This window comes from Rhinopithecus roxellana, chromosome 4 (assembly GCF_007565055.1).
Source record: "Rhinopithecus roxellana isolate Shanxi Qingling chromosome 4, ASM756505v1, whole genome shotgun sequence".
In the NCBI taxonomy this organism is placed as follows: domain Eukaryota; kingdom Metazoa; phylum Chordata; class Mammalia; order Primates; family Cercopithecidae; genus Rhinopithecus; species Rhinopithecus roxellana.
In genome coordinates, this window is record NC_044552.1 from 56,952,854 (window position 1) to 57,024,942 (window position 72,089).

Here is a 72,089-nt window from a genome sequence, read left to right on the forward strand (position 1 = left end):
GCACAATCTGTTTCCAACCAACTGCTATTGCTGGTGTTTACCTTGTGAAGACCTCATTCTTCTCTAACTCATGAGATGAAATAGTTATGGACTCTGGACTCAGAAAAGCTCATGTTCTAAACCACCTCAACTCATTACTGAGTTATAACTTTGCTTTTCCCCACCTCCACACCCTTGCTCACACTGTTTCCTTGACCTGGAATGTCATCTCTGCCCTTTCACATACAAACAAACCCTATTCACCTTTTAAGGTCAAGCTCAAATACTACCTTGTAGCCCTTCCTAACTACACAACTAGGTACAATCTTCTTTTCTTCTGAGTGAGTTTTTGGCATCCCATCTGTTTGCCATTTCTCATACCTCGATTTTGTTTCCAGAGCTCTCACTTCTGCGTTTCTACTTTAAATCTCTGTCATAAAACCAATTACATGATAAAATACAGATAAAATACAGATAAACATAAAATACAGGACACCCAGTCAAATTTCAACTTCAGGTCAAACAAATAAATTTGTTTAAGTATGGCCCAAATATCACATAGGAAATACTTAAACAAATTTGTCTCTTATGTGAAATTGAAATTTAACTGAACACCCTGTGTTTTGTGTCTGGCAACCCTTCACACATGACTCTTTTTAATAAACAGGTGCGCATTTATCTGGCTCCTTTGCGGTACTGCACATTATGTGACAGTAGGAACTTTGTCTGATTCATCTTGCTGCCCTGATGTTTCTTCCCCAAAGCAGTTGCTGGGCAAATCCTTGTTAATTAGTAAAGGGATTTTCACGCCAGTAGGTATGGGCACACAGCACAGTTCTAAGAGCCTCAGTGTTGGAATCAGATGGACCTGGAAGCGTCATATTCCTACCACAAGACTAAGTGTGTGAGTCTTAGCAAGTTAACTACCTTTCAAAACATTCTCATTTGTAGAATGGGAAGAAGAGTGTACTTATTCCATATAGTTTTTCTCTCTATGCATATAAAGGGCTTAGCACAATGTCTGGCACACAGAAAGTGCTTAATAGCTGTTAGGTACTATTGGAAATTATGAAATACATTCAGACCAGAGCAGCAGCTACTCTGCTACAGGCAGTAAGAATTACATAAATGACCTAACTATACAGAGTTTGCAGCATAAAAATTCAAGACGGATCCCAGACCTCCTTTGGAGAGAGTCTTTAACTTGTTTGATTTTTCTTCCTGTTCCCCAAACCAACAGTCCTCATCTCAGGCTAATGTTTGTGTCTGGCTTTCTAAGATGTCCATTCTTTGTCTTTGGGTCTAAGCCTACCTTCCTCAGCATCCTGAGATACTGTTGTAGATCTTCATTCCGCCCTTCCTGACAGTATTTTACCTTCCTATTCTCCCTTTCCTCTGGTCCTAGGTGCTTAGTTTCCCAACTAGAAATTAATTGCTGCTTCCTTTGAACAGCATTGCCTTTGTGTGTATGTGTAAACATATGTGTATACGTGTGTGTAACGGGGAAGAAATAAGTCATTTTGCCATCTCCTAATAATCCAGGCAGAGTTGGTTGGTGTGTGGCCATTGCAAAATCATTCAAATCTGATATGTATTTGTTGCTATTAGGACATGTGTAAAGAACAGCCTCAGTGACTTTAATGGCACCTCTCTGCCATATCAGGCACTCTGTTAAAGGCTGCATTTACATTGTCCTATTTACTACTCACAAAAGTCCTATAACACTGATGTTCTCATCCCAATTTTCTAAAAGAGAAAATGGATATTAGTAACTTGCTTTAAGACCACAAGGCTGGTAACTTCTACTGAAACTCAAACTTCTCTGACTCCAACCCCCAGGCTCTTTTTTCAAAGCCAATGCTTTTTCACCCTGGCTACACATTAGAAGAAGCTTACCTAAACTACTGGACCCTATCCCCAGAGTTTCTGATTTAAATATTTTTTAAAATAATCATTGTAATAATCTTTGTAATGATATTAATCTTCCCTCATCCCTTCTAAGACATAAGACAAACACAATCTAATTCGATTCCCCATTGTTCTCTCTTATGAAATTGGGCCCTAAAACTCTGTATTTAAGGAATATTTGTCTCAATTGCTGTAGATGGATCCTAGGTATATACATGCTCTGTGTAATTGTAAGTGTGGATACAACTTATCAGGAGTACCAATGTAAAAGCAACAGAACGTCCTGCTATTTGGCTAAGTGAAAAGAGTTCTTAAAAAACAAAAAACAACAAAACAGCACTTTGGTGATTTTTTCCCCCCAAGATTATTGTCTTCTGTGGGAACCTTTGCTTACATTACCCAATTTTCAGAGACGTGCTTCTTCTTTGTTGATCTTTACCTCTTGGGCTATTTCATCTTTCTCCAGGTCAGGAGGGCCACAGGCTAAGTCTGTACTCTTTGTTTTCTGTGCTCAATTGAATTTGTCTTCTTTTTTGTTTCCATTTCAGTCTAAGGATTTTGCTGACTGCATCTGTTTCTGTTTTCTTTAGCCTAACAAAATCTTGCCAACAAAGAAAACTACCATGTGCCATTAATGGTCTTCATTTTCAATTGATCTGTGTTTTAATCCCATTGTCATGCTTATTAGAACCGTTGTCTTTGACTAATTTTATTTTTGGGCATCTAGTTTTTTTCATTTTGCAATACATTATCAGGGATTAATGAAATCTACCACTCATGATTTCCATGAAAATTCATTTACTAAACAAAATTTATGTGTTCATTTGTTTAACGTATCTCGTCTACTAACCTGTAAGCCCTTCTAGGCATCAAGTTTTGATTACCACCGTGAGTCTGATGCCTAGAACTGTGGTAGGAATTTAGTAAGTGCTCAGCAAATACTAGTGAAATGTTGATATTGAGTGGGGTTGGGAATCAGACTTGCCCAGTTCTGAGTTTCTGCTGTACCACTTGTGAGCTGCGTGATGTTGAGCAAGTTGTTTGACTTCTCTGAACCTTCATCTCCACATTTCTAACATCATCATAATAATAATAATAACATATACTTCATGATTGTTGTGAAGATTGAATACATGCTTATAAAGAAATCAGTTCAGTGCCTTAGCACACAGAAGATCCTTATAAGTGCTAGTGAAAATGATGTTTCCTAGAAGTATTGATTTTCACAGTAATATTGTAGGTAACTAGAAATGTATTCCACATTCCATTTGCCTTGTTTTCTTTTCTTTTTTTTTTTTTTTTTTTTTTTTTTTTTTTTTTTTTTTTTTGAGACGGAGTCTCGCTCTGTCGCCTGGGCTGGAGTGCAGTGGCCGGATCTCAGCTCACTGCAAGCTCCGCCTCCCGGGTTTATGCCATTCTCCTGCCTCAGCCTCCCGAGTAGCTGGGACTACAGGCGCCAGCCACCTCGCCCGGCTAGCTTTTTGTATTTTTCAGTAGAGACGGGGTTTCACAGTGTTAGCCAGGACGGTCTCGAACTCCTGACCTCATGATCCGCCCGTCTTGGCCTCCCAAAGTGCTGGGATTACAGGCTTGAGCCACCGCGCCCGGCCCATTTGCCTTGTTTTCTATGTATTTCCGTCTTGTCATGGGTTTTTCCAGATGAAGAAAAAAGCTAACAAGTAAGTAAGTCCAATTCATGCTCAGGCATGAAAGACTTCAGGAGTTATTCCAGAGATAATATTTGTATCTTAAAAGAGGATCCAAAGTAAGACCCATTAGTTTACTCAAGATCTGTGCATTCATTGTATGTAAGTAAAAACTTAAAAAAAAAAAGAAGTCATAAACAAATATTAAGCTTTAGTTAATGATATACATGCTGCAGAATTTGGGGGTGAAGTGTAGTGATGTCTGCAATTTACTCTGACACGCATAAAAATATGATGTATTGATGAAGGGATAGATGCTTAGTTACGTAATAAATAAACACAGCAAGAATGCCCATTGTAGAACCTGCAATTAGAGGTGTCCACTGCACACATATTTCAACATTTCTGTGTTTGAAAAATTGTGTAATAAAATGCCAAGAGGAGAAACAGGTGATCCTAAAGAAAGGCAACACCTACACCCAAGGAGGTTCATTCATTGGAGATTTCAGGCTTGTGATACTTGTTGGTGTCTATATTTTAGGAAGACTTCCCTGATTTCTCTTTTAATTACAGCCCATAAGAAACCTCCAACATTTCTTAAAGAACTTAAAACAGAATTACCATCTGACCTAGCAATCCATTACTGAATATATATCCAAAAGAAAACAAATCGTTCTATCAAAAGGACACATGCCCTCGCGCGTTCCTCACAGCACTATTCACGGTAGCCACGCCATGGAATCAATCTGGATGCCCATCAAAGGTGGACTGGATAAAAAAACGTGGTGCTTATATGCCATGGAATGTTGTAACCATAAAAAAAGCATGATTCAACCAGAGAATAAATTTAAAATATCCAAGATTTAAAAAAAGAAAAGAAAAAGAATGGAATCATATCTTTTGCAGCAACATGGACACAGCTGTGGGTCATTATTCTAAGTGAATTAATGCAAGAACAGAAAACCAAATACTGCATATTCTCACTTATAACTAGGAGTTAAACATCAGGTACTCAAACATTGGGAACATAAAGATGGCAGCAATAGGGGACTACTAGAGTAGGGAAGGAGGGGGGCAAGTATTGAAAACTAACTGTTGGGTACTACATTCAGTACCTAGGTGACAGGATTATTTGTACTCAAACTTCAACATCATGCAATATACTCAGGCAGCAAACCTGCACATGTGCCCACTGAATCTAAAATAAATGTTGAAAAAACAAACAAGAAACCTCCAGCATCATCTCTACATACTGCTGACATGGATGAAGAAAAACAACATCTGAAGTGGAAAAATAACAGTGAAAACGATGAAGACTGGAAGACAGAAGCAAACTATCTCCAGGCACTTGAAGAATAATTAACTTATTAGAGTCTCGGACATTCAGGGCTGCAGAGGGAACACGAGACCCTGATCTCTGGTTTTTATACCTTGTATCAAACCATTATTTACTATGTGGTTGAAACTATTATGAACAACTGATCATTTGGTCAAAAGTGAATGTATGACAGAATGAACAGGAGTCAGGGAGACAGTAATGTTTTGGGAAACACATTTATGATGCTAACTGGGGTTTTTGTAGTGGTAGTATTTTTCTTGTTGTGGGAAGACATAATAAAAGATTTGATAATTTTGAGAATATGTGTCATCTTCTCACAAGTCAGAATAGTGTAGAAATGTGGTTGTAGGTTAAAGATAGATTTTAAGTTTACATATATGTAAATGATCAAGAGCGTACCATGGTAGTCTAAATAACTATAAGTATCTTCTCTTCGTTATAAGAAGTTGCTGACAGGGTACAGGAAAATTTTAGAAAGAAGATGAAAAAGAAGGCCTATGCTATCGTACTTCTTAACAAAAGGGCCATGCTACCATTTGAGTGGCAGTTATGGGGCCTGTTTGTTTGACTTTTCATTGTACAAATGGAAACATCCTGTAGGATTTTTTTTTTAAAGGTAAATGTATTAAATATCAACACTGAAAACTGGTTTAACCAGGAAACAATGTGCATTAAACACACAACATGACAGAATGAACAGGAGTTGGGAAGATAGCAACGTGGCAACTTGTAGGAACCTTGTCCAGGGAAACAATATCTAATCAAGGTTATATAGTCAGGTTCAATCAGTCACATAGAGAAGCATTAGCACCGACTTCTTTACCATGTGATTGAGGAATGGAACCAGCTTCCTGCCTGGGCTTCTTTGACAATTCCTTGATGCTCCCATGGCTCCTAAAGGCAGAGTCCAGGGACTGGTTTTAGGGCAGGGTGCAGGTGACAAAACTGTGCCACTCTAGGCCGTGAAGTGCATAATAGAAAGGCCCTGGGCACTTCACAGCCTAGCGTGTGTTATGTGAGTACCCTTTTGATGAATGAATTACAAAAATGTGTCCCTTCTTTCTAGCTGACACAAGATTTGGGGAGGGGAATGGTGTCCGGACTTCAGCTATCGATGCCCTGCCTCAGCTGGGTCCCCTTATTGAGTGCACATACTTTATAACAAAACATGGGGAGAGTTTCTTATCTACCCTACTCTGGGTGCATCCCCTTTTCACCAATGAGATGATTAAGTATTAGAAGGTGTAGTGGTTAATATTGAGTATCAACTTGATTGGATTGAAGGAAGCAACATATTGTTCCTAGGGTGTTGCTGAAGGAGATTAACATTTGAGTCAGTGAGCTGGGAAAGGCGGACCCATCGTCAATCTGAGTGGGCACCATCTAATCAGCACATCTAATCTAGCTGCCAGTGCAGCTAGAATAAAGCAGGCAGAAGAATGTGAAATGAGCAGACTTGCCAAGTCTTCCAGCCTTCATCTTTCTTCTATGCTGGATGCTTCCTGCCCTCACACATTACACTCCAGGTTCTTCAGCTTGTGAACTCTTGGAACTTCACCAGTGATTTGCCAAGGCCTCTTAAGCCTTCGGCCATGGACTGAAGGCTACACTGTTGGCTTCCTTACTTTTGAGGTTTTGGGACTTGGACTGGCTCCTCAGCTTGCAGATGGCCTATTTTGGGACTTCATCCTGTGATCGTGTGAGTCAATAATCCTTAATAAACTCCCCTGCATATATACATCTATCCTATTAGTTCTGTCCCTTGAGGAAACCCTGACTAATACAGATTTTGGTACTGGGAGTGATTTTAGAGGAACTGAATTTTAAAATGGATTTCTTTATTTGGTTTTGGGGCTTCTGGGGTTGCTCAATATGCTTAATATTATATGATTAGATCCCAAAATGCTAAGAACTCTACTTCTAATAGTATGGAGAACATTGATAGTCCTTGGCATAAACTGTTCACAGATTATGCAAAATAAATGCATTTGATATTCCTGATTCACTGCTCATGAGAGGAAAGGAGTTTAGTGACTCTATACATAATACCTTTGACCATAAGTGGAGAACCAAGGAATATAATGAAGTTGGTTGCTGCTCTTAAGTTTGCTGGACAAAGTGACAAAAGAAAAGGATGAGCTCAGGGATTCTAACTCCTGCCTTCAGAAGCAGATACTGAGCTCCAAGTTTTCTAAGAGTGCTGTGAGTGAGTCTTATCTCCTGTAGACAAAGGGCTGAAATTGTGGAAAATCAGACACGAGCTCTTATCATGTGAGTGGCTGACCAGCAACAATGGTCACGTGAATGGCTGATCAGCAACGATAGCCTTGCCAGGTGTCTATTATTAAAGTGAAGGCATTGATTAGAAAAGAATGAGATCCTGAAACTTGAAATGGGAACATGTGGGAGGACCCTGATGAAGCTGGAGAGACACTGAGCTTGTAAACTCTGATGAGACCTTTTTGCCAGAGGAAACAGACTCTCTACCCCCAGTGGTGGCAACATCCTCTCCCCTACCCAGGCTGCCATCAGCCTTTCCACCTTTTCTGAGAAGATTAACCATGCACTGCCTGAGGCATCAGTGGATGGCCTCCCTCGAGGCAGTTGCCAGGCAAGACAATGTTGATTCACCTCATGACTCACCCCCAACAACCCTGTTTGCTTCTAGACCTATAACTGCACTCAAGTCCCAGGAGGCCCCTAGATGTGAGGTTCAAAGTGTGACCCACAAGGAGGTGCCTTACACTCCAAAAGAACTGCTTGAGTTTTCTAATTTATATAAGTAGAAATCTGGAGAATAGTTATGGGAATGGATATTAAGGGTGTGGGATAATGGTGGAAGGAATGTAAAGTTTAATCAGGCTGAATTTGTTGATATGGGCCCACTAAGTGGGATCCTGCTTTTAATGTTGCAGTTCAGGGAGTTAAAAAAGGTTCTAATAGTTTATTTTCTTGGTTAACTGAAATATGGATTAAAAGCTGGCCCACTGTGAGTGAGCTGGAAATATCTGATCTCCCTTGGTTTAATGTAGAGGAAGGGATCCAAAGGCTTAGGGAGATTGGAATGCTGGAGTGGATTAATCACTTTAGACCTATTCATCCCAGCTGGGAGGGTCCAGAAGATATACCCTTCACCAATACTTTGCAAAATAGATTTGTGAGGGGAGCACCTGCATCCTTGAAGAGCTCTGTGATTGTTCTTTTCTGTATGCCAGATCTTACAGTGGGAACTGCAATCACTCAATTAGAAAATTTAAATGCAATGGAAATAATTGGACCCAAGGTGGCAGGGACTAAGTGGCGCCACTCAACTGTCAAAGGCAGGGTGAGCATAGTTACTGTAATGGACAGTGGAGGCAAAGCAGCAATTAGCATACTATGACTTGTGTAGAGCTCTGGCGTTGGCTAGTTGATCACAGGGTTCCTAGAAGTGAAATTGATAGGAAGCCTACTGCATTTTTACTTAATGTATAAGTAAAAATTGTATAAGCAGAAACCACCCAGGTCGAGTGGACAAAAGACTAATTTGAATGGTAAAAGTAGAGAGTCACAGCCCCTCAATCAATTTCCAGACTCGAACAAGTTTACAGACCTAGAACCCCTTGAATGAAGGGGAGTCTGGGTCCCCTTAAGGAAGGACTCCGCTACACTACTGATAATTTATGCTGTTAATCTTTCTCCCATCCTTCCCCAAGGAGGCCTCTGGCCTTTTACCAGGGTAACTGCATTGGGGAAAGTGGAATGATCATACCTTTCAGCGACTACTGGACACTGGCTCTGAGCCAACGTTGATTCCAGGGGACCCAAAACATCATTGTAGTCCTCCAGTTAAAGTAAGGGCTTATGAAGGTCAGGTAATTAATGGAGTTTTAGCTCAGGTCTGACTTACAGTGGGTCCAGTGTGTCCCTGGATTCATCCTGTGGTCATTTCCCCAGTGCCAGAATGCATAATTGGCATAGATGTACTTGGCAGCTGGCAGAATCACCACACTGGCTCCCTGACTGGTAGGGTGAGGGTTACTATGGTAGGAAAGGCCAAATGGAAACCATTAGAGCTGCTTCTATCTAGAAAAATAGTAAATCAAAAACAATGTTGCATCCTTGGCAGGATTACAGGGATTGCAGGGGTGGTGATTTTCACCACATCCCAGTTCAGCTCTCCTATTTGACCTGTGCAGATGGATCTTGGAAAATGAGAGTGGATTATCATAAGCTTAACAAAATGATGATTCCAATTACAGCTGCTGTACCAGATGTGGTTTTATTACTTGAAAAAATTGACACATCTCCTGGTACCTGGTATGCAGCCATTGATTTGGCAAATGCCTTTCTCTCCATTCTGTTCATAAGGCCCACCAGAAGCAATTTGCCTTCAGCTGGCAAGGCCAGCAATATACCCTCACTCTCCTACCTCAGGGGTATATCACCTCTCCAGTTTTGTGTCATAATCTTGTTCAGAGAAATCTTGATTGCTTTTCCTTTCCACAAGATATCACACTTGTGGTCCATTACATTGATGACATTATGCTGATTGGATCCAGTGACCAAGAAGTAGCAAACACATTGGACTTATTGGTGAGACGTTTGTGTGCCAAGGGATGGGAAGTAAATTGGATTAAAATTCAGGGACCTTATAGTTTAGTAAAATTTCTAGGAGTCCAGTGATGTGGGCCTCTCAAGATATCCCTTCTAAGGTGAAGAATAAGTTGCTGCCTTTGGCCCTTCCTACAACCAAGAAAGAGGCACAATGCATTGTGGGCCTGTTTGGATTTTGGAAGCAACATATTCCTCATTTGGGTGTGTTATTCCAGCCCATTTATTGAATGACCTGAAAGGCTGCCAGTTTTGAGTTGTGTCCAGAAGAGTAGAAAGCTCTGCAACAGGTCCAGGCTGCTGTGCAAGCTGCTCTGCCACTCGGGCCATATGACCCAGCATACCCAATGGTGCTTTAGGTGTCAGTGGCACATAGGGATGCTGTTTGGAACCTTTGGCAGGCCCCCATAGGTGAATCACAGCAGAGGACTCTAGGGTTTTGGAGCAAGACCCTGCCATCTTCTGCAGATGACTACTCTCCTTTTGGCTTGTTACTGGCCCTTGGTGGAAACCAAACGTTTGCCTATGGGTCATCAAGTCACTATGCAACCCGAACTGCCTATCATGAACTGGGTGCTTTCTGACCCATCTAGCCATGAAGTGTGGCATGCACAGCAGCATTCCATCATCAAATGGAAGTGATATATACGTGATCGGGTTCAAGCAGATCCTGAAGGTACAAGTAAGTTACGTGAGGAAGTGGCTCAAATGCTTAGTTCACCACTTCTGCCACCCTGCCTATCCTCCCTCAGCCTGCACCAATGGCCTCATGAGGTGTTCTCTATGATCAGTTGACAGAGGAAGAGAAGATGACAGCCTGGTTTACAGATGGTTCTGCACAATATGGAAGCACCACCCAAAAGTGGACAGCCGCAGCACTACAGCCCCTTTCTAGGACATCCTTGAAGGACAGTGGTGAAGGGAAATCTTCTCAAGTGGGCAGAACTTCGAGAAGTGCATCTGGTTGTTCACTTTGCATGAAAGGAGAAATGGCCAGATGTGCAATGATATACTGATGCATGGGCTGTAGCCAACAGTTTGGCTGGATGGTCAGGGACTTGAAAGCAGCATGATTGGAAAATTGGTGATGAAATTTAGGGAAAAGGCATGTGGGTGGACCTCTCTGAGTGGTCAAACACTATGAAGATATTTGTATCTCATTTGAATGCTCACTGAAGGGTGACTTCAACAGAGGAACATTTATATAATCAAGTGGATAGGATGACTAGTTCTATGGATACCACTTAGCCTCTTTCCCCAGCTGTCCCTGTCATTGCCCAATGGGCCCATGAACAAAGTGGCCATGGTGGCAAGGATGGAGTTTACACGTGGGCTCAGCAATGTGGACTTCCACTTATCAAGGCTGACCTGGCTACAGCCACTGCTGAGTGCCCAATTTGTCAGCAGCAGAGAGAGAATTGTGCCCTTGATATGGCATCATTCCCCGGGGTGATCAGCCAGCTACTTGGTGGCAGGTTGATTATGTTGGACCTCTTCCATCATGGAAAGGGCAGCAATTTGTCCTCACCAGAATAGACACTTACTCTGGATACGGGTTTGCCTATCCTACATGCAATGCTTCTGCCAAGACTACCATCCGTGACCTCACAGCATGCCTTATTCACCATTATGGTATTCCTCACAGCATTGCCTCTGACCAGGGCTCTCACTTTACAGCTAAAGAAGTGCAGCAGTGGGCTCATGCTCATGGAATTCACTGGTCTTAACATGTTCCCTATTATCCTGAAGCAATTGGATTGACAGAGTGGTGAAATGGCCTTTTAAAGTCACAATTACAATGCCAACTAGGTGACAATACTTTGCAAGGCTGGGGCAAAGTTCTCCAGAAGACCGTGTATGCTCTGAATCAGTATCCAATATACAGTATGTTTCCACCATAGCCAGGATTCACAGGTCCAGGAATCAAGGGGGAAAAGTGGAAGTAGCACCACTTATCATTACCCCTAGTGATTGCACTCTTGGCTTCCCTACTTTTGAGGTTTTGGTACTTGGATGGGCTTCCTTGCTCCTCAGTTTGCAGATCCCCTAGTGAAACAGTAGTAAAATTTTTGCTTCCTGTTCCCCTGACATTACGTTCTGCTGGCCTAGAGGTCTTAGTTCCAGAGGGAGGAATGCTGCCACCAGGAGACACAACAGTGATTCCCCCTAACTGGAAGTTAAGATTGCCACCTGGCCACTTTGGGCTGCTCCTATCTCTAAGTCAACAGGCTGAGAAGGGAGTTACAATGTTGGCTGGGGTGATTCACCCAGACTATCAATACGAAATCAGTCTACTACTCCACATTGAAGGTAAGAAAGCGTATGCATGGAATATAGGAGATCCATTAGGGCATCTCTTAGCATTACCATGCCCTGTGATTAAGGTCAATGGGAAACTACAACAACCCAATCCAGGCAGGACTACTAATGGCCCAGACTCTTTGGGAATGAGGGTTTGGGTCACTCCACCAGGTGAAAATCCCACTGCGGTGCTTGCTGAAGGCAAAGGGAATACAGAATGAGTAGTAGAAGAAGGTAGTCATTATTACCAGCTACAACCATGTGACCAGTTGTAGAAACGAGGACTGTAATTATCATAAATATTTCCTCTTTATTTTGTTAAGAATATGTTTGTGCATGTATACACTTGCACTAAGAAAATATCTTCACTTCCTTTCTTTTTCCTTTTATCATGTGACATAAGATTTGTTGACTTCAAATCAGAATTGAAGTATTATTAACTTTATGTAATAACGTTTAGGTTAAGGATTAGTGCGCTTCCGGTTGTAGAAAGGATAGCTGTCTTATGTTAGGCATAATTATAACCCTATTATTGTTTTTATTTGACAAGGGGTAGATTTGTGATGGTTAATATTGAGTGTCAACTTGATTGTATTGAAGGATGCAAAGTATTGTTCCTAGGTGTGTCTGTGAGGGTGTTGCCAAAGAGATTAACATTTGAGTCAGTGGACTGGCAAAGGCAGACCTACCCTCAATCTGGGTGAGCACCATCTAATCAACTGCTAGCATGGACAGAATAAAAGCAAGCAGAAGAAAGTGAAATGAGCAGACTCACTGAATCTTTTGGCCTTCATCTTTCTTCTGTGCTGGATGGTTCCTTCCCTTGCACATCAGACTCCAAGTTCTTCAGCTTTTGGACCCTTGGGCTTACACCAGTGATTTACCAAGGACTCTCAGGCCTTTGGCCACAGACTGAATATCGCACTATTGGCTTCCTTACTTTTGAGGTTTTGGTACTTGGATGGACTTCCTTGCTCCTCAGTTTGCAGATGGCCTATTGTGGGACTTTGCCTGTGATCGTGTGAGTCAATATTCCTTAATAAACTCCCCTTCACATATATATCAATCCTATTAGTTCTGCCCCTCTAGGGAACCCTGACTAATATAAAAGCCTAAATCATCTTATTTTAGGCTCCAATCTAAGTAGTAATAGGAAGCAAACCACTCCCAAAGTTGACCTTCATCATCACCATTGCATAGAGCAGCTACTATATGCAAAATTGTTTGCCTGGTACTAGGATATGGGCTACACAGATGTATAGACATTTCTAATCGAACCTTGGAAGAGACAGGACCTGCTCTGTGCTGCCTGAGTGTGAGCAGTGAGTGAGTTATGGGATTTCACAAGCAGGAATGAACAATCACTCTTTGCTGGTATAGCTGGAGAAGGTTGTTCTGAGAAGGTGAGGCTTGAGTTGAGTGAAGAATGAGTAGAGTTTAGAAAAACAGAGGACCAGAAGGATCACAAGGGGAGAAAACAATGTATACAAAGGTATAGAAGGAGGCACCACCTCAGTAACCCTGTTCACTCCAGGGCATCATGGTCCCCATTCGCAACAGGCCCTTCTTAAGTGCGGTCCTCACTCCAGACCCACAACACTCTCCTCAGCAGAATGTACCCATCTCATGTCTCATGTGCCCCAGGACTGCTTTCTAAAGAGGGGTAGTCTGTTACAGAAGAGAATGTGAGGTTGAGTATTAATGTATTTACCCATTGATATAATAAGTATTCAATTTAATAAGAAACTTCTAGACATATTGTCATAAAACATTTCTAAAACTTTTGGAATTACAGGTAGGGCAGAAACAGTTTATATTTGATATCTATTGCTGTGTAAAAAATTTCCCAAACTTAGCAACTTTGAAAAACGAACATTTCCTATTTCACATAGTTTCTGAGAGTCAAGAGTTCAGGAGCCACGTAGCTGGGTAGGTCTGGCTCAAGGTCGCTTATCAGGTTGCAAACAAGATACTGGGCTGAACAGTGTCCTCTGCAGCTTTGCCTGACTGAATAATCTGCTTCCAAGCTCACTCATGTGGCCTTGGTGAGCGTCAGTCCCTCGAATCCTGGGTCTCTCCATAGGTAAGTGTTCTTGCAACACGATAGTTTGGCTTCTCCAAGAGTGAATGATACAGAAATGAGCAAACAGGATGATCAGTGCCATTTATAGCTTAGTCTCTGACCCACTGTCACTTCTGCTGTATTTTATTGGTCACTGTGACCTTTCTTGATTCAATGTGGAAAGGAATTATACAAAAAAACCACTGGGGGCCATCTCAAAGACTGGCTACCATTGAGTTTATATTTTGGGGAGACTAGAGCTTTTAAAACATATAGACCAGGCACGGTGGCTCACACCTGTAATCTCAGTACTTTGGGAGGCTGAGGCAGGTGGATCAATTGAGGCCAGGAGTTCAAGACCAGCCTGGCCAACATGGCAAAACCCCATCTTTACTGAAAATACAGAAATAGCCAAACATGGTGGCTCATGCCTGTAATCCCAGCTACTTAGGAGGCTGAGGCATGAGAATTGCTTGAACCTGGGAGGTAGAGATTGCAGTGAGCTGAGATCGTGCCACTGCACTCCAGCCTGGGTGACAGAGTAAGACTCTGTCTCAAACAAACAAACAAACAAAAAAACATATACCAGAGGTGATACAGTGAACTGTATATCCTAAAGACCTATCTTTAAAGTACCAAAAAATGCTGAATAAAATATTTTAGAAAATCTTTAAAAATGCATCACTACCTCTGCAGGAAAGTAAGAGATCAAAAACAAACAAACAAACAAGGAAGCATGAATCCAGGGAGATAAGGGAGTGCATGAGCTGAAGACTCCCCCAGAGACAGATATCTACCTGCAAGTGACCCAGAGAGCTGATTTTGACAACTGCATAGCAAACATGAGACAAAGTCTAGAGGAACATGGGAAGTCGGATAAGAGACCCTCTTATAAATCACCTTATATCCCAAAGGGTATCTTGTCAGTGACTATTTACACCAGAAATTTCTTCAACTCCCTTTCCCCACACAAGAATAGAAAGGAAATCTGCCTGCCTCAACCCTGGCTCTAAATAGCAAGTGGAAACATCTGAGATTTTATTTATTTATTTATTTTTAATTATACTTTAAGTTCTAGGGTACGTGTGCACAACATGCAGGTTTGTTACAGATGTATACATGTGCCATGTTGGTGTGCTGCACCCATTAACTTGTCATTTACAATAGGTATTTCTCCTAATGCTCTCCCTCCCCCAAACCCCATCCCATGACAGGCCCCAGTATGTGATGTTCCCCAATATGTGATGTGTCCAAGTGTTCTCATTGTTCAATTCCCACCTATGAATGAGAACATGCGGTGTTTGGTTTTCTGTCCTTGCAATAGTTTGCTGAGAATGATGGTTTCCAGCTTCATCCATGTCCCTACAAATGACATGAACTCATCCTTTTTTATGGCTGCATAGTATTCTGTGGTATATATGTACCACATTTTCTAAATCCAGTCTATCATTGATGGACATTTGGGTTGGTTCCAAGTCTTTTCTATCGTGAATAGTGCCACAGTAAACATATTTGTGCATGTGTCTTTGTAGTAGCATGATTTATAATCCTTTGAGTTTATACCCAGTAATGGGATCATGGGGTCAAATGGTATTTCTAGTTCTAGATCCTTGAGGAATCGCCACACTGTCTTCCACAATGGTTGAACTAGTCTACAGTCCCACCAACAGTGTAAAAGTGTTCCTATTTCTCCACATCCTCTCCAGCACCTATTGTTTCCTGACTTTTCAATGATCGCCATTCTAACTAATGTGAGATGGTATCTCAATGTGGTTTTGATTTGCATTTCTCTGATGACCAGTGATGATGAGCATTTTTTCATGTGTCTCTTGGCTGCATAAATGTCTTCTTTTGAAAAGTGTCTGTTCATATCCTTTGCCCACTTTTTGAAGGGGTTGTTTGATTTTTTTCTTGTAAATTTGTTTAGGTTCTTTGTAGATTCCGGATATTAGCCCTTTGTCAGATGGGTAGATTGCAAAAATTTTCTCCCATTCTGTAGGTTGCCTGTTCACTCTGATGGTAGGGAAACATCTGAGAATTTATAACTATAGGTTAGCTTTATGCAGGCTTGTAACCAAATTTATAATATCAGTACGGTTTGAACAATCCTAGCTGAAAATGTGTTTTAATGTGACTCAGAGTTGGAAGTACTCTCAAGTCCAGAAACAAGCACAAATCCTCACTGGAGGAACCACTGTTATCACAGGCCTCAGAGATTCCCAGATCTTAGACAGAATGAATAAGATCTGATATTCGATACCACAATAGTGTGACTATAGTCAATAACAATTGAATTGTACATTTAAAAAGAACTAAAAGAGTTTAATTGCATTGTTTGTAACATAAAAGATAAATGCTTGAGGGGATAGAGACCCTATTTTCCCTGATGTGATTATTATACATCATTATATGCCTATATCAAAATATCTCATGTACCCCATAACTATATACACTTACTATGTACTCACAAAAATAAAAAACAGAAGATTTCCAGATATAAAATTCTATTGAACTGGAGCTTGCAATTGAAGGAAAGAATCATAATACACTTGGGAAAACAAGGTACCATGAAAAAGAACTAGCAAAAAACAACAAACAGCAGATATAGGCTGACAAACACTTTAAATACTTGATTATTAATTATGAAACAAATTCAAGCATGTTAGATATGCTTAACAAAGAAGAGATGCTATCAAATTGTTGAGCAAAAAATAAGAGACTATTGACAATGAACAACCAAATAGAACTTCTGCAAACAAAAATTAAAAATTATTAAAAGTAAAAAAAGTCCTTTTTTTTTTTTTTTTTTTTTTTTTTTTTTTTTTAAGACAGGGTCTCATTCTGTTGCTCAGGTTGGAGTGCAGTGGCACAATCTTGGCTCACTGCAGGCTCGACCTCCTGGGCTCAAGCAATCTATTTACCTTAGCCTCCTGAGTAGCTGGGACTACAGGTGTGCACCACCATGCCTGACTAATTTTTGTATTTTTAATAGAGATGGGATTTCACCATGTTTCCCAGGCTGGTCTCAAACTCCTGAATTCAAGGAATCCACTTGCCCCAGCCTTCTAAAGTGCTGGGATTACAGGGGTGAGCCACCACACCTGGCCCAAAATACATTTTAAAGTGTTATATTATTATTTATTTATTTTTGAGATGACGTTTCACTCTTATTGCCCAGGCTGGAGTGTAGTGGTACAATCTTGGCTCACTGCAACTTCTACCTTCCTGGTTCAAGAGATTCTCCTGCCTCAGCCTCCCAAGTAGCTGGGATTGCAGGTGCTTGCCACCATGCTTGGCTGATTTTGTATTTTTAGTAGAGATGGGTTTTCACCATGTTGACCAGGCTGGTCTTGAACTCTTGACCTCAAGTGATACTCCTGCCTTGGATTCCCAAAGTACTGGGACTGCAACTGTGAACCACCATGCCCAGCCTAAAGTGTTATGTTAATACACAAATGATATCTTTTACTTTGCCTCTTGGGTCGTAAAGCCTAAAATATTAATTATCTGGCCCTTTACAGAAAGCCTCTGCCAACTCTGCTGCAGTTGCGCCCCACACAGGAGGCCCTTGGCCAGCCTGAGGTTGAAATGCAGTAGGGAGCCATGCAGGTCGACCACTGCAGAGCATGAGGTCTGAGGGATTGAATAAGGGAGGCCAGGGAAGCCTCAGTTGGACACAGTCTTGGGCCTGGTAACCGAAAGGAGGCCAGTTTTTTGTCCCTATTAAATATAGCCAGATGGACACCTCAAGTGACCCCAGAGGAGCCTTGGAACCCAGAGGCATTGCCTACTTAACTTTTATGTATGGGGTATGGGAAATAAATCTTAGCTGCCCACAAGCCTTGAGAGTTTAGCACATGCGTGACCTCCAGTGTGGAGTTTTGGGGCAGAAGGATACTGGACCGTGTATGTAATTATTAAGTAATTGGGGATGGCATTCTGCAAATGGAGAAAGGGAAAAGGGGATTTTTTTTTTTTTTTTTTTTTTTTTTGCCTGAATTATATATCTCAGCTAAACATCTCCAGTTACCCTCAGATTGCCAAATGTGAGACAAAGCCAAGTGCTTCTTTGTGACCTTTGGCCATGTCAGTGGGGCCTGCAAACTCTGTTTCTGAGCACAAAGTGCTGACATGTTTGCCCTGGAAGGAGTGAAGGAGCGGGGCTCGCTGTCAGCAGCTTCAGTGATTGCCCCAGAGTGGTATGAGTTGCAGGAAACCAAGAAGGGAAGTGATTTGGGGAAAGGAAAGCAAGAGGCTAACCAAGCCCAAGCGTTGTCTTTTGAAGATGGAAGACACGCCTGGTCTGTTCAAGGCCTCCCTGAGGGTATGTGCTCATCTCATTTCTCTCTTGTTCTTTAGAAAGAATCAGCAAGATCTAGTTGTAGAACAAGGAGATGGACTGTGAGTAACTATTTCCTTAGGCTCTATTTCATGCCAGGTGTTTCACACATTTATCTATGATCTTCAAAGCAATTTCACAGCATAGATACCAGCCTCCCTGTTTTGCAGATGGTGAAACTGAGGCCCAGATAGAAGTACTAAGGAATGTGTCCAAAGCCACAGAGTAAGTTAACAATGATTTAGGCAGGGGTTACTCCAAAACCAAACTCTTTCCTCTCCACCAAGCAGATACAGCCAAGATATGTTGATGGAAGCAACCCTACCCCTCTAGCAAGTACAGGCAAGTCCTGACTCCCTATTTGCTCCCAAATGTCTCCAGTGACCTACCCTTGCTCTTCCTGTTTGACATGTTAGCTCTAGCCCCAGTACCACAGATGGATGAAATGACCAAAAAAAGAAAAAGTTTAGTTTTGTTATCAGGAAGTTTCTATGGAAATAGTTACACCCTGGGTGTGAAGAAGTGTAGAATGGTTTACTGAGGTTTTCTGCTGGATTAGCTGTACCAAGTAGGCTCAGGGAAGCCAAGAAAACATAACCCTGAATCATGAGGGGTTGATGCCCAGCACAGGATAGGAGGAAGTTTCTAGTGGAGTACAGACAATGAATCAACCTGCCAACTTCTGAGTAAGGAGGACTGGTTGGAGGCCAGTGTGCATAGGCAGATTTTATTCCTAGGCTTCTTTGTTATCTTGAAAGCCAGGCCTAGTTTTCCTCTTGCATTGGAGGGAATAAAACGACCATGGGAATTCTAGTGATGGGCAGAGGAAAGAGAGAAAAGCATTATGATGGTTAATATTATGTATCAACTTGACTGGGTAATGGGATGCCCAGATATTTAATTCCATGTTATTCTGGATGTGTGTCTGTGAGGGTGTTTCCGGATGAGTGTAACATTTGAATCAGTAGACTGAGGGAAGCAGATTGCCCTCGCCAAGGTGGGTGAACTTCATCCCACCCATTGAAGGCTTGAATAGAACAAAAAGATAAGGAAATAAGGAAAACTTTGCTCTCCTTGCCTGACTGTCTTTGAACTGGGACATTGATCTTCTCCGGCCTTCAGTCTAGACATGGTTCTTGGACTAGGACTCAGACTGGAACTTCTCCCACCAACCCTCCTGATTCTCAAGCCTTTAGACTTGAGCCAAAACAATACCATTGACTCTCCTGGGTTTACAACTTGTTGACTGTAGATTGTGGGAGTTTTCAGTCTCCACAACCATATGAACCGATGACTTTAGTATAACTCTTCATACATGTACCTCCTGTTAGTTCTGTTTCTCTGGAGAACCCTGACTAATAGAAGTATTTTCTTCTCTTTACTACATTCTCTTTACTTTGATACCTCCATATGAAAGTTGTGAATAGAGACAGCTCTGGGAGAGATTGGAAAGAGAGAAAAGAATAACTCGTCAGCTCCATAAATAATTTAAATGCTGGAAATTTAATGATGAGTGAGCTGGAAGTAATGGTCACAGGGCCAGCTTCATGGGAATGAAACCTATGCATTTACTTAGGCCCTGAACTCAGGGTAGTCCACAGTTAGTTTTATGTTCTGCTGTTGCAATCTTGAAATTCATAATAAGTTTTGAATAAGAAGTGCCACATTTTCATGTTGCATTGGTTTCTACAAATGATATAGCCAGTCTTAATGGACAGATGGTTGTGTCACTTGCAGAAATGTTGGTGACTGGGGTGGGAAGTTACAACAATGACTATTGCCACATAAAGGTTCAGGTAGTGTTCCTCACTGCCTCCATTTCCCCTCCTTGCCATTAACTTAGGAGCCAGGGACTCTGATTTCTGCTTTAAACAGTTACATGACAGTTGCATGAAGAAAGGGTGAAAGTTCTGATTATACAAAGCTAAAGAAGCTACCCAATGACAAAATGTACACTGTAGTACCATTCTGGGCCCTCAGGCTAAGTTTCATTACCCTTTGTAACATAAAACCTTCTCTCCAGCACTGACTAAGAAGTTAAGCTATAAGGATAGTCTGACAAGGCCTCCATCTCCCCTACAGAGAGAATTTGAGCTCCCCAATGCAGAAGACGTGAGTCAAGTGCATTTTGCTGGAGGGAGTCATCACAGGATACTAGGGAGTAGGTTCTGACGCTGCCCTGATGCCTGCCAGGCTGGGCATGGCCAAATTGTGCATGTCAGTACCAGATCTGGAGAAGCTTACAGCTCATGGACTTCCTTGGGGGAAATTTCAAGCTTATTATGGTCAGTATTCTAGGTACATTTCAATTTTATGTAACCTCATCTCCCATTCTCCAGGAACTCAAGCACTCTCCAAATGACAAAACTTCCTAACTTTGAAATCGGTTTTTTAGATGGTTCATGATAGCCAGCAGCTGGTAAAGTCTGGGAAATAACACCTTTCTGTGGTCTCCTTGTTGCCTTCATTCAGACGCAAACTCTGCTCCTGTGGTTCCTTTTAGTTTGCAACATAAAGAGTTTCAGTCAATGGATTTTTCCTCTCTTCACTCGCAACCCACACATGCACACTCACGTACACTAGTGCACTGAGTATTCCTCCCTCTATCTTTTGAAAAGAGCCCCATTTTCTTGGGGAAACTCTCCTTTCCCTGTTCCATGTGATCTGCTTAGAATCAATGATCCTTGTGGCTTTGTGTCATTCCAATAGTAGTGACCAGCAGGGCCTATGAATTAGTCCCAGTTACCAAGATTCCCAAAGCTGTTCCCTTCCCATCCTTCTGAGTGTTCAATACTATATTTTATTCTGTGAGCTATCCAGGACTTATTACGGAACTTCTTTTTTGCTTAAGTTTATCAAGGTCCATTTCTGTGGTTTGGGATCAAGAAACCTATTAATTTGGAATGAAACACCCTTTTGGAGGGCCTTCTCTACCCTAATTTTTCTGAAAGTGATAACATCATAATCATGTGGCTTAGCAGTCAAGTCTTTCCTTAGGAAGGATGATATATCGTATGGGATATTAAAAGCTTACTGCAGTTAGTACTAACCTTATTCTTTTTACTCTAGGAATTCAGGTTGTATAAGCAGCAAAACGTCCTAACTTGCTATGTGATATTTTAGGTGATTGGTAAATTAAGCCAACTAGTAGAATAGATGGAGCAGTTTCCACCCTGAGTACTCTTCAGAGGTTCGTGAAGCAAAAAGAGAGCATGCAGGCCCTCTGGTGCAGCAGAGTAGGTAGCAAGAATCACTAGTATTAGGGCTAGCCAGATGGACAGGCAGATCAGAGGAAGGCATGCTGGGGGTGCAAGGATGGGGAGAAGGGAAGTTTAAACTCAAATGGTATTCCTTTGAGGTTGACTTGGAGAAAATTCTGTTCTCTTATTTTTATGAATAACTGGAGAAAAGTAAAAATGGCATTAACTAAATTTGATAATGGTACTAAATAAGGTAATATGCTTAGTAGTCAGGAAGACCAGAGAAAAATTAAAAATGATCTTAATGGTCTTATAGAAACAAGGTGGTGTTACACAGGACCTAGGTTCTCCCCTTCAAAAACTTAAAAGTATTTTAAGAGAATTGATCACTCATTATTTAGAGAGGAAGGAAGCTAGCACGTTATAATAGAGAGACTTTGGGATGACTGAGTAGGGTGGCTCATGCCTGTAATCTCAGCACTTTGAGAGGCTAGGTGGGCGGATTGCTTGAGCTCAGGAGTTCAAGACCAACCTGGATGACATGGTGAAATTTTGTTTCTACTAAAAAAAAAAAATTAGCTGGGCATGGTGGCACATACCCGCAGTCCTAGCTACTCAGGAGGGTGATGTGGGAGGGTTGCTTGAGCTGGAAGATGGAGTTTGCAGTGAGCCAAGATTGTGCCACTGCACTCCAGCCTGGGCAACAGAGTGAGACCCTTTCTCAAAAAAATAAAAAATTAAGGAAAAAAGAAGGAGGGATTTTGGACCCAGATAGATTGCATTCAAGCCCAGCTCTGCTGATAATATGATGATGTCAGCCAATGGCATTGATTAGGAATATCTTTGGGTTGCAAGTCACAGAAACCCCAACCAGCAGTTGCTTTAGCCATATACGAACATTTAGTTGTCTCATCTAACAGGAAGTCTGGAGCTAATTGGTACAAATTACATGAAACACCTCAGTGATATCAGAGTACAAGCTTGGCATCTTTGCCATTTTCTTCATTCCCTCCTCTTAAACACAACATGGCATCAACTGCTCTAGGCATTAGGTCCTTATATGACAGCTTCTAAAAGCAGAAAGGAAGAAAGGAGAGAGAAACAGGCAATGCCAAAGAGGCATATCTTTTATCAGGTAGAAGAAACTTTGCCAGAGTTTCCAGCAGATGTCTCTTTACTTCTCATTGGTTAGATCTCCAGGAGACTCACTGGCTAAAGAATATGGATAGCCATGATTAGCACTGATAATTCAGAATTCATCCAGTGGGTTTGAGCACAATGCTGCTAACACAAAATCAGGGTTCTGTCAGCAAAGAAAGAATGGCTGTCAGGTATGGAACCAGCCATGACTGATGTTGCAAGTCCTTCAGTTTCTTGGCATCTTGGTGCATTTATCTGATCTTATATATCAAGCAGGATAGATTTATTATTAAAGATAATACATTTGAAGCACAATGTGGCACACCATAAAAGGTTTATTCTGATTGCTTGTCCTGTGCCGATCACCTTTTAGGCACAATCGCAGAAAACAAATGAAGAGGAAGAATTAACCAAGTCTCAGTTGAAATCTTACACATGAGTTTAAAAGTGAATGCAGATGAGCAACATATAAGTATTTATAAGTCACATATAATGAAGTGTGAATAAATATGTGAAAACAAAATACAGTTGACCCTCATTACTTGTGGATTCTGTATGTATTTGCAAATTTTTTTACCTGCTAAAATTTATTTGTAACTCCAAAATCAGTATAGGTGGCTTTCATGGTCATTTGCAGACATGCAGAGAGCAAGAAAACATTTGAGTCATCTGATAGATGTGTCCCCAGCTGGGGTCAAACAGGGTGATGCTCTGCCTTCTTGTTTCAGTTTTATACTGTTACCAAGTTTCCTTTTGGTGGTCTATTTAAGGTCATGTTTTCAATTATTTGTGCTTTATGTTGGTGACTTCACTGTTTAAAACAGTTTCAATGCATACTGCTGAAGTTCTGTTTGATTTCCTAAAGAACAGGAAGGCTGCAATGGAGGAAAGACATGCATTAGATAAGCTTTTTTTTTTTTTTTTTTTTTTTTTTTTTTGAGGTGGAGTTTCACCCTGTCACCCAGGCTGGAGTGCAGGGTGCTATCTCGGCTCACGGCAAGCTCCACCTCCTGGGTTCACGCCATTCTCCTGCCTCAGCCTCCCTAGTAGTTGGGACTACAGGCGTCCGCCACCGTGCCCGGCTAATTTTTTTTTTGTTGTTTGTATTTTTATTAGAGACGGGGTTTCACTGTGTTAGCCAGGATGGTCTCCATCTCCTGACCTCATGATCTGCCCCCCTCGGCCTCCCAAAGCTGCCGTTATTACAGGCGTGAGCCAACGCGCCAGGCCAGATAAGCTTTATCCAGGCCTGAATTATAGTGCCATTGGTGATTGAGTTCAATGTTAATGAATCAGTATTATATTTTAAATACAGTGTTTTAAACAGAAAAACATAAAACAAGGTTATGCATTGATTGAGTGATGAAAATCTTGTGATTATAGGCTTACGGGAACCTAATCCTGTATTTCCCCTAGGAGCAATGGTTCGGTATTCGCTAATTCAATCTTCATGGCAACATTATAGACCATAACTACTATAAGTAATAAGCATTAGTTCTATATCTCTTAATACATAATATACATTATGTAGACACGTCTAAGTATAGGTAGAAACTTCCTAATCAGAGGTAGAATTTCTGTAGACAAAATAGGGACATTTTTCCAACACCTGGGGGACAGGGGAATTAAACATATTAAATATTGACTTTGATAACAAATCAGGGAAAACATTGATATGAGTGAAGATTTTAGTTCAAGGATGTTGACAGCAGTGTGGTACAGCATGTTGAAAAATGGAATATAGCCTGATTGTACAACCCTAAAAGATTGGCTTGATAAATTAATGTACTTCCAAATGATTATTATTCAGGCATTAAATGTGCTATGGAATAATATTTAATGATCTGTAAAATTTACAATGTATATGAATAGTTTGTACAATATGATCTCAGTTTTCTATATTATGTGTGTGCAAAAAATAATAACAGGACTGCCAGGAAATATGCAAAAAATATTAAAAGAGGTCATTTTGGGATGGTGAAATTTTGAATGACTTTTAGTTTCTTCCTTCTGCTTTTCTGTATATTCCAAAGTTTCCAGCTATGTTAATAAAAATAAAAACAGTAGATGACATTCAAGATTATTTTAAAAAGCAATATTTCTGAAAACTTAGGTGATCACCTGTTGTCCTGGAACAGAGGGTGGGGTTGGGTAAAGGTTAAAGAGGATGGAGAAGGCATCTTGGCCTGTACTGAGGTTCAGAGACTAAGTTGGAAGATTTAGCAACTTCATTTATGACTGGCCTCTGTTTATCTTTACCCGGTTGAGGACAGATAGAAGCTGAGCAGGGAGAATTTTTATCTGCATCTAGAAGTGATGGGAAGTTCTGCTTTTTATTATGGTAAGACAGTGTTTAGATCCCATAGGGGGTTTGCTCCATCCTCTAGCTCACTCTATATTAGTACTTTGGAAATGGAGAGTAAAGAGGGTACCTGAGACTCTTTGTGAAGCAGAAGGTTAAAATGGATTCTCTGCTAAGAATAGCAACTAAAAGAAGTTTGCCAAGTCCTGCATATCATAAAATGGGATGATGGATTATCTAATTTACTGTTTTTTTTCTGCTCAATTTGATGGGGACCAATGAGGCTACGTCAAAGGGTAAACCATATGTATTTTAATCATTCTGAAAGAAATATGTGATTATAATGGAAATACAGAAGAATAGAAGAGAAAAAATACCTATAATTCTTTGGACCAGAGAAAACCTCCATCCATGGTTAAAAACCAAGGTAAAATTGTAATAGATTTTAGCCAAGAGACCAAAAATAACCTTTGGTTAATTTAGTTTTATTCTTATCTTATTACACTACATTTCCACATTATTTTTAACCCTTAAGATAGCAAGCATTTTTTCATGTTATGATAAACTGCTTGACATAAACCAAATGTTTTCCTTACTTCCTTCCTATTTGTAGCCATTTAGCTTATTTCCTACTCCCCTCGCCCCTAACACCTTATAGTACAGGAAGTGGAAAGAAAACACCTTGGTGTGGAAAGAGTTTTCCATCCAGCTGAAAGTTCTCTGACCTTGGGCAACTCTATTCATTTCTGTGATCTGAGTTTCCCTACCTGTAAAATGAGCTGGTTAAATTAGACAGGTTCTGAGGTCGCTTTCGGTTCTGAAATTCAATGATTCTAAGGCATGCATGGTCTAGTGTTGACCCCTCTTCCACTTGTTATCTGATTCAGATCTGGCACTCCTTTTATTAATCCACCTATTTTTTCTATCCTCTTCTTAACCTAGACCAGTTTATGCCCATAGTTACCGACTGAGTAAACCACGTTTCCAGGTGCTATTGTGAGACATATTTCCCATTCCAAGCCCTTTCCCAGAAGCCTGTAAACAATGTATCCGGGCTGCCCAGGACACAATCCTCTCCCAGACCTTGGTAGTTGACTTGTTTTGATGACCTCTGCCTGGTGGAGACAAAAATGAAATATTGTACTCCATGGCTCACAAGATTAGTATGGTTACCACTTCATTAAATCCCAGCTACACTCTCCAAGTCCGTCCTGGCTTAGATGGAATAGATGGTGAAGCCAGAGCCAATAGCATGTGCTTTAAATCTCAAAATAGCAATGCCTAATGCATGTCTGGTTCTGACCCAGAAGGAAAGTTTCTAGCAGTTCTCTGAAAGTTATAGACAAGGAATCAATAATAAAATCAATGGCAGAAACTGCCTTTGATGACTGGGACAGATGCACTAGGTGGGAGATATATTCTGGATACTTTGGAGAGACCAAGAACAGGAAGATCAGCATGGGCTATTTCAAGCATTGGTTGGTAAGTTTCAAGGTGACCGTGTGATTGAATGGGGAAGTAGAAATGAGTAAGAGGCAACAGGCAGAGACAATTAATGAAGTCAGAGCTCCAAAGGGAGCTCTCAAGGAGATACAGGCAGAGATGAAGTTCAGACCTCTGTTAGGTATTGTAATGACCGAGGGCAGGCAGCATTTGGGTAAAACTATTCTCCCAAAGGAAGGGAGTTGTGACTTACTTGAATAATGCATGACTTGACCAGACCCAGAACTCATTGTGGGGTGATGCCCAAGGGAAAATCTGCAAAACAAAGGAAAACAAATATTTGGGCCCCAAACTCAAAATGAAAGAAATAGAAAGGAGCATACAAATATAATATTTGGCCAAGAACCAACAACATCTAAATTATATAACAGACCGTAGTCACAATTCCTATAAGAGCTCTGAAGGAAATATGATAATAATAAACATTTATATAGTACTTACTCTGTGCTAGACAGTGCTATAAGTATTTTAAATTTATTAGCTTATTTGGTCCTCGTAACTGTTGTCATGTCAAGAGAAGTATAGCATGGGTCATTCACTTGGGAATTGATGTCAATCTAAATGATGGCAGAGAAGAAGGTGGTGGGCCAGGAAGCAAAATCCATGAATATGGAAAAATCACCAGGAAACTTGTCAGGGACAAAAGATAGGAAATATCTTTGACTAAATTGCTGGGTGATTACTCATTCATTTGTTCATTCAACATTTATGGAGATTTGCTATAGGATATACCAATGTTCAACTTTAAAAATAATGCCAAATTGTTTTAAATGGTGCTTATACTTACATTCCTACCAGCTATGTGTATACAAGATTCCATCGCTACTTACCATTCCAACACGTAATCTTGGTAGATTTTTAAATTTTTGATATTTCAAATAATTTTATAACGAAAGATATCTAATTGTCCCTTCCTTTGTATTTATCTTATTATTCTTATAGATACATGCTAGTAGACATATGCAAGAATGTTTATAGCAACATAATTCATAATAGCAAAAAGCTGGAGACAATCGGGATATTCATGCAAAACAATATTATACGGTGAAGAAAATTAAAGAATTACTGCTATGGATAAGAACATGAATGAATAAGATTGAATAATGAAAAAAGCAAGTTCCAGGAAAATATAGACAGTAAAATAACCTTTTAATAAAGTTTGGAAGCCAAAACAATAAATTGGTTAGGCATTTATATATATATATGTATAAAATGATTTTTTAAAGCAATGAAATGAGAAAAAGAAAATTCAAGATTAAAAAAAGTAAATTCAAATTATCAGTGCAGGGAGGTTGGGGTAAAGAAAGAGCACACAGAGATGAATTTACTGACAATGTTCTCATTCTTGCGCTGGGTGGTAGGCTCATAGATGCTCATTATAAAAATAATTAAATTCAAAAGAATAAATAAAATGAAAGAGGGTCATGCATGGATTACTGCTGATGCTGTTTCATGAACCAAGGATTATGAATGTTCCAATTCTGTGAGCCTGATTCAAGAAAACAAAATAAAACATTTATTGAGCTCCTAGTGAGAGCTGGGCCCTATGCTCTAGACTTATTCTGCAATAACAAGCAACTATAAACTCTCAGTGAGTTGCTGCCACAAAGGATTTTTCCTTCCTCAAATTGTATGCCAACTATGAGTCAACAGTGGGCCTTGGCTTAGGGAATCAGGCTGATAGAACAACCAACATGCTGGGTGTTGCCGGTTACTGTATGTTGATCCCTGTCATTCAATAGATTCTCAGACTTTTCTCTAACTTCTAAGTCTAGGTTCAGTGAAGGGAAAGAAAGGAGTTGAAAAGGGGTGGTTAAGAGGAATATCAAATAAGACCAAATGAAATATTAGAGTTAAAGACTTGTTTGAAATACTAGTAAATGTGGAAGTTTCAATTCTCACAGTATTTTATTCATATATATACACATCCTCTCCTACACATTGAGGTCACAATTTCCATAGTCCCTTCAGTATCTAGTTCTGTTCATACTTATTAAAGGGGATTTTCATTAGCGATTCCCATCAAATGCAATCAAAATGATTCCTTGTTCTTTTACACAATAGCTAAGCTTACTCAGGTGTCTCTGCTAATTTGCTTAACTTTTCCTTGATAATCCTTTCAAATCAATTAGTAACCAGGACATACTTGAGCTTTACAAAATTCCAAGCCAATTTAGAGATTTCTCAATGTGGGTAATTAAGTGATTATTATTGTCTGTTTTTCCTTCAGCTAGGTGTATTCTCTGGTAGATGTGTGCCAAATTAGGATTCTTTAACTTAGTAGGACTCATTTTCCTTCACTCCCTAATTCTGTCATCAGTTTCTGGTTACCTAATGAGAGTTACTGTAGTTTAATCACTTTTTATTTTAGTGTTTTATTTATTGTTCAGTCACTTTTTCAATAAACATTTGCACTCATACTTTTCTATAAATTGCATGTATAAAACAATATACACTTAGCATGGCATGTAGCTCTCAATAACCATTAATGTAATTATCAATAATTAAATACAATGAGACTGTACTTAGAAATTATCACCACTGACAACCGTGACAACAGATTTTACAAGCTTCCCCACTCTAGCATTGTAACTATTTGTTCTTAAGCAACAGCAATTTTGAAACAGAACAAAGGGACTCACACAGAGTTTAGCCTGAGGTTGGGGAAACTGTATAGGAAAAGGAAAAAGTTCCTTGAGAATTTGTTGAAAATTAAGACCATCTTCTTCCTCATTCTCTTCCCCACAAGTCGCCCATCTATTGGACACAGGTGTTGCTCTAGGAAAATAATCATCCATGGATGTGGGTGGAGAAGTCTCTGCAAAAGTCTTTGCAGCCAGCCACGATGGCTCACGCCTGTAATCCCTGCACTTTGGGAAGTCAAGGCAGGTGGATCATCTGAGTTCAGGAGTTTGAGACCAGCCTGAGGAACATGACAAAACCTTGTCTCTACCAAAAATGCAAAAAATTAGCCAGGTGTGGTGATGCGCACCTGTAGTCCAAGCCACTAGAGAGGCAGAGGCGGGAGGATCACTTGAGCCCAGGAGGCAGAGGTTGCAGTTAGCTGAGACTGCACACTTGCACTCCAGCCTGGGTGACAGAGTGAGACCCTGTCTCAGAAAAAAAAATTTTTTTAAAAGTCTTTGCAGAAGTTTGTGGGCATGTTCTTTTGGCTGTCATAACCATTCCTTCCCTTTTGAAGTATTGCCCTATCACCCTGCATGGTAGTGAGCCTAAGAAACAATGGGAAAATGCTACTATAGCTTTGCAAAGTAAACTTTCAGCTTGTGGCAAAAGGAGCACAATGTCTACTTTTTCTTTCTTACTTTAAAGGCGTGATATCAGGCCTGATATGCTTGCTTTGTCCAATTCCCTCACTCTGACCTAATTTACAAAGCCCTGCAGCTCTCTTCTGCACGCTTTCCCATGTGAGGTTATTTATCTTCCTTAACAGTCAACTCAATTTATTTGAGGACAATGCTCCCCCAAGCTCTGTTGACAGTCTATTCCAGTACTGAATTTCTATTGTAATCGCAAAGCTCCTGAAATAGCTTACGTTTCTCATACAGCTGCAATCACCTCTCCCTCTGCCTAAAACCTTCCATATCTTCCCATTGCTCTTGTCCCTGGAGGACCCACATGATCCAGTTTCTGCCTGCCTTTCCTGACTCACTTTGGGTCCCTGAACTATCCCCACACAGCCCCTTTGCTCTCATGGCTCTAGTCTATTTCCTTCTCCTGGAGCTACCTCCTCTTTTTTTTTTTTTTTTTGAGACAGAATCTCGCTCTGTCGCCCAGGCTGGAGTGCAATGGCACGATCTCAGCTCACTGCAATCTCCGCCTCCTGGGTTCAAGCCATTGTCCTGCCTCAGCCTCCCTAGTAGCTGGGATTACAGGTGTGCACCACCACGCCTTGCTAATTTTTGTATTTTTAGTAGAGACAGGGTTTCACCATGTTGGCCAGGATAGTCTTGATCTCTTGACCTCGTGAGTCGCCTGCCTTGGACGTCCAAAGTGCTGGGATTACAGGCATGAGCCACTGCGCCTGGCCTCTCCTCTTCTACCTTTAAGTAATTGTACTTCCATTGGTTTCATCTTAAACCCCATTTCCTCAGGGAAGCCTTCCGTAGCCCCATATACATGGTCAAGCTTCCCATTGTACCCAGACCAGTAATTATACAGTAAGTTTGAGTTTATTACTTATGTAATTATCTGTTTAACATCTGGCTTTCTCTCTACGCTGTAAGTTCCATGAGGGAAAAATCACATCTGTCCTATTTATTGTTGTATTATTTGTCTCTTCCACAGTGCCTGGCACATAATAGGTAGTTACTATCTATTTGTTGAATGAATTAATATACAATTGGCTAAATGACTCTCTTCCCAGTGAACCTCTCCACTGGTCGAATCGGAGGATGATGATCACTTTCCTGATTGACGATCTATTAATGCAATCCTAAAGCCACCTCTGATAACGTTTTAACTTCATTTTGAGATAATGATAGATTACATGCAATTGTAAGAAATAATACATATACTCTTTGCCCAGTTTCTCCCAATTGGCAACAGCTTGCATAATTGTAGTACAACAGCACAACCAGGAAATTGACATTGATAGAATCCACCAATATTATTCAGATTTCATCAGTTTTACATGTACTCACTGTGTGTGTGTGTGTGTGTGTGTGTGTATTTACTTCCATGTAATTTTGTCATATGTGTAGATTCATGAGATCACCACCACAGTAAAATATATAACAGTTACATCAGAAGAGTCCCTCATGTTACCCTTTCAGAGCTACAAACACCTTGCTCCTTCTGCTTCCCACTCCCAGTGTCTGGCCGCCAATAATCAGATCTTCATAGCTATCATTTTATCATTTTAAGAATGTTGTATAAATTAAATCAAACAGTATATACAGTTCTGAGATTGGCTCTTCTCATTCAGCATGACTTCTTTTTGAACCACTTTAGTTATTGCATTATCAGCAGTTTTTTTCTCCTTGTATTGCAGAGTAGTGTGCCATGGTATGGATGTATCACAGTTTCTGTAGCCATTCACTTAGGACATTTGCGTTGTTCCAGTTTTTGGTCATACAAATAAATCTGCTATGAACATTCATGTTCAGTTTCTTGTGTGAAAATAAGTTTTCATTTCTCTGGGATAAATGCCGATGAGTACATTTGCTGGGTCATATGGTAAGCCTATGTTTAGTTTAAATTGCCAAACTGGTTTTAGAGTGGCTGAACCAAAACATTTTCACTAGTAATATATGGATGATCCAGTTTCCTCACATCCTTACCAGCATTTGGTGTTATCACTATTTTGTTTTAAATTTAGCTATTCTGATAGTTGTGTAGTGATACCTCACTGTAGTTTTATTTTGCATTTCTGTCATGGCTAATGACGTTGAACTTTGACGTTTTGTGTACGTATTTGCCATCAGAATATCCTCTTTGGTGAAATGTCTGCTTGCCTTTTGCCCCTTTTCTAATTTTTGAATTTTTCATTTAATTGTTGAGTTTTGAGAAACCTTTATGTATTCTAGACACAAGCAACCACTGATCCATCACGTTCATTTTCAGAAGAGGAAACTGAGGGTCAGAGAGGTAAATCAGTTTTCCCCGTCATATAGTAGTTGAGAAAGGAAAGGCCCCAGTCTCTGTCTCCTGAGCCTCCATGCAGTGCTCTCCCCACATCTAACCTTGCCCTCTCTCTGACTCAGTGACCTGCCTTCTATTTAGCCCACACAATTTCTCTGAACCAAACACTCCTTTTGTGGGCACACAGCCTTCCAGGGTGAGCTGTCTAAAGTTGGTGCTTTTATGGAATATTCCCAAAACAAGAAATTATGTGTTCGAGATGATGGATATGGTAGTTATCCTGATCTGATCACTATACATTATATAGAGAGACATCACAATGTGCCCCATACATATCTACAATTATTATATGTTAATTTAAAAACTACTAAAAGAAAAGTAAAGTTAGTCCTCAGTTTCTTGCCTGTGTTAATCATCCCATGTCCTTATACAATAGAGAAGCTGTAGTGGGTGCTGAGATGGGCCACCTAGGTCCCCAACTAGCACCAAAAGACTCTATTCCCCCAGCTGCAGAGAATATTGTCCACAGAGCCTTCATCTGTCAATCCTCTTCAGAATTATTTAAAGAGGGTCACCTCACCCAAATTCAAGACCCCCTTCCTAGGTCAGCCTGTATCCAGTGACTAGTGGTAAAAAGGTGAAAAGACTGGCCAGATTCTGCACAATTGTGTTTGACCATCCCACATTCAGAGCTTCCCAAGGAGTCCCCTGAAGCTTTGCTGAACCTGCAATACAGCCCAACTTCTTTCTCTACCCAGCCCTGCTTCTTCTGCTCTTCCACAGATATTAACCGCAAGAACAATCTGTAACATATTTCCTGTGTATGACTTTCTATCACTAAGTTTGCTTCCTAGGAACCCAGCCTGTGACAGTCGGTGCCAGGAGTAGTTTGAGAAACCAGATGCTAAAATGGGATTTTTGGAGCTGGCTCACTCACTGCTCATTGGCAATGATGACCTTACCAACCATCAGATAGCACCTGGCACAAGGTAGTAGTGCACTTATTAACACTCGTACTGGAGATGAACTGGAAAGATATTCCAGAAAGAAGAGAATGCTCCAGCAGGTACCATGCATCAGGGATTTGTAGGGGGAAAAGTAACTCTAAGTGGAAGTGGGTGGCTGTTGCTAAGCACAATGGACAGTTTAGGAACTAAATAATGAAAAGCTATGAGGGATTAAGTAGCAATTAAAGGCTAAGTTTGAAAGCCAGAGAACTTCCTTGGTAGTTTATATAGAAGCTCTTGGCTGGGCACAGTGGCTCACGTGTGCAATCCCAGTACTTTGAGAGGACAAGACGGGTGGATCACTTGAGGTCAGGAGTTCGAGAGCAGTCTGGCCAATGTGGTGAAACCCTGTCTCTACTAAAAACACAAAAAAAATTAGCCAGGCCTGGTGGCGCATGGCTATAGTCCCAGCTACTCGAGAGGCTGAGGTGGGAGAATTGCTTCAACCTGGGAGGCAGAGGTGGCAGTGAGCCAAGATCGTGCCATTGCACTCCAGCCTGGGCCACAGAGCAAGACTCCATCTCAAAAAAAAGGCAAAAAAAAAAAAAAAAAGAAAAAAAAAGAAGTTTTCATCTTCTGTAGCCTAAGGCTGAGAACTTGAGGCCCATGATTTAATCATGAGATTGACAGGGTGAGGAGGCGGTAGCTCACTCCTATAATCCTAGCACTTTGGGAGGCTGGCGTGGGAGGATCACTTGAGGTCAGGAGTTTGAGATCAGCCTGGCCAACATGGAGAAACCATGTCTCTACTAAAAATACAAAAATTAGCTGGGCATGGTAGCGGATGCCTATTGTCCCAGCTACTCAGGAGGCTGTGGCAGGAGATTCGTTTGAGCCTGGGAGATGGAGGTTGCGGTGAGCTGAGATCGTGCCACTGCACTCCAGCCTGGACAACAGAGTGAGAATCTGTCTAAAAAAAAAAAAAAAAGAAAGAAAGAAAAGAAAAGAAAATTAGCAGAACTCCCAAGAAGGCTGACATCTCAATTTGGGCAAATCTGCAATGTTAAAATCCTCACCTTGGTTGGAAAGGACTAAGACCCTGACACATGAGATGTTGCTGGAGTTTGCAGTTAAAAAAGCTTAAATTCCAGGATTTCTCTATAGGCCCTGAGCTCCCAGAAGGGGTTGATTCCTTCCCATTAAAGCACCAGTGCTCTTCCCACATTTGAAGATCATGCAGAGTTCTCTCCCCTGTAGGGAAACATGTGTCCCTCTCAGAATCTGTCCCTGACTTTCCTGGTCACCAGGACAATAACTAGAGTTAAATCACAGTCTGACTTGGCTGAGGACTGAGCTGGGCCAGATAAAGGGGGAAAGGTTCCAGAGCTTTAGGAGTATAGGATTCAACCAGCAAGTGCCTGTGGGAGCCAGGAGACTATAAATAAGACTGGATTTTGTAGGTTCTGCATCAGGGATGTCAGAATATGAAACTGAATGATGGAGGATTTATCAATTGGGGAGAATTATGGAATACAGGATTTCACATTTTGTCTAGGACACCTGCAGATGACATGAACATGCTACTAAATGGTTCCCACAGGCATGGAGAAAACACATATTAAGCGAAGTAGAAACACATTATTGTCATAGCTATGGTAGAAGGGCTGAAAAGACTCAAAGGTGGGCACTCTGTGATAGATACATTATGTAAGACTGGAAAATCCACCAGATGACTCTACTCCACGGAGGTCCCATATGATACACCATTGGTCAAAGCATTAAGAAATGTGGATGGAAGTGGCACCAGCATCATTAAGAAGCTCAGAGGTAGCTACTGTCTACAGGTCGGGGCTGATCGCAGGACATGAAGTCGTAGAGCTACACTCTCTGATAACAACGGTTATGGGAGGATGTCATGACAGTAGCTGCAGGTGGTGCCACTGCACCTGTAGAAGCCAGGTGGGTAAAACTTACCATAAGGAAGGTCAAGGACAGAGGAATAGCCAGGGAATCTGACCCACAGAGAACAATGGAGATGGTTAACACAACACTTTATCGCTACTAACAAAATAGATGGGCAGGCAACAAAGTCACTACTCGATCGACATGACAAAAGAAATCAAGAGCAGATGATCAGAATGCTAACGGCAGTTGCTCCAACAAAAAGTCATAAGCTGTCTCCCAATTCTGGATCTGAGCCAGTTTTCAAACCCAGAACCCACTGAAGGAGAGGTCAGGTCCCAAAGAGAAAGAATTCTGCAACACCACAATGAGTTAACAGCTAAGGATTCCCTCAGTACTTCCCAAAGGAATCTGCATTTATTCAGGAAATTGTATGCTGTGAAAAAGGGAGTATCCAAAGATTTCAAGACTGGGCACAGGGTCTGAGTTGACTGATACACAGAGATTCAAAGCATCAACATGGGCTCTCTGTTAGAGTGGGGGCATATGACATCTGGTACTAAATGGATCTCTGCCCACATCTGGATTTCAGTGTGCCACTGGGTCCACAGACTCAGTCAGAAGTCCTTTTTCCAGTCCCTGAATGTATAGTTGGAGAAGACACGTTTGGTAGTAGGCACAGTCTTCACACTGGTTCCTTGGCCTATGGATTGGAGTTATTGTAGTGAGGAAGGCTAAATGGCAACCTCTGAACTTACACCTCTGTAACAATCAGCGAATGAATGAGGCAAAAGTCTGAACTTGATTCAAGAATGGGTTGGTTTAACATAGTAATTCAAGTCACAATTCTAGCAGGGGTAATTAACGCTGAATATCTGGAGGAAGTGTCACTTCTGTTACATAATGGGCAGGGAGAACAATGTTTGTCACCCAAGTAATTCATTCTTCGTACTCCCTTGTTCATTGTTGATGATGATAAATGGTTAAATGCAGCAGCAGGGGAATAGGGACTGAGATTCCTTGGGAACAAGGATCTGGATATGCCTTGGGTAAGCCATCAAAATCAGCAGAGATGCTAGACAAGAAAAAGAGGAGTCAATACAATAATTGAAGAGGAATGAGATCATGGATATCAGTTGTAACCCTGAAACCAGCTGCAGTGGCCATGGCTGCAAGGGCCAAGGCTGCAGCTTGTCCTACAAACCATTTCCTCTTATGTTTCCCTTAGGAGACTCTTTACCATCCTCCAACCTCACAGCTGGACTCCTAGAGGAGACGCTTCTAGAACTTAAAACAGTGGATCCAGGCAGTATAAAGGAGAGACCAGAGTGGATGCTGCAATGTACTGCCTGCATCCCTCATTCGTACTGGAGGACTTACTCCTCTACCTGATGGTAGTGCTGTGTGCAGATACCCTCAGCTGTCAGCCCTTTGCAATATTTGTGCTGACTGAAGAGAGTTTCCTTGCCCCAGGTTACACGTCTCCCTTCTGTAGCAGCCCACACCCAAAGATGAAAGAAAAGTGTTGTTGGAGAATACCGGCTTCTTAGTGATTGCTGTGTCTTCTAAACACAGGAAGTACTTTGTACATGGTAGTTTATTAATACTTTTCTGCTTATTTGAGCTGGAAGCTAGTAAGGAATAAATGTCTGAAGACTTCAGGGTTAATACCAAAGTGAAGGGCCAACTGACCTGGCAGAGGAGCCTCCAGGCTTGGAGTTGGCTACTACGGTGAAGTGATAGGTTGGGGCTAAGGAATTTACTAAGCAGGATTGCCTACAAACACTGTTCAAATTAATTCCCTTATTTTCTGAAAGCTTACAACACTTGCAGGATATGCCATAAAATGTAATAACTGAATATCATTTGATTTTGCTCACTCTTGTTTCATTTGTGATTATCTTTTTTCTGTAAAGCACATATACTGTTCCAGAGTAAGGATCAGTTTTCAAATACGCCTTTTTAGAAATTATTTTGTAGAAACGGAGTCTTGCTATGTCACCCAGGCTGGTGTTGAACTCTTGGACTGAAGCTATTTTCCTGCTTCATCCTCCCAAATTACTGGAATTATGGGCATGAGCCACCATTCCTGGCCAAACATGTCTGTTTCCCACAGCACCTGGGATGATGCTATGGTCTTTGAAAATGCATATTTGCCAGTCAGCTGAACTCTAACCCAGCTAATGGGTATGGTTTACATCCACAAAATCCCAGGTGTGGTGCAAGGCAGGTTTTCACTTTAATTTGCTGGGTGTCTCTCCCCTCCTCTCCCTTTCTCTCCTCTCCTCTCCTCTTCTCTTGAGACAGGATCTTGCTCTGTTGCCCAGGCTAGAGTGCAGTAACATAATGACGGCTCACTGCAGCTTTGACCCGGGCTCAATTGATTCTCCTACCTCAGCCTCCTGAGTAGCTGAGACCACAGGCACACACCATCACACCTGGCTAATTTTTTATATTTTTTGTAGACACAAGGTTTTGCCATGTTGCTCAGGCTGGTCTGGAACTCCCGGGCTCAAGCCACCCACCCCCCTTGGCCTCCCAGAGTGCTGGGATTACAGGCATGAGCCACTGGGCCTGGCCTGGGTATCTGTCATATGGAAGAACATTGGGAGAGGAAGGTGACGCAGATGAAGGGGAATACCAACAGTGCTGTGATCCTAAAGGTGACAGATTGGGAGAGGAATATCTCTCTCACCTCTCCTTCTGTTTCAATCTCTCTCAATACCTTTGAATTCATCCCAAGGAGTAAAATGTTTCTGTTGTCTTTCTGGATCTGGAGTGAGTCAACGTTACTACTTTTGTTTGTTTGTTCATTTGTTAACTAAGCCATCTTCCACATTCCTAGAATCATGAGATCTTGGACAGAACACACTCAACTGAAGGTTAGGGCCGGGGGGAAGAAGGCGTCTTCCTCTTTGTTTTTCAGACTTTTGAAATTGATTCAATGCATAACATTTGGTTTCTGTTGCTGTTTTTTTTTTAATTTCTAAATTATGCAAATTGAAATGACACTCAAGGAATTTTTGGGGCAGGACTCTAAAATTTCCTGTTTTCTGGCTTCAGGATTTTTATTCACAGTCCATTAAAAACTTGCCTCATGGCCAGAGATGGTGGTTTATATACCTATAATCTCAGCACTTTGGGAGGCCAAAGTGGGTAGATTACTTGAGGACAGGAGTTCAAGACCACCCAGGGTCAACACAGGCTGATACGATCTCTACAAGAAATTAAAAAAAAAAAAAATTAACCAAGAGTAGTGGTGTGTGCCTGTAGTCCCAGATACTTAGGAGGCTGAGGTGGGAGGATTGCTTGAGCCCAGGAGTTTGAGACTGCAGTGAGCTATGATCATGCCAGTACACTCTAACCTGGGCAACAGAGCAAGACCCTGTCTAAAAAAAATAAAATAAAATAAAAATAAAAGAAGAAGAAGAAGAAGAAGAAGAAGAAGAAGAAGAAGAAGAAGAAGAAGAAGAAGAAGAAGAAGAAGAAGAAGAAGAAGAAATAAAATAAAATAAAACTTGCCCTAAAGAGTATGGTCTGACAGTATGAAAATGAGACTTTATCCATTCTGCTCTACATTTTCAGGCCATCCTGGGCTGATTCTTATTTTTGTGATGCATTTTGCTAGTTGTGTCACTGTAAGGAATATTGAAATAAATGAGGTGTGGTAAATTTCCAGGCTTGCCAACTAAGTAAGCAATTTTTGGGAGTAATTCAATAAAATCAGCTAGTTTAAGGAAGAAATAACTAGCATCTACAGTTCTCTAAATATCTCTAAAGTAAAAACAAGCACTCTGGATTTTAAAATATAAAATCTTAGCTCATCCACGTTTTGATGTGCTGTGGACCCTCTGAGAATGCAGGTATTGTTCATAGGTTTGTTTTACTGTGGTTAAGAACTTTGGTATTAAAAATCTTGGACTGTAATAATAATTCTATTAGATGCTACCTATATAACTGATGACTTGTTCTCTCATTGGCTTAAATTTCTTATTTATAAAACTGAAACAAAAGAGATGATATTGTAGGGTTCTTGTAAAGATTAAGTGAAAACCTAAATCATCCGTGCACAGCATTGCACAAAGCAGGCACTCAGGAGATTTTAGTTGCCTGTTTTCCACTCCTATTTTCATGAATGCTGTGGAGAATGAACCAATAATGTTGGTGATAGAATGACATCTAGGTGACAGACAGTAATTTAAAATACTACAGCTTTCTTTCTTGCCATTTCCAGTTGGTCTCATTTCTAGTCCCTGCTCTGTGCTCACCAGTAGAGTTCAGAGACAGAATTCTAAACTCCAAAGGACCCTGAGGAGTTGTTGAACTTTAGAGAGTACAGATCACCTAAATTTCCCTAGAGCTGAAAAGGAGGAAGGAAAATGAAGGGAGGTTGAAGAGATGACACCTAGTACACCCTTCACATGTTAAACAACCTTTCTCTGCAAGGGTGGACCCAATGGCCTGTGGCTGGTGACACCAGGATTAGAACACAGGCTGTACATTAGGCAATTAGCAGCTGTTGCCAACTCCACTTGGAATGCCAGTATGGGCAGACCTTCTTGTCTGCAGTCCCAAGATGGGGCTTGGGGTAGCTGTGGTCCTCCTTCATTATGAGGTTGATTGCCCCAGGGCTGATAGGAAGAGATTAGAAGAGGTAGACCCAGAAAGAGTTTGAAGGTAATGAGAGCTGTATCTGAGCTTCTTTGGGGGCAAGAAGACTTGGATGAGTTGGGGAGGCTACTTGCAAGTGTGCATGAAGGGAAGGGGTGGATGGTAGCAAGACGCAGGTGCCAATGTAGAAGTGATGCTCTTTAGCACCCCACCAGCAGGGAAGATAGAGACTGGGAACCTGGCAACTATATTCTCCTCTTTCCTTCCAAGGATTTGAATAGGCTGCGTGCTGATTATAATAAGTACATACCAAAATATTACCTATAACATTTCCATTTTAATCTGATTTTAGTGGTATAAAAATGATAAAGAAAAGAGGAAAGTTAAAAAAGCTAGCTGTGGCAGGTGCGGTGGCTCACGCCTGTAATCCCAGAACTTTGGGAGGCCGAGGCGGGCGGATCACGAGGTTAGGAGATTGAGACCATCCTGACTAACACGGTGAAACTCCGTCTCTACTAAAAAATACGAAATATTAGCAGGTGTCTGTAGTCCCAGCTACTCAGGAGGCTGAGGCAGGAGAATGGCGTGAACCCGGGAGGCGGAGCTTGCAGTGAGCCGAGGTCGCCTCACTGCACTCCAGCCTGGGCAGCAGAGCCAGACTGTCTCAAAAAAAAAAAAAAAAAAAAAAAAACTAGCTGTGATACAACATAGATATTAGAGTCCTAGCAGCTGAACATTTACACAGAGAGACACGACTTAAGTACCCAAACGAATAAAAAAATATTGCATGAGTTAAGGATAGAATGCTGCAGGCTGATAAATTGAAGAAACTAAATTCTGAGTTCACCGTCAAGATAGGTAGTGTGGTGTGGTTGAAAGTCCATGGAACTGGAAAAAAAGACATGGTATCTCAGCTTTCCTATGCAATTAGGCTAAGTGACTGCTAAGTCTCTGTCTTCCAGTCCGGGCACAGTGAGTGGCTCCCGCCTGTAATCCCAGCACTTCAGGAGGCTGAGGTGGGCAGATCACCTGAAGTCAGGATTTTGAGACAAGCTTAGCCAATGTGGTGAAACCCTGTCTCTACTAAAAATACAAAAATTAGCCGGACGTGGTGGCAGGAGCCTGTAATCCCAGCTGTTGGGGAGGCTGAGGCAGGAGAATCGCTTGAACCAGGGAGGCAGAGGTTGCAATGAACCAAGATTGCACCATTGCACTCCAGCCTGGATGACAAGAGCAAAAGTCCATCTCAAAAACAAAAACAAACAAACAACGAACAAAAAATCCATCTGTGAAATGAGGTTAACTCTGCTAAATAGGGTTGTTCTGGGGATTGATTGAGTTGATACATGTTGTACAAGTCAGGATTCTTGGTTGCAAGCAACAGAATTCAGTTTGGATCAACTTAGGCTGAAAAAGAATTCACTTGAAAATGGGTAACTTACAGTGTTACCCATTGAAAATGAACAATTTACAGTGTCCATCAAGACTGGTGAGGTGGGATTAGAGGCTATGTAGTCAGAAACACCTAAAATTGGATAGGAGATCTGGTCTGGGGGTAAGTGTGGGCACAGAATTTGCCCTTCTCTCTGTCCTAGGACACTAGACACTGCTGCTAGAACTCCCCCTCACTGCTGCCTCAGGAAACTGAACCCGGCTGCTAACATCCTTGCTGAAATGGATTCAGTGTGGTATCTGCTCCTTCATGCCACTAGCTTCGAAAGGAGGTGGCTCTGATGACAATATCTAAGTCACATATGCCAGGCCCTACCTTCAAGGGAGTCCATGAGAGTATGACTGGTGTGTATAATGAAGAATTTCCCAATCATAAGAATGGTGTTGAAAAGTGCTGGGAGATTGAAACAAAGTGACAAATGTTTATATACATGTTTGAGTCTGCAGTTCATATTTGAGAGCAAGGTCTTCAGTTTGGCAATGAGAAGGGCATAGACCCAGCAGGAAGGGGCCACCTTTGTAGTTGTGGGCTGGTGAAATGGCTAAACATGGAGCAGTGCCTCTGGTCTCACTGATTGGGGAATGTCGAGTTTGATTCATGTTGATGGGATTCGTTTAAACTCAGTGTTAATTTTTCTTCTTCTGCAAGAGCATGGTGACCTAGTTTTTAAGGGCAAGCAGAGGCAGCCAGTATGATTAAGTTCACTAAATAATTCAACTTGCTTTTTAACATCAGCCTACATCCCCACTTCCATTCTTCATGTAATCATAGCAGTATAATTCACAAATAGTGCATTGTTATACTAGGCTTGTTATAGAAAAATACTCATTTAGAATCCAGGCCATTCCTCATAACCAGCACCTATTCAAAAAGAAAAAAAAAATCCCAAAAAACTGTTCTCCAAGAAAAGAAAGAGAAATAACCAACACCCACCTGTGGTGTTTGCTTAGTAAAAAGCAAATATATTTTTCTTCTCACTCTTCCTTTTGTTAGCAAATAAATAAAGAGGCGACTGAGATTTCACAGGCTGGCCTGGCTCTGCAGTGACTAGAGAAATAAGGACAATTCCCATAGGTATAATCGAATTTTCCTCTTTTTTTTTAATCATGGTTGACCAAAGTGATTGATGGCTTTTGGTTCCTGCTTAACCTAATGCTTTCCTCTACCAACTCTCTAAACTTAACACTGTTTGAACATTCAAAAGGTCAGCATAATTCTGCTTGAGGATTTGGATCCAAAGTAAAGTTTGTGTGGTTAGTGTTGCCAGTGTACCCTCAGATCTGGGCTCTGTCTTGGCAGCAAGTTGAAATTTGACACGTCTAGAGCAAATTACAAAATGGCAGTGTGACCTGCACTGTAATTCCCCAATCCCAGGCTCTCTCAGAGCATGGTAAACTGGGTCATTTGTCTTGAGTTGGATGCTTTAGGGAAACCTTGAACTTGTCTGGGGCCCTGGCAGGTGAGGGTAATAGTTGAAGGGGAGCAGTGAATAGAAAGGAGGAAACTTTATCAGCTGATGTGAATAAAGGTGGTGTCTTGTGGTGCTGCAACAAGTTCCCACAGCCCACAGACCCTAATGGACTGACAGGCAACACCATCTCTGACTCCCTCTAGGCAACCCATGGACTGCATCTCTTTTTCATGATTCTCCCTGCCCACCACACTGCTTCCCTGCTCTTTTAAACAAAGTTTCAGATGTTAATATTGTTCAAAAATGCACGAGTGAGTGATGGATTCATGCTTCCCTAGGCGTAAGTCTGTTCTGTCAGGGACCTCTTTTGCTGGATTTCCTTTATTAAGGATGGTAAGAATCCTCTCTTGAGCTGTGAAGCCACTCCCCAGTTCTTCTATATTTTTATAAGTACAAAGGGACAGGAGTTTCTTTATAGCCCTCCTGGGCTCTCTATTATCCAGGGGAGTGGAGAAGGTACATGCTGTTACTCACAGGCCCTTGGGGCAGGGTTCTGTTGGACTCCTTATATCAGTGCAATAACATCTGGGAACATAAGAGCAGCTACTGTGCTGCTGCTGACAATGGATTTGTGGAAGCAACAGGAGGTCCTTCTTTCCTTCCTTCCTTCCTTCCTTCCTTCCTTCCTTCCTTCCTTCCTTCCTTCCTTCCTTCCTAGGAAGCACCTCTATGACTGCTTTTTATTTTTGAAGGAGAAGAGATGCTAGGAAAATATTAAATGGAGGTTTAGGAGCCCTTCATCATCAAATACCCTTGAGTACAAATGGACTTGTACACTGGTTCTCAATCTTTAGTAGACATCAGACTCACCAGGGAGCTTGTTAAGACACAGAGTGCTGGGTCTTGATTCCTGAATTTCTGATTCTGGGGTCGGTCTGGGTAGGGTCTGAGAATTTGAACTTCTAGCAAATTCCTAGGTGATGCTGATGTTGCTGGCTTGAGGACCACACTTGGAGAACTACTGGCTTGGTGCTTGGTTTCCCCAACCCAGTTACGTGGTGTAATAGAAAGATCATGGGGTTTGGAACCAGAGAGGCTTGTGTCTTATTATCTGTATGACCTTGAGCAAGTTACTTCACCTTGCTGGGGCTCAGTTTCTTCATTTGTGTTAATACACCAACCTACAAGGTAATTTATATTAAGCTCCTAAACAGTGCTTGGCAAATGGTAGGTGTTTAAAAAATAGTGATCTCGCCCCCTAATCACTCCTTTTCTCTCATGCCCTGCTACCACTTAAAAAGTTACATTAAAGGGAAACGTTTGTTTCCATGGCATAACCTAATCTGTCCTAATAAATATACACATTTACAGATAAAGACACTAAAGACAAACAATAATTGAGGCGGGATTCGAATCCAGGAATTTTTACTCCAAAGTCCATTACATCTTAACTATATGTTAATCCCTACCCAGTTTAATCAAGAAGACAAAGGGAAAAAAAATTACCAATTGTATATATAATTATAAATAAGAAATTAGAAATAACCACACATTCTGACACTAAAGCACTATTAAACAGCACCTTTCAAAATGATATGCAAATGAACTTGGAGATTTGGATGAGAGAGGAATTTTCTAGGAACATGCAAATTTACAAAATTAACCCCAGAAGATATAAAGACATAGAACAGAGCAACAACCACAGAGCAAGTTGAAAAGATTATTGAAGACCTATCCACCCACTTCTCTGACTCCTACACCTACTGGTGTCAGGCTAAAAATGTTAGGCCTTGATTACTTCATAGGTGAATTATTTCAAACATTTAAGTTTGGGGCAACAGATAATTCCAGTGCTATTTAAACCGTTCCAGAGCACTGAGAAGTATACAAAGCCTTCAAATTATTTTTAGAAAGGCAAAGTAACATTGTACCAAAACCTTACTAACATAGTACTAAAAAAGAAAACTAACATCCAATCTCACTTAAGATAGAGATGATAAATCTTAAGTATTAAGAACACAAAATTCAGCAAAACATTAAAATATATCAAATGAAATTTATTTTCAAAAATGAACTATAGCTCAGCACTTGACATATATTGTGATATTGTACTATGTTAAAAATAGATCAAAGGAAAAAAGTATACTTATCTTGATCAACGGCAAAGACATTTAGTAAAGTTCTGTAACGAGTTCTCATTTGAAAACACAGTTAAACACACAGACAATAAAACTCTAATAGATACCACCTTCACCAAATAACAATAAAAAGATATTACAAGCTCGAAGTCAGCATTAGGCTTACAGTGAAAACACCAGAAGCTTTAAAAGACAAAGTTTCCCACACATAGCACTATTTTGAGACATTATTGGCTAAGCACAGTCTATTACAGTTAGGTTAATGTATAAATAAGAGACATAAATGTTATATCAAGAAAACTAAAGGAAATAAGTTGAAAAACTATTAATACAACAAGAAATCTTAGAAATTTATCTTTTAATAACAAAATTAATGAGGAGACACACATACACACACAAAACTTGTGTTTTGTTCTAAGATGGAATAAGAGAGAATTTATCTTCCTTTAGGAAACAACTGAAAAACTGATGAAATATATGAAACATCTGTTTTTGAGACAATGGACATTAGTCAACGAAGGACAGTGAATCCTGAGACATGGAAAACAAATGATGTAAGTCCTATGATTGCCCAAGCTTACTGCCTTTAGAGAATTTCCAGGCTGGGGAGCTGAGAAGGGAAACCAAGCAGAGCTCAGCTGACTCCCTGAGTTGATGAGATTGTTTTGGAAATAGAGTTAATTTGGGAATAAAAGACAAATTTAAAAATCTATAATTAAAAATCTTCAGAGTCAAGGAAATTTACAGCATCCATAGAATTAAACTAATGTCCTAGTGAAAGGAGCAAAGACAAGAACAAATTCTTAGAAGTTTCAAATATGACAGAAGAAAAATAAAAGAGGGTCGGAAGGTAAAGTTAGAAAAAATCTTCTTGGATACAGAACAAAAAGACAAAAAATACCTTAAAAAGTAGAGAGAAAAGATAAGAAAATTGGAGGAGGGTCAATTTATTCCAGAAACAGAAAACAAAACACCAAGGGGAGAAGAGTATTAAAATGATACCAGTAAACATATCACAACAGAATAATAATCTGAGTTTCCTGATAATAAGAACCCATTGAGCACCAATACAATGAAAAAAAAAAAAAAAAAAAAAAACTCATACCAATGTGCTTTATTGTGAAATTTCCATAAACTGGAATAAAGAGAAAAATTCTAAAAGCTTCTGGGAGGAAAAATAGATGATTCCCAGAAGAAAAAGATTAAAAATGACATTTGTCTTCTCAATATGAAAATGGGAAACAAGGCCAGATACCGTGGCTCACGCCTGTAATCTCAGCACTTTGGGAAGCCAAGGTGGGTGGATCACCTGAGGTCAGGAGTTCGAGACCAGCCTGGCCAAGGTGGTGAAACCCCATCTTTACTAAAAATACAAAAATTTGCCAGGCATGGTGATGGGCACCTGTAATCCTAGCTACTTGGGAGACTGAGACTGGAGACTGACTTGAACTCAGGAAGCGGAGGTTGCAGGGAGCCAAGATATCATGCCATTGTGCTCTAGCCTGGACCACAAGAGTGAAACTCCATGTCAAAAAAAAAAAAAAAGAAAAAATTGTGGTTGGGCATGATGGCTCGCATATGTAATGCCAACACTTTCGGAGGCTGAGGTGGGCGGATCACCTGAGTTCAGGGGTTTGAGGTCAGCCTGGCCAAGATGGTGAAGCCCTATCTCTAGTAAAAATATAAAAGTAGCCAGGCATGGTGGAATATGCCTATAATCCCAGCTACTTGGAAGACTGAGGCAGGGGAATCGCTTGAACCTGGGAGGTGGAGATTGCAGTGAGCCCAGATTGTGACACTGCACTCCAGCCTGGGTGACAGAGCAAGACTCTGAAAAAAAAAAAAAAAAGAAAGAAAGGAAAGAGAGAAAGCGAGAAAGAAAGAAACAAACAAAAAGAAAGAAAGAGAGAAAGAAAGAGAGGAAGAAAGAAAAGAAAAAGAAAGAGAGAGAGAGAGAGAAAGAAAGGAAAGAAAGAAAGGAAAGGAAGGAAGGAAGGAAGGAAGGAAGGAAGGAAAGAAAGAGAGAAGGAAGAAAGGAAGGAAAGAAGGAAGGAAATGGGAAATAAGCAAGACAATGAAGAAACACAGTTACCATTCTAAGCTGAGTGTGGCATCACACACCTGCAACCCAAGCTACTTGGGAAGCTGAAATGAGAGGAGTACTTGAGCCCAGGAGTTTGAGGTCAGCCTGGGCAACATAGCAAGATTCTGTCTCTTAAAAATAAATAAATACAACAATTTTTTTAAAAAGTAAAGAAACACATTTACCATTTTAAAGAAATCATTTGGAGGAGGGGGTTGGGAGAAAGGTTTGTTGAATTCTATACCTAGCCAAACTAACAAATCATGACTAAGAGTGGGATAAGGATATATTTTAAGACTGGCAATGTCTCTAAAATCTATTCCCTGTGAACCCTTTCTCAAAAGATATTACAGGATGTGCATCTCAAAAATAAGGGGTTAAACAAAGAAAGAGGAAAACGTAAGACCAGAAATACAGAGAGGGAAAGGAAAGTCCCAGGGTCACAGTAGTGCAAATACTTCTGAGTGGAAGAGGGGTAAGGAAGGCCCAGATGAGATTCCTTCAGGAAAAGGTAATTAAACTGATAGATTTTCTGAGGGAAATGATCACATGGAAATAGAGCTCACAGGGGTTTCACACTTCTTTTGGAGGGCTTGATAAGAATTATCATTGTTAACATGATCTGCTTAAATACATTAGATAAGTCTTGCTCTAATTTTTTTCATTCTTTTAAGTACAGAATTAGTTTGCAACAATTATACTTCCCTATTGCTAAAGGAAACTTTTTAAATGGTAAAATTATGACTTACATAAAATATAAAATGAATACATGTCAAAGATTTATTTAAGCTATCAGTTAATGAGGAACTAGTAAGATGTTATTACCATCAATTAATGAGGAAACTAGTAAAACAAAGGGGAATCCGTAAAACTGACATAAATAGGCAATAAGTGATCGTGAAGTGAATTTCCGGATAAATGCAAAACTGGCCATTTTCACCAGGGAGAAATCAGTTGAATCTCTACTGGACAGAGTTCTCTTACATCTTTATGGGCAAGATTTATTTCCATTACTATCAGTTTTCTACAATTTTTAAAGTTGTAAAATGGCTCAGACAATGACAGTTGAAAGCATTGATCTTAGAGAATCAGATGACTCTGAAAGGTGCACTAGACACTATGTAATATTCCACTGAAAGAATATTCCGTAACTTTTTTGCTCATTTCAGAGTTTTTCACACTTTTTCCTGACATACTGTTTAACTTTTAAATTCTATTTCTATTTAAAAGTATAATGGAGGAAAACATGTGTGTGCTGTTAACCAAATGAAAGGAATACATAGCTGTTTAATAACTGGGCAGAGCAGAGCTAGTAAATCTTTGAGACGCTTATCTAAACTGCAGGTAGAGTTTTAAGAAGGTTGAGATAAACTTCAAGATTTCTTTTTTTCTTTTTTTGAGACAGTCTTACTTCGTCACCTAGACTGGAGTGCAGTGGCACAATCTTGCCTCACTGCAACCTCCACCTCCTGGGTTCAAGTGATTTTTGTGCCTCAGCCTTCTGAGTAGCTGGGATTACAGGCACTCACCACCACATTCAGCTAATTTTTGTGTTTTTAGTAGAGACAGGGTTTCATCATGTTGCCCAGGCAGGTCTCCAACTCCTGGGCTCAAGTGATCTGCTCACCTCAGCCTCTTAAAGTGCTAGGATTGCAGAAGTGAGCCACCATGCCCAGCCTTCTTTAAGATTTCTAAGTCTTAATAGTGGCAATAAGCCTCATTGTAATTAATTCTTATTACATTTTCTAAATATATCAACTAGAACCCTAAAGGCAAATATTTTAGTTTGTATGGTTAAATAAAATTTATGAGAGGCCATTGTTCTGGACTGAGCTCCTACGCTAGGCCCCAAGAGACCAGACTAGACCAGAATGGAGTCACTGGGGTTAAGCCAGTTTAAAACATCACCAACAAAAACCCAGGAGATTCACAAGAGCCAATAGAAAAGCAGCCCAGTTGACCGGAGCCGGCGTGATTAGGAAGTCCCTTCTGTTTTAACCCATACAAGGAAATGACAAATCTGCTTCTTGTGCCTTGTCTCCACTTTCTTGAGGCTTTTTTGCCTGTAAGGCCCAACCTCTCTACTCTGCTCGGCAGAGTGTCTTTCTATTTCATGGCTGGGAGGTTTCCCACTGCATGGATGGCTAATAAAAGTCAATTCAATATTCAAACTTCAATGTGTTGACATTTTGTTCTTTGACAGTGTTGACAGGTATCTTTTCCAGAGCAATTGAATAGTGATGGTAGTGGTAATATAGGGAGGGAAAAGACAGGTGCCAAAAACCTTAGGGGTTAGAAACTAGTTCTTAATTTACAAATCTTGTGTGTAAGACATAAAAGCTAAGTGCAAAAAAACACACAAAAACCCACAAAGCTGAATACCTATAAGGTAGTACCTAAGTAAAATTTGGCTTTTACTGTGAAATTTTCTTCTTCTATCACCTTCTTTCTTTTATATGGCCTTTTGGATGAAGACAAGCATGCAGAGTTGGTGGATAATCCTAACTGTATGGAGGAGATGCCCCTTAAAAGCATCAGCATTTTTGAGTAATAATGATAAAAAATGAGGAAAAATTGTTGTAAGGCGTGGAGGAAGAGTTATTGTAATTCACCTCTGATAAATCACCAAAGCTGATTGCAGTTATTAGAATATTGGGAGCAAAGAAAGGGGTTTGATCCCAGCTATGCAAAACTTATTTTACAAACAAAATTCCTACTTGGAAAGTGCTAACTTTAACAAGGGATAATGCCCTCCATTCAGGGTGCGTACAACATGCTTGTTTTCTGTATTACTCCTAATAGTGGTTTTTCTTAAAGGACAGATCCTAGGAGATGTTATATCCCCAAATATTCAGAGTGGACTTCTATACCTCCACTCTTTCCTCCTCCCAAAGACAGTTTATAGAAGCGATTTATGGGGATGGATGCGGTGGCTCATTCCTGTAATCCCAGCACTTTAGGAGACCGAGGGAGGTGGATCACTTGAACCAGGAGTTTGAGACCAGCATAGGCAACATAGCAAGACCTTGTCTCTATCAAAAAAAGAAAGAAAGAAAGAAAGAAAGAAAGAAAGAAAGAAAGAAAGAAAGAAAGAAAGAAAGAAAGAAAGAAAGAAAGAAAGAAAGAAAGAAAGAAAAAGAAATGATTTGTGGATCAAGCTAACCAAAAATGTATGGTGAATGTTCTTTCTTTTTCAAGCTTACTGAGTACAATGGGGAGCAGGATGAAAAGATCTGGAGGTCAGAGGAAAGGACTGAACTTGTGTGAAGATCTCACTATGTGTCAGGCCCATTGCTGTGTAACTTATCCTTTGCTATCCTTTGAAATAAGGGTTTTTATCCCAGTTTTACAAATGAGGACACCAAGATGCTACACTGCGCCCAGCACAAGACAGCTGGTTATCTGACTCCAAGACTGTACGCTGTCTTTCTGTTAGACAAAATTGCATTGCTAAAAGTATGCCTGTTGGTCTGTTCAAGTCTGGTTCCCATCTTTGAATTCCCCTTAGGAGCTCTCTTTCTTATTCCATGGGTTGTTTTCCTGTGTTTTGTGCCCTCCCCCCAGGTAGCCTCTTTCTGAGCCCCTCCTTGGCCCCATGTCCACCTTCCTTTTTTGCATTGTCTGTGCTGTTCACAGTAATATACTCAAGCCCCTCTCTTGGGGTAGCTGCGAACCTCCTTGAAGGTCTTCTCTCCACTTTGACTTCTGGCACTTAGAACCCCTTCTGCTTTTCCTTTGGGGTTTATATTCTGCCTTCTGCTGAGTATTTCCTTCTATGCAGTTCAGGTCTTACTTAGATCCCTAAGGAGATGTAAGACCCTGAGGAAAGGGATGGTGCCTTAAGGCTCTTTGAAAGTCTCTACTTCAAGTATAAGACCTTGCAGAGTGGGTGCTTGCAAACACTGTTAAATACATGACTACAACCCTTTACAAGCTTTTCCCATGTTCTTCTCTCCACCATTGAAGTGGAAATAATGGGCCAGGGGCAGTGGCTCACACCTGTAATCCCAGCACTTTGGGAGGCCAAAATGGGTGGATCACCTGAGGTCAGGAGTACGAGACCAGCCTGGCCAACATGGTGAAACCCCATCTCTATTAAAGATACAAAAATTAGCTGGGCGTGGTGGCGTGCCTCTGTAATCCCAGCTACTAGGAAGGCTGAGGTGGGAGAATTGCTTGAACCCAGGAGGTGGAGGCTGCTGTTAGCTGAGATCATGCCACTGCACTCCAGCCTGGGAGACAGAGCAAGACCCCATCTCAAAAATAAATAAATCGATAAATAATAAATACATAAATAAAATGGATTATAAAAAAAACACCTCCTTGTTTTCTGAATTCCTGCAAAAGAGATAACTTCTGGTAAATAAAAATTTTCCAAGACATGAATGAGTCATCAAGGTTTAATTTGTTCAACCTTCATTCCCAAGAACAGTTTATTTGCTTTTCCACAGGAAAATCTGCATTTGCCTTGTGGAAATAGGTGGGGATTTCGGGGCAGTCTGAAGAGGAAGCTATTTTATTCAGAGATCTGTGCATTTCCCCCGTGAGGGAGGCTGACAAGGACCATGGAACTCAACCTATTGTGCGCAGTAGGACCACTACACAAAAGCAGCCACACTTTCTATGCTGCTCTTACCTTCTCTCTCTTCCTTGAGATTTCCCAGTACCACTCTGTTCTTTCTATCTACACTCCTTGCTTCTCTCTATTTCTGCAAAGTGAGGTCTTACGGAGCTGACCTGGTTTCAGCATCCTTGCTACGCCTTTCTAGAATGTTCCCAGAAGAGGAGAGTCACAGCCAATCTTGTCTTTTCTTCTGCATGCCTCCAGTGACGTCTGGCTGGGCTCAGTCACCTCCTGGGTATTTTCCCACAACAGAAATCCTCGCGGTAACTCTGTAAAACCCAGCTCAGCTCCTATAACCGAGATGATCCACTTTTTAAACTTTAATTACGTTCTCATCATTTCCAATAAATTTCTGTCTGAAATACCACTTCGAAGACACGTAGCTTCCTATCATTAAGATTTTTTTTCATCTATTTGGTTCCAGGAATTGAATTTACTCAGAGGCATCATTGCCCAACTTCATGTCTAAAGGATTTGAGACAAAGCTTTTCAATCTGAAATGATGGGCTGGAAAACCAAGTGCCAGTTTTCCACGCAAAAAAATCAGAGATCCATGCAACAGCTTCTTTGGCTCTGGTAGAATGGGAAAATTAGTGATTGAACACTTCTCTGGGCTCAGCCCCCTCGCCCACCAATTTGTAAATTAGGCTGAGTTATTTGCATTTTTACAGTCTCAAACCATTTGTAGAAACATGCCATTTTGCCTTTTTATACCCAAATAATAACGTTGCAAGAATTTGGCAGTTAAATGACATCTAGCTCTCTAATTTAAAGAGGGGGAAGGAAAGCCATTAGTCTCATATCCATCCTTAGGGGGGGAAATACATCTTTAATAAATTATAGGAGAGAATAGTTCCATTTACAGAGCATTCAAGTCTTCTTTTTTTTCTGACATGTCGTGCTTAATACCAATTATCTATTTTTCCCTTCTCTTTGTGCTGTCCTCAGAATTCTTCTTGAGAAGTTAACTTTAATCTTCTGCTTTGTTTCAAAGCCTGTATTAGATTAACCTCTCTTTTTCTTTTTATTTGGGAATGACTAATTAGCAAGCAGAAATTAAATTTAAAAATTTAACTTCTCTGCACAGTAGATTTCTCAAGACCCTCAGACCCTGTAGGCCATATGAGTGGATTCTCCTGTAAAGCCTTTATTTCATGTTGTGTTGTGGTCTCCAGGAAGACAAAATTCGCTTTGGACCACATCAACTTGAATAACATACTGGGTGCCATAATCGACTCTTCTGTCCCTTCAGGATGAGATTTCAGTGATTTTGAAGTCCAGAGTCTTGGAAAGAGAAGAGGAAATGTTTGTAGCCTGGTGGACAAAGGAATTTGATAGAAAATACTGTAGATAATTGTAGAATTCAGGACTATAAAGCCCAGGTATGTACTGGAACTTCTTTGTTTAAAGATTAAGACAATGAGATGCAGACCTAATTGTAGTCGAAGCCCAAAGGTTTATACAGGTCTGATTCGATTTCCCTGTTAGTACTCTCTCGAATGCACTGTCCTCTGGGTACAGGCACAGGAATGTATGATCCAGTTTCATTAGCCTGGTCTAAATTTCAATTAATTTTTCCTTCTTACAAACTATAACCCCAAGTATCCCTCAATACCACAGTTCATTCCTTTCTGATTTCCATTTTCTTCTTTTATCTTCCTTTCGCTCCCATCTTTTATTTTCTTTTGCTCTGATTATTTTTACTTAGTAAAAGTGCCAACATTTTTTGCTTCCTGGGGAATGGGCACTTCTCTCAATTGTGGTCCCAGCTCTGGTCTTTTCTGTCTCTTCTCAGGATCTATGCACATCTCTATCTCAAGCTTTCATCTCTCTCAGTCACTAGCCCAAAAGAACAAGGCTCCCTAACTCTTGCTACTAACAGATGCCAGTAAAAGATGGTTCCCTTTATTCTATATGAATTTACATAGAATATGTTTGTTTTACATATGAATTGGTGTCAAAAAGCAAGCTGGTTCTGTCTAAGAAAGCAAAGGCCTGTATAAGAGCAAGGTAATTGATTTAAAGATGGGGATGATCATGGTGATGCCATTGATAATTATAATACCTTGCATTTCTGTTGTTCTTTCCAGCATGCAAAGCTCTTTCCAATTTCATCATCTCATCCCACCATCACAACCCTGGGAGATCATTTAGGTTCATATTAGTTTTGCCATTTTATATGAAAGCCAAGTCTTGGGTAAGTAAACTGATGTGTCTCAGGACCTCACTCCAGGAAAGATAAAATCAGTGTTCAAACCCATGTTTTAGGACTCTGAGCCCCAGAATGTTCTGTTTCTCTGGAATGCAATCTGATGTGATTGTGAATCAAAAGGATTCTTTACTGCCTGGTAGTATAAGGTAATTATATTATCACAAAGGTTTTAGGTAAACATATGGAGAAAACAAATGTTGACAGGCCGATAAAACGGGAATAGCTCACTAAAAGGAGATTGTGTAATCTCTCCTTCATGGAGGGTTTATCTGAAACAACAGGTTTCTAGTATTCCCTACAGCATTCCAAACCCTGTTTCCAGAAGACAATTTGGCAATAGGTATCAAAAACATTAAAGACATGACTAATGGTAACCTCAGACAAATGACTCAGCATCTCCAAAGTCAGTTTCCTCATCTGTAAATAGTAGGGTTTGGGGGAGGATTAAATAATATTTTGTAAAGTACCTGGCACAGAGAGTGTATTTGATAAATATGGTCAATGTTTTAAGAGTAATGATGACAATATTTTCACTTGTAAGAGGAAATAAGCACAAAGATTTTGTGATAAAGACATTCTTTGCTGTGTTTTTACAAGTAGGAGTGAAAAGTTGGAAACAACCTGATTTCAGCAATAGAGAATTGGTAGAATAGGGTCTGCTGGTATACCTAGCAGCCTAGATTATTATTAGGCAGTCATTTCAAAGGACACAAAATATGTTATTACGTGGCAAGATGATCATGATTTATTGTATTTTAAAAAACAAGTGTAGAATGTTAAATACAGTGTGCTTTTTTGGTATGCATAGGTACGGATAAAAATCTGGGTGGGTTTACATCACTATCTTAACAAGAATTGATCCTGGAGAGAGAATTATGAATGCTTTTTACTTTCTTATTTTTGTTTCTCTGTGTTTAAATTTTTTCAACAATAAACATGTACTTCATTTAAAATAAAATTATATTTAGTTTTAAATTTCAGGCTTTCTTACCTCCTTTTCACTCCCTTAGTTGATCAGATCTGTGCTGCAGGGCACTAGAAACAGACAACATTCACTAAAAGCCAGTTAACAAGTATTTATACTTTTTGAGTATCTACTATTGCCCAGGCACTATTCTAACCAGATGGATAAAACTGCCCTCAGAGAGCTTAACTTTAGTGGAGAATAGACCCAAAATAAACAAACGAAGAAGGGAGAGTAGACCGCACATCCAGAAAAGATGAACATTTCTATTCCTCCTAGCAACGCTTGCTTCCACTCCTACAAGCACCCTGCAGTCTGAGATTCAACGTCATTTCTTTGGATAAAGGCCACTTATCTTGTAAAGTGAGCAGTCTGCTTAAGTGTAACATGCTGTGTCAATACTGGTAATTTATACCTTGGTGTGAGTCATTTCCCGAGAGTAGATTATCTGACCGTGAAGGGAAAAGGGCTGGGAGTGAAAGTACCCTGAAGAAAAGACAGGGGAGGGGAATGGAGAAGGAATCTGGTTTCAAAGCTTCCCAATTTTAGAAAAGTTGAGGATATGAAAATGGGGTGGGGTGGGGTGGGGTAGAGTCTTCATGTGCAGCCGGCACAAGTGGGGAAGGAATGTGCAAGTGGGATCAAACTTCATACATTTCTCTAGGTTTTTAGGAACTGATCTTTGTTCTAGCAGCTTCTCTATAGATCCGAGCACAAATGGCACTTCCTCTCCTCTTTCCCTTTCATTTTCTCTTCCTCGGACTTCCTGTTTTATTGTTCACCAGCAAATCCACCTTTTTTTTTTTTTGAGATGGAGTCTGGCTCTGTCGCCCAGGCTGGAGTGCAGTGGTACAATCTTGGCTCACTGCAACCTCCCACTCCTGGATTCAAGTGATTCTCCTGCCTCAGCCTCCTAAGTAGCTGAGACTACAGGTGCCCGCTATGATGCTCGGCTAATTTTTGTATTTATCGTAGAGACTAGGTTTGGACACATTGGCCAGGCTGGTGTCAAACCTCAGGTGATCCACCTGCCTCAGCCTCCCGAAGTGTTGGGATTGCAGGTGTGAGCCACCGTGCCTGGCCAAATCCACCTTTTACATGTTGTTGCTGTTTTTTAATTTTTTTTTTTTTTTTTAATTTTTGAGATGGAGTCTCGCTTTGTCACCCAGGCTGGAGTGCAGTGGTGCCATCTCAGCTCACTGCAACCTCTGCCTCCTGGGTTCAAGTGATTCTCCTGCCTCAGTCTCCTGAGTAGCTAGGACTATAGTCATGTGCCACCATGCCGGGGCAATTTTTGTATTTTCAGTAGAAGATGGGGCTTTACCATGTTGGCCAGGCTGGTCTCGAACTCCTGATCTCAAGTGATCCACCTGCCTCAGCTTCGCAAAGTGCTGAGATTGCAGGCATGAGCCACCACGTTCAAAGTGTAGTTTTAGTGTTATCTGTGCAATAAGGCTTGATCCTCCCACATTCTACCTCTTTCCTCACCCCTAGTTGGGCAGAACTTCTCTGGATTCTCTGACACTGCTTTATCAGATAACAATACTCCAAGTTAATCCTATGCAACAATTACTTTCTACATTGAGTTGTAGTTATAGAAGTAAACAGTGTCTCGCTTACAGGAGAAGATGATTGCTAAGAGTAGGGCCTACGCCTATGAATCCTTGTATGGTTCAATAAAAACATTAAGGAAACACCAGACTAAAGTCATTATCCTCATGATGGCACAATCTGTGGTACATATTAACACGTTTAATAAGTATTTGTTGGATGAATTGAATGAACGAACCAATGAACCCCAAATTTGCTTCTTATAGGTGCCACTCAGCCATCCATGCTGGAATTTCACTCAACAGCAAGTTGCCAGGGAAACAGCCAGATTAGATCCTGAGACATTGCTTTGTTCCATTCCCACTCTCACTTCTAGACCACATCACCCGGAAGGAGACAAAACCCTGGATCTGGAAGAATTTGGGATACTGGGCAGTATTTAACCAGATGGTGAAAGAGAGGGGCTAGCTGCCAGTCTGACTGTCTTGGTGGAGCCAATACTGCAGTAATCATATGATAGTCTTGTGTATATCAAAAGAATATTTGATTTCCTGAGGGCAGTGGAGAGCATGAGAAAGAAAAATATGCCTGGATGGAGACATTTAAAATACTAGCTAGGTGTTTAACAGCTGTGTTGAATTTAATATGTTTCAGTTGCATGCCTGCTAGGACTCTCTTCCCTCCAATCAGACTCAATTGTCTTTTAAGGCACTTGAGGTCTAGCAAGGAGAGAGGTTTGAACCTCTGGCATCTATATTTATAGACTGTTAGAGACATGCGAGCAATCACAATAATTCCTGCAGTGAATTTCCTCCCCTCCTGTAACCTAAATAAATTTCACCCAGCAGTGTGGGTACTCTAATCCCTTCCTCACACTTGCCATATCTGACACCCTTTATTGTTTCCCTAGCAACTGCACAGCATGCGGAGGCTATAAATGGAGCAACAATAAACAAAATGAATTACAACAAAGGTGTCTAGCTGGCAGAATTAGCACAGTGGAGGGTGGAGGGAGGGGTTTGATCTCACATAGACTTTTCTAGTATTTCTCCTTTTCTCCTCTCCGAAGCCCCTGGGCTGGGTTAGTTCTCGTATCGCTATAGAGCTAACATTGATAACTCCCAGTTTTTGGAAAGCTAGCTCAAAAAGAGATCAGAGAGTTAAGAGTGACTTTTCCTAAGGCCAGGCGCAATGGCTCATGCCTGTAAACCTAGCACTTTAGGAGGCCGAGGCAGTGGCTCACTTGAGGTCAAAGACCAGCCTGGCCAACATGGTAAAACTCTTTCTCTACTAAAAATACAAAACAGTTTAGCCTGTGCGCACCTGTAATCCCGCACTGGAAGGCTCAGGTACAAGAATCACTGGAGCCCAGGAGGTGGAGGTTGCAGTGAATTGAGATCGCGACACTGCAGTCCAGCCTGGTTGATAGAGTGAGACTCTCTCCCCACCGAAAAAGAGTGACTTTTCCTAAATCATGAGGCTTGACCCTAATTATTTTTTCAGATATTTCACATTTAATTCTGTTATTGCTATTTATTTCCAGTATTCCAGTGGTACTACCAACACCGGACAACACTCAGAGAAGGTGGTGTTTATTACATTTTAAAAGGTCTAGTCTTAATACAAGTTAGAGTTGAAGCATCTGGTCCTGCTTTGTATAATTTCCTCGTTCTATTCCACATGATGAGCTTTGTTCTTTGTTGGGATCTTTTGCTGATGTTGTTTAGTTCCTTATCAAGAGTGACTAAATTATAGCAACACATACCTATGGGACATGACGTAATCATTTTCCTTTGTCATCCAACATTTATTGTGTTCCAGGCACTGATCTAGGCCTTTGGAATACCGAAAAACAGATGAAAATCTGTGCATACCTCTTAGTTGGGAGAAGAACAGTAAATACTAACTACAGCAAATTAAGTAAATTACATAGTATACTAGAAGGTCACTCCACTTTATTTAAAAAAATAAAGTGGAGTTAAGGGGGAGGGAGAGCGGGACACATTTTAAATTTAAAGTAGGGTTTGCAGGTTGTGCCATGCTGAAAAGGTGACATTTGACCAGAGGTTGAAGGAAGTGAGGGACAGGGTAATCTGGGTCTTTGTGGAAGGGTTTTTAGACAGTCGGGCCCAGCTGTGGCAAAGGCTCATGGTCGGTGGCAGCGTGCCTGGTGTGTTATGGTGGAGTGTGAGCAGGAGAGCTCAGGCTATGGCATGGAATGCATGACAGAAGGAGTAGGAGATGCAGCTGAGGGGCAGCAATGGGGTGGGCTTGTCAGGTAAGAAGAGGACTTTGACTTTGAGGCAAATGACACTGTTCAGAGGATGTAGGCAGGGAAGGGACATGCAGTTTTTGTTTTAAAAAATCTTAAAGAGAACAGGAAGAACGTTTAGGAGGCTACCATAATAAACTAGGCTAGAGATGGTGAGGTTCCGTTCTGGTGGTGGCCCTGGATCGGGGGAGTGTTCAGATTCTGCGTGTATTTTGAAAGTATTGCTAAAGGATTTCCTGATGGATTAGATGTGGAGTAAAGAAAAAAAAAATCTCAATATGATACATATGTATGTTTGCTTGGTTATAATGAAGCATGTAGATAGAATACATATTAAACCGTTAATAACAGTTACCCGGAGGGCAGGGAAGGATAGAAGGGGAGGAGATTTGGCCTTATAGCTAAGTGTACATTTCAATATTGTTTGGCCTGTTGCAAATCACACTGTTCTTTTTGTGGTTTTAAAGCTCAACCTAACAACTTATTTGTAAAAAGACTATCCCTGATGCTCATGTGACTTAACCTTCTCACCTGTGTTTACATCTTGGTGGGGCTCACTCAGTAATTTGTCCCTGGCCCATTCCCCAGTCCTGAAAGCAGAGCTTTGGCTGTCTGTGCTGGGTTTTTCCAACATCTGCCAAGTGCTTGGTACTGTAGAGAATAATATGTACCTTTGACCCCACATATATTAAATACAAATAAAGAGAAAAAAAATCCTCTCTGAACACTTTTGTTGTCTGTGGTGGCACTGAGGGCTCTAGAAAAACACCTCAAGCAATTTTGCCAGCTGAACGCCTGTGGCTACATGCAGTTGCCTCTTAATACCTAGCATCATTAATACAGAACCAAAAATGAGGCATGATCTTCCCCAGTCTCTAAGCTATGAGATGGAGGCTGAGATGGGCTTGCTGACATTTCCTCTCCCTTGAAATTTCTTTCTTACATTTTCTTTTCTTTCTCTTTCTTTTCAGCGATTGCAGGTCTGATGAAGCAGAGATGAGACGCACAGGAGACAGCTGCTGCTTTGCCCTGTGACCAAGGTCCTCCTCAATCATTTCTGCTCTGCTTACAGAATTATTATCATGGTGAAAGGAAGGAGTGCTTTCCAAAGTGTGAAGAGTTATGTAGTGATTGTTTATCCCTTCCATGTGGGCTGGGGGGAGTCAGGGAGGGTCAATTTGCTATCCACATTCAGCATAAAAATAGCTCCAGTGTGCTAAAAATATTTGTCATCCACACAGAGAAGTCTGCAAGTCCTCACCACGGAGCCTTGAAAAGGAGGTCACAGAAATATCTGGAGCAAAGGACTTCCTCTCACTTGTCTCACCCAATAGCAATCTTAGAATAAAGGTTTCTCGCTCCTGGGCCAAGATCTGGGTTTTTGCATTTTTGCATCAGATTTTGTTCTGTGTTCTGCTTACTCTGCTTAAATGCATGTGCAAATGAGGCACTCAGCATCACTCCCCATGAACCGAAGATTCTTCTGGGCACGTTGGCACATCATCATACCCAGAGGGACAGTTAGCACTCCCCTTGTCAGGTGTTGCTTATTCGTCATCAGATTTGCCAGAGCCTCCCAGGTGGCATTCCCACCCAATGCTGCCATTCTGCATGGAGGTCCTGTTTGGTACTGTACGACTCTTGACCTTTTACTCTTCTAGAAGTAGTTTAGTTTGTGATGGGTTAAACACTTCCCTTTTAATAATTGTAAATGACTTCTATTTATATTTGCTTTCGTGGAAGATGTTTTAGTTGCCAAGGCAAGCCTTTTGTAAGTCCTCAGCACTGTGTGTCTTGAGTTTACAAAGCACACTGGTAAGATAGAACTTAGGCCTAGAGCAATGCGCTTCTTTACCTTTTCTCTTTTTTTCCTTTCAATGTGTACGAATTCAGTTGCTGCCAATTCCCTAAAAATAATTTTCCTGGAACTTCTCTTATTTGTGACAAAACTCCTAATTTCTTCTATCAGCTCCGTTTTTGATTTTTTTTTCACTGTTTACTTTTACATTTTTATTTATTTTTCCCATTGATTGTACATATTAAAATAAACCAAAGGGCTGGTTCCTGCTCCTATCTATTCTAACTGAGGGTGTATTACTCTGCTACTAAAAGAAAATGAAACTATATTCCTAAAGAGTATGCTGGTTCTGAGAACTTGGGTGCCTTCTCACACTGTCTTAGCTTAACCACTTGGAACTGTAACTCTCAGGCAAAATTGAGTTTGACTCTAATGCTTACTCACTAAATAATCTATTTGTTATTGAGTTTCAAACTACACAGGCTTCCGATTCCCCCAACTTAACTTCATTATTGTTATTTTTCTTTTTTGAGACAGAGTATTGCTCTCTCACCCAAGCTGGAGTGCAGTGGCACAATCCGTGTTCGCTGCAACCTCTACCTCCCAGGTTCAAGACATTCTCCTGCCTTAGCCTGCTGAGTAGCTGGGACTACAGGAGTGCACCACCATGACTGGCTAAATTTTTTGTATTGTTTTAGTATAGACAGGGTTTCACTAAGTTAGCCAGGCTGGTCTTGAACTCTGGCCTCAGGTGATCCGCCCGCCTTGGCCTTATGAAGTGCTGGGATTGCAGGCATGAGCCACAGTGCCTGGCGTTCATTATGTTTTTGATCTCAGCTCTGTACTTAATCATTTTAGTACCACAGTTAGTAAAATAACTATTCAGTTATTCAGTGGGATGTGAAGTTTGGGCTGCTATAGCAAAATTCCTTAGACTGTTTAGTTTATAAACAATAGAAATTCATTGTTTACTGCTGGGTGTGGTGGCTCATGCCTGCAATCCCAGCACTTTGGGAGGCTGAGGCAAGCGGATCACATGAGGTTAGGAGTTTGAGACCAGCCTGGCCAACACGGTAAAACCCCATCTCTACCAAAAATACCAAAATTAGTAGGTGTGGTAGTGCATGCCTGTAATCCTAGCTACTCGGTAGGCTGAGGCATGAGAATCTCTTGAACCCGTGAGGTGGAGGTTGTAGTGAGCCAAGATTGTGCCATTGCACTCCAGCTTAAGTAACAGAGTGAGACTCTGTTTCAAAAAAAAAAAAAAAAAAAGAAAGAAAGAAAGAAAGAAAGAAAGAAGAAATGCATTGCTCACAGTTTGGAGGCTGGGAAGTCCAAGATCAAAGTGCCAGCAGACTCATTGCCTGCTGAGGGCCCGTTCTTCATAGATAGCTATGGTATGTCCTCACATGGCTAAAAGGAAAGGCATCTCTCTGGGACCTTTTTTATAGGGTATGAGTCCCATTCTTGAGGATGGAGCCCTCATAACCTAATCATGCACCAAAGGCCCCACCTTCTAATCTGATGATTAGGTTTCAACATATGAATTGGGGTGGGGATCAAGGAACAAACAATCAGACCATAGCAGGAGATAGTTGTGAATTGTAAAATGTGTTTGTATCTTCAGAGCAGAAGGTCTGCTAAGGTGAAAATATTACCATGGTTGTTATAATTAATAATAACTGACACCTCAGCAACATGAACATATGTGGACTCTTTTAACTTCTGCTTATAATGTTTTTGGCATAGATTTTCTGTGCACCAACTAAATGCATACTCTGGTGGAAAGACCCCTGAAGGATCTAACTTGAGTATTTGGCCTTGCCTTTGACATGCATGAAGTCAGCCAAATCAATTGATCTTGTTTTGAAGCCTGTAGAATCCATAATCCAGAAAAAAATAACAATAATTTTACCAGAAAAGAGTTTTCATTTTTTGAGAGAAGATATTTGGGGAAAACTGATCCATATAATTTCCATGATATCAGGTGATTGTCAACCGTTTACTCTCCTTTCTGCAATGTTGATAAGGATAATATTAAGGAATTATAAATTAATTTATTTATAACTGTTTCTGGAAAAAACAAAGAAAGGGAATTAAATACACAGGATTATTTCTCCAATTTTAGAGACCATTGGGGTCTAAAATCAAAATATTAAAAGTCTGTCTTATCTAAAACTTTCATAAATTTCTAGTAAATCAAAGTCATAAATATAGTGGTTAAAAGTATAGGTTCTAAAGCCAGAGTGTCTGGGTTCCAAGGTTGGCTGTGCCACATGGGTGACCTTGGAGAGTTGTTTAACATCTATTTTCTCATCTGTAAAATGGGAATGATAGCAATAAGCAACTCACAAGACATTTGAGAAGATTTAATAATGTTCATTGTTTCTTGAGCATGTCCTGCTTACTGAACACTTTCTCTTTCTAAACATTTAATTTTCACAACAACTTCAGGAGTGTTATTGGTATAAATAAGTGAAGCCATGCATGTAAGGGCCTTAAAACTGGGCCTGGCTATTCTAAGATTCAATCAAGGCTACTTAGTATTTTGCGTCCATAAAGAAGGGGCAAAGTGAAGTCAGTATGCCTTGGAGTGAAATAAAGAATTTAACCGGGGCAGCGGGGAGTGACGGGGGAGAAGGATATTTCAATGTAAGCCAACATTCATGATCTTACTTTTGAAAGGATTTCATCTGAATTGGTCATCAAGCTTCTGCTAAATGAAATCAGCTGGAGAGCTGTAACTTAAGATTATAATTAAAGGGAGAATTAAAACATAGAGACCTCACAGAATGCTATGCATACTGGCTTTTACTTTCCTTCTTTCTAAATGCACCTTAAGAGCGTATTGGATTAAAATGGTGAAAAAAGCAGTGACCCGGGAGTTTGTGACCAGTGTGAGCAGGTTGGATAAAATTCAAAGAGATGAAGGGGGCTTAAAAAACACTAGGGCAGACTTCCAGTTTCTGGTCCAGCACATAAGGAGCTTGGAAGTCACCACTCTGTCTTAACAAGTAAAATGCTGAACAGACTGAAAAATCAATAACAGAAGCGAGGTCACAGGGCAAACTGCTGTCCCCCAATTGGAGAGACAGACAGGCAAATACAGAGAATCAACTTACTAGAGCAGAAACCCAGGAGCAGAGGCTTCCATGGGAATCAGTGCTGGGGTAGAAAGACAAGACTGTGATGGACCAAAGCTGGAGGCTCAATGTGGACAACCTGATGAGTTAAAAACCTCAGGGGGATCCAGCCATGATTGGGGTGGGGGGCACACTTGTCTCAGTTTTACCTCTAGTAATGTAACCAGATTCTCACAGCGAGTAAGAAAAATTCCCTCATGCTTCTGGCAGGAAGAGGGGAAAACAGCCATTTGGAAAGATGCCACAGCATTTTGTTCTTCTTAACAAGGCCTGTCCTCAGGGAAACTATTAAACCAGAGCCTCACCTGCTGGGATTTTACCAGCGCCTAACTGATCTGGGAGAAGGGAACTACCTACCTCTAGCCTACTCTAGCCACCCTGTCCCACCTGGGAGTGGGGAAAACTGACAAGCATTTGTAAAGTTCATCGTCTAGAGGCACAGTCTGATTAAAAGACTGTGACCTAATTATAAGACTATAGAATGTTTCTCCTTCTTCCACAGCTTACCACCACATTACTAATGGCCCATTTGCACCAGTTCTTTTTTCCCAGTACCTCATGACTGACTATCAAAAATTTACAAGGCATACGGAAAGGCAAACGACACAGTTTGAAAAGACAGCAAGGATCAGAACGAGACTCAGATACACCAGGGGTGTTGAAATTATCAGACTGAAAATTTAAAGTGACTATGATTAAAATGTCAGGAACCTAATGAATAAAGTAGATAGCATGCAAAAATGGTTGGGCAATGCAAGCAGAGAGATGGAAATCCTGAGAAAACATTTAAAAGAAATGCTAGAGATCAAAACACCGTAACAGAAACAGAGATTGCTTTTGATAGGCTTATTAGTAGACTGAGTGAGGCTGAGAAAGAATCTCTGAACTTGAGGATTTTTTCTTTTTTTTTTTTTTTTTTTTTTTGAGGAGGAGTCTCGCTCTGTCGCCCAGGCTGGAGTGCAGTGGCGTGATCTCGGCTCACTGCAAGCTTCGCCTCCCGGGTTCCCGCCATTCTCCCGCCTCAGCCTCCGAGTAGCTGGGACTACAGGCGCCCGCCACCTCGCCCGGCTAGTTTTTTGTATTTTTAGTAGAGACGGGGGTTTCACCGTGTTAGCCAGGAGGGTCTCGATCTCCTGACCTCATGATCCACCCGCCTCGGCCTCCCAAAGTGCTGGGATTACAGGCTTGAGCCACCGCGCCCGGCCTGGATTTTTTCAATAGACACTTCCGAAACTGAAAAGCAAAGAAAAATACTGGAAAAAAAAAAAAAAAAAAAAAAAAAAAAAAAAAAAAAAACCAACACAATACCCAACAACTGTGAGACAACTAAAAAGGTATTCCATGCAAAATGGGAACACCAGAAGAAGAAAGAGAGAAAGAAACAGAATAAATAGTGGAAGCGATAATAACTGAGAATTGGCCTGGCTCACACCTGTAATCCCAGCACTTTGGGAGGCCCAGGGAGTCGGATCACTTGAGGTCAGGAGTTCAAGACCAGCCTGGCCAATATGGTGAAACCCCATCTCTACTGAAAGTACAAAAAAATTAGTCAGGAGTGGTGGTGCACACCTGTAATCCCAGCTACTCGGAAGGCTGAGACACAAGAATTGCTTGAACCCAAGAGGTAGAGGTTGCAGTGAGCTGAGATTGCACCACTGCACTGCAGCCTGGGCAACAGAGCAAAACTCCATCTCAAAAAACAAAAACAAAAAACACCTGAGAATTTCCCCCAGATTAATGTCAGACACTAAGCTCAACCTGATAAAACATATGTATGGAAACCCTACAGCTAACATCATATTCAATTATAAGAAACTAGAAGATTTCCCAACAAGATCAAGAACTAGGCAAGGATGTACCTTTTCAACACCCCTTTTCAAAGTCATACTGAAAGTTCCAGCTAAGGCAATAGGATAAGAAAGGAAACAAAATGTATACTGATGAGGATAAAATAAATAAAGCTATCTTTGTTCACAGATGATATGATTGTGTAGAAAATATGAAAAAAAATCAACCAAACAAAAACAAAAATCCTTCCTGGAACCAATAAGCAATTATAGCAATGTTGCAAGATACAAGGTTAAGATAAAAAATTAATTGCTTTCCCTTATACCAGCAATGAACAAGTAGAATTTGAAATAAAAAATATAATACTACACTGTTTACATTAGCACCCTCAAAATGAAATACTTAGGTGTAAATTATACAAAATATGTAAAAAATGTATATGAAGAGAACTACAAACTGCTTTAAAAAATTAAAGAAGAGGCCAGGCACGGTGGCTCACACCTGTAATCCCAGCACTTTGGGAGGCCGAGGCGGGCAGATCACGAAGTCAGGAGATCGAGGCCATCCTGGCTAACAGGGTGAAACTCCATCTCTACTAAAAGTACAAAAAATTAGCCAGGCGTGGTGGTGGGTGCCTGTAGTCCCAGCTACTCGGGAGGCTGAGGCAGGAGAATGGCGTGAACCTGGAAGACAGAGCTTGCAGTGAGCCAAGATCGCACCACTGCACTCCAGCTTGAGTGACAGAGCGAGATTCTGTCTCAAAAAAAAAAAAAAAATTAAGGAAGAAGACTCAAGAGTGTCAAGATGTCAGTTCTCCTCAACTTGATCAATAGATTCATTGCAATTCCAATCAAAGTTTCGGCAAGTTATTTTGTGAATTTTTGACAAATTAATCCTAAAGTTTATATGAAAAGCCAAAAACCCAGAATAATCAACACAATACTGAAGAAGCAGAACCAGGTTGGAGGACTGCCATTACCTGACCTCAAGATTTACTGTAAAGCTACAGTAATCAAGACAATGTGGTATTGGTGAAAGAAAAGACAAACAGATAAATGTAACAGAAAAGAGGGCTCAGAAACAGACCCACCTAAATATAGTCAGCTGGTCTTTGACAAAGGAGCAAAAGTAATACAATGGAGAAAAAGTAGACCTAAGTATAAAATGCAAAACTATGAAACTCCCACAAGATAACTAAAAAAAATCTAGGTGACCTGGGTTTGGTGATTACCTTTTAGATACAATAGCAAAGGCATAATACTTGAAAGAAACAATTGATAAGCTGGACTTCATTAAAAAGAAAAACTGCTCTGCAAAAGAGAGTGTCAAGAGAATGAGAAGACAAGCCACAGACCGGGAGAAAATGTGCAAAACACATATCTGATAAAAGACTGTTACCTAAAATATACAAAATACTCTTATAACTCAGTCAATAAGAAAATGAACCACCCAATCAAAAAATGGCTAAATATTTTAACAGATACCTCACCAAAAAGATATGCACGTAACAAATAAGCACATGAAAAGATGCTCAACATTTTATATCATTAGAAAAATGCACATTAAAACAACAATAAGATACTACTGTTCGGTTGGTGCAAACATAATTGCAGTTTTTGCATTGTTGAAATTTGCTGTTCATATTGGAATACATTCTTAAATAAATGTGGTTACATTATACACCATTTTAATGTGCATTCATGCTTTATGTTTCTTTTGCTAATGACTTACTAATTGCTCTTTATTTTATGTTTATTTTAGACTATGGAAATGATGTTAGTCAAAAAGCAAATGATTATTATTTTTGTTTTATTTTATTTTTCCATAAGTTATTGGGGTACAGGTGCTATTTGGTTACATGAGTAAGTTCTTTAGCAGTGATTCGTGAGACCCTGGTGCACCCATCACCCAAGCAGTATACACGGCACCATACATGTTGTCTTTTATCCTTCACCTCCCTTCCACTCTTCCCCCCAAGTCCCCAAAGTCCATTGTATCATTCTTATGACTTTGAATCCTCATAGCTTAGCTTCTACATATCAGTGAGAACATATGATGTTTGGTTTTCCATTTTTGAGTTATTTCACTTACAGAGCAAATTTGAGTGATTTTCTTACTCAAGTTCAAAATGGGTCGTAAAGCAGTGTAGATAACTCACAATATTAATAATGCATTTAGCCCAGGAACTGTTAACAAACTTAAGAGGGCAGTGGCGGCTCCAGAAGTTTTGCAAAGGAGACGAGCGCCTTGAAGATGAAGATCATATTGGCCGGCCATCGGAAGTTGACAACAACCAATTGAGAGCAATCATCGAAGCTGATCCTCTTACCACTATAGGAGAAGTTGCCAAAGAACTCAGTGTCGACCGTTCTGTGGTCATTCGGCATTTGAAGCAAAATTGGAAAGGTGAAAAAGCTCAATAACTGGGTGCCTCATCAGCTGAGTGAAAATTCATAAAAATGTCATTTTGAAGTGTCGTCTTCTGTTATCCTATGCAACAACAAACCATTTTTTGATCTGATTGTGATGTGCAACTTAAAGCAGATTTTATACCACAATCAATGATGACCAGCTCAGTGGTTGGACCAAGAAGAAGCTCCAAAGCATTTCTCAGAGACAAACTTGTACCAAAAAAGGGTCATGGTCACTGTTTGGGGGTCTGCTGCCAGTCTGATCCACTACAGCTTTCTGAATCCCAGCAAAACCATTACCTCTGAGAAGTATGCTGGGCAAATTGATGAGATATACTGAAAACTGCAGTGCCCGCAGGAGCACTGGTCAACAGACAGGGCCCAATTCTTCTCCACGACAATGCCCGACCGCATGTCACACAACCAATGCGTCAAAAGTTGAAGGAATTGGACTACAAGGTTTTGCCTCATCCACCATATTCACCTGAACTCTAGCCAACTGACTGCCACTTCTTCAAGCATCTCAGCAACTTTTTGCAGGGAAAACACTTGCACAACCAGCAAGATGCAGAAAATGCTTTCCAAGAGTTTGTTGAACCCTGAAGCACACAATTCCATGCTACAGGAATAGACAAACATTTCTCCTTGGCAAAAATGTGTTAATTAATAAAGATGTGTTTGAGCCTAGTTATGATTTAAAATTCACAGTCAAAACCACAGTTACTTTTGCACCAATCTAATATACACCTCTTAGAGTGCCCAAAATCCAGAATATTGACAATATCAAGTGCTGGTAAAGGTGTGGAGCAACAGGAACTCTCATTCATTGCTGGTGAAAATGCAAAATTGTACGGTCACTTTGGAAGATAATTTGGTGGTTATTTACAAAATGAAACATACTCTTACCATATAATCTAGAATTTGTGCTCCTTGATATCTATCCAAAGGAGTTGAAAATTTATGTTCACCCAAAAGCCTATACGTGGATGTTTATAGTAGCTTATTCATGATTACCAAAACTTGGATGTAGCCAAGATGTCTTTTGGTATTTAGATGATAGATAAACTGTGATACATCCAGACAAGGAAATATTATTTAGCACACACAAAAATGAAGGATCAAGTCATAAAAAACATGGAGGAGCCTGAAATGCATATTCCTTATACATACCGTATAATTTCAACTACTATATGACATTCTGGAAAAGGCAAAACTATGGAGACAGTAAAAAGATCAGTGGTTGCCAGGGCTTAAAGGGAGAAAGGGATAAATAGGCAGAGCATAGAGGATTTTTAGGGAGTAAAGCTATTCTATACGATAATCTAATGGTGAACACGTCATTAAATATTTGTCCAAATCTACAGAATGCACGACATCAAGAGTGAATACTAATATAAACTGTGGGTTTGGGGTGATAATAACTTGTGTAAACGTAGGTTCTCCAAACATAACCAGTGAACTACTCTGGTGGGGAATAGTGAGCGAATGGGAATCTCTGCATGTGTCGGGGAAGGGGCTGTACAGGAAATCTCTGTACTTTTTGCTCAATTTTGCTGTGAACCCAAAACTGCTCTAAAAAATAAAGTCTATTAAAAAAAAAGCAAGAGTGGCAATTCTCAAAATTTTCAGTTTCAAGACTCTTTTACATTTTTAAAACTTGTTGGAGACCCCAAAGACATTTATGTGGACTATATCTTACTTACCTTAGTGAATATTAAAGATGACAAAATTTTAAAATGTTTATTAATCCATTTAAAAATAATAATAACTCATTTTTAGTAGCATAAATAATACAAATTCTTATGAAAAATATATTTTCCAAAACAAAGTGAGAAGACTTTTACATTTATTGCTTTACATTTTGCAAACCTCTCTGATGTTTGTGTTATTAGGAGATAACTAGATTGTCATATGTGCTTCTTCGTTTGATCTATTGTGATGTAGCATTTTGATTGAAAATCTAGCCTGTCACACATTTATTTAGTTGAAAAAGGGAGGAGTATTTTAATAAACCTTTCAGGTAATTATGGATATTCTTCTTTAATAATATACTTAAACTTGCCAGGTGGTTGTTTCTTAAAGATTAGCCACAATGTGAAATCTCAAACTATGTTAATGAACTTCTTTTCTTTTCTTTTTTTTTGAGATGGAGTCTCGCTTTGTCACCCAGGCTGGAGTGCAGTGGCACGATCTCGGCTCACTGCAAGCTCCACCTCCTGGGTTCACGTGATTCTCCTGCCTTAGCCTCCTGAGTAGCTGGGACTACAGGTGCCCGCCACCACGCCCAGCTAATTTTTTGTATTTTTAGTAGAGATGGGGTTTCACCATGTTAGCCAGGATGGTCTCCATCTCCCTGACCTCGTGATCCACCCGCCTCGGACTCCCAAAGTGCTGGGATTACAGGCGTGAGCCACCACGCCTGGCCACGAACTTCTTTTTTTTTTGTCGGGGGTGCTAGGGGAATGCCGACAGAGTCTCGCTCTATTGCCCAGCTGGAGTGCATGGAGTGCAGTGCTGCGATCTCAGCTCACTACAACCTCCGCCTCCCAGGTTCAAGTGATTCTCCTGCCTCAGCCTCCCGAGTAGCTCAGATTATAGGTACCCGCCACTACACCCAGCTAAGATTTTTGTATTTTTAATAGATACGGGATTTCACCAGGTTAGCCAGGCTGGTCTCGAATTCCTGACCTCAGGTGATCCACCCGCCTCGGCCTCCCAGAGTGCTGGGATTACAGGCGTGAGCCACCGTGCCCGGCCGATGAACTTTTTATACTCTGTATAAATGTAAGAGATGAGAGTGAAAAGGACAAATTATGTCTCCTCCTTTTACTCTCCCTCCTCCTCCTCCTTTTTCTATTATTGTTATTAAAATAGTTTTTACCTCAAAGATACTCTAAACAAATATTAGGGTTCATAGGGGTTCCCAGCACTGTCTTAGATAAATAAGCTCCCTTCCACTCTTTTTTTTTCTTTCTCTTCTTTCTTTCTTTCTTTCTTTCTTTCTTTCTTTCTTTCTTTCTTTCTTTCTTTCTTTCTTTCTTTCTTTCTTTCTTTCTTTCTTTCTTTTTTTCTTTTTTGACTCTCATGCTTACATAGAAAAAAAGACTTGCTCAGGTCAGCTCACAAAATATGGCTTTATTTTATGGATACAAATGACCTGAACTTAACCTGTGCAGTTCTTCCTGGCCCATGTTCATGGGCTACACACTCTCTTTCCCATGAAACTTAACCATCTTCATGCATTTTTCTCCCTTCTCATGCTTTTGCTTGCTATTAACTTCAAACTGATTCATGTCTTCTCTAGCTTCTATCTCAACATCAAGACGTTAGCTCCTGTAGATAACTGCATATTCTGCTGATGTTCTCAACTTCAAATTTATAATGGGGTAACTCTAATTGGTCAGCTTATATTTTTGCAGCTGTAGCAACTGGTATATTCAGTGGTGACACTAGGGATCAGCTGCCCTTGGGCTAGGTGCCCTCCCAACCCCCACCACCCAGTGAACCCATCAACTATGAGCAGTGGATTGGATAAACTGATACAAATTGTATTTCTTCTGTGTTCTTTTTAAGGCAGCTGAAAATGTATCCCAATTTTGGTTAGACTTCAACTTCTTTGAAACTTTGAAGCATTATCACTATTCCTCAGGGACTTCCCTAAAGACTCTCCAACCTATATGAAGTATAAGGCAGCAGTTAGACAAACAGACTATGGAGGGACTTGACTGGATTCAAATCCCATCTCGGTGACTTGCTGTCTATGTGATCTTGGATAAATTATTGAATTTCTCAGTCCTAAAATGGAAAGTAGGGATGATAATGGTACTTAGCTCTAGGGTCCTTGTAGGATTAAGTGAGGTGATGCACACGAAGCACTCAGCATATAGGAAGTACCTACATACATTTACTGCTCATCAGGGAAGTTTTCCTTCCACATGGAGAAGTGAAGGCCGTGATGCCAGAGAGGGTGAAGAGTAGTCCCTGGGCCAGCTCACTAACATGCCTCTTTTTCACTCGCCTGTGGCCTGAACTCATCCAGGCCACCTTTCCTCAATTGCCAGATTTGCTTATTTGGAAATACTACTATCCTCCATCACTTAGGCACTAGAAAGCTTAAACAGTATTTTTTTTTTTTTAATTTTCTTGTCAGTCTTATTTTTCTCCAGCTTTCACACTTTCTCCTTCTCCTTTTCTTTTCTCCTACCTACTTCCATTTCCTCTTTCAACTTTATTCCTCTTTTCCCTTTACCTTTTTCTTACTTAGGGTATAGGGAAGCTGCTGTAATAAGGAGACGCTCAAATATCATGGTTTCAAAAACAAAGATGTGTTTGTTTGCATTACTTTATTAGGATGGTCCAGAAGGAGTGGCCCAGTGTTGGTGGGGTCTGTCCACTGCCAGGCACTTGCAGATCCAGGTTCCTTCTTCATGCTGTTCTCATGTCTCCTGAAGTATTGTATTCATCAGCGTTGTGGAACCTGGCTCACTCCACATCCACATATTCTAGCCCACAGGAAGAGGGAGAGAGGAAGTGAAGGGCAAGCACATTCCTTAAAAAAAGAAATAAAAGAGGATCCTGGAAGTTGGCACTTTAGCCAAAACTTAGTCACAAGGTCATGCTCAGTTTCAAGGAAATCTTAGGGGCTAAGTACTTGGCTAAAACCCAGCAGAGATCAGGGTCTTCTTACCAAAAGAAAGAAGGGGAGAATAGGAGACAATTCTTTTTCTTCTTCAACTTTAGGTCTATCGGTGGAACTCACAGGGCATGGAATTTCATGTTTTAGTGACATGTTTCTTGTACTTTACAGCAATCGAAATGCTGTTGTTTCCCTCTGCCTGAAATGCCCCTACCAGCCTCCTCCCTAT